The sequence below is a fragment of the Nanorana parkeri genome, unplaced genomic scaffold (assembly GCF_000935625.1).
Source record: "Nanorana parkeri isolate BGI_ZX_2015 unplaced genomic scaffold, ASM93562v1 scaffold120, whole genome shotgun sequence".
Taxonomy (NCBI): Eukaryota; Metazoa; Chordata; class Amphibia; order Anura; family Dicroglossidae; genus Nanorana; species Nanorana parkeri.
Window position 1 is genome coordinate 2,028,816 of NW_017306388.1, and position 60,800 is coordinate 2,089,615.

Sequence of the window (60,800 nt, forward strand, 5' to 3'; positions counted from 1 at the left end):
GATATCTATATATATATATATATCTATATATAAAGCATAACATGCACACGGGTGTCTGCCCATCACTTCCTAACCCTATTGTACTGAAATTGTATTGTAACTGTACTGTCTCCTCCATTTTTTAAAGCGCTGCACAAATTGTTGGCGCTATATAAATCCTGTATATTAATAAAAATAATAATCACTTCCAACAACTTCCTGGATTTCCAATGTGCTTTGCATCTCTTTCCCTGCTGCTTGATGGGATCCAATCTAGATGTCTCACAACTACATATCCCATCATGCATTGCTTCAAGCAAGCAATGATAATGTTACATTGTTCACGCATTGACTTATAGTACCGAAGGCAGGCTCTGTGAGAGTTATGACACAAGGAAGTGCATATTCACAGGACAGAGTGAAATTGTGTCAGTGCAATGAGGAAGTACATCCTATGGGAACCTTCAATAAGTTTGCAAACTACTGGATGGATATGGTTATTAGGAATAGGATAGAACTTATGGAAATCCAATATAGAAATAGATATTTTTAGTTTTTTACTATACAGTAAATACTTTTTAACTGCAAGAACTAATTCAGTCACTTTCATGGTTCCCATCACTTCCTGTCCTTTTGGCACCCCAGCATTCACCTCAAACTAGGTGTTTTCCAATGCTCACAGTTATATCCCGTTTAGTTTGCAGGTGGCATTTCCCCAGGCTTCTTTATAAGGTGCGGTTTTAAAAGTTGAAATTGTCTTACCTTAGTATAATTTGTGGTAGCAATAGATGGATCAGTTGAAGACAACGGCATGGATCTGACTATGGAAGGGAACAAATTCCTACTTGTAGAAAGAGTTTTGGAATTCACTGCCCCTGAAAACAGGAGAATTAAAAGGAATCATATTTTAGTTACGTCTTGTTCATAGATGACTGTTAAGGTGGCCATACACTGTACAACCATCGCAAGACCTTAATCTTGCGATGGTTCTAAAGTGATTAAAAAAACGTACAATCTGCCCATCTTGGACAGGCAGATCGCACTCTCGATCCTCGCAAGCCCGCCCCCCTGAGGGGCGGGCTTCCGATGACCGCAATGCTGAACGGGCAGTGTGCGCGTGTGCACACCGGCCCGCTCGGCATTTGTCTCCCGAGCACCGTTCTAACCAGCCGAAAATCGTACGATTCTCGGCTGGTTTTCTAACATGCTCCTTAGACAAAAGACGTGCGACCGTACAGTAGAAACGGTCGCACGTCTTCGTTCACACTGTTCGATTCTCGTACGAGAATCGAGCAGTGTATGGGCACCTTTATTCTGTAAGGCAATTATGACGTTTTATCATTCACAGGAGAACAAAGAGGAAGTCACCAGCATTCAGCACTTACAGGTATATGCAAAAGCGCTCTCGTATATTGGTAATGTGATAAACCAGTTTTACACCGCACCAGTCTTTGTGTAGTAAAATCAATGACTTTATAACTGTTCATTCCCCTGAAGGTATCTGGCATTTTTATGTGAGCAGGCAAATATTGTAACAACAAAAAGTACCCAAGGTGGTTAATGGTATTTAATGTTGTACTTTGATCATATTATTGGCTTGAGATATCAACGGTAAATAGTAATAAAAGCAACTACAAACATAGTAATAAAACTGGGAAGAAACAACTCAGACTTACTGGTTTTAAATGAAATTTGTAATGAGTTGACTGCGTTTTAAATACTCAGGTAGAGCTGGAACATAGGGTAAGTGGCAGAAGAGTGTGGTCCTTGGAATGGAGACAGGGCCGGCGCTTGTTCTGTGTAGGAGAGAAATTTAGGCCCCATTAACATGGGCTGCAGTTCCTACCACCCTCTGAAAAGCGATTCACGGTGGATAGCTTTTTTAAGATTGAAGCAGCGGTTGCCTGGCATTCAGGAGGTGCTATTGTCGCCTCCTGAATGCAGGGGATCTTTTTTAATCTTAATGGGGATTTTCTATTGCAATACCGTGCCACAACCGCGTACCCACACGTTGTGGTCCCATTCATTGCAATTGTCAGCACTGGCTGTCAAATGTGACATGCTGTAGCAAAGCACGTGGCTGCGGTAATATTTACAGCACTGTGGGGATGCAGTGCTACCATCGCAGCGGGTGGTAAAACCGCAGATCAGCCATGTGGTTTTACGGTCACCTTGTTCCCATGTGAACGAGGCATTCGTGTGTGTGGTGCCCCCTGATAGCGGAAAGTAAGGGAGCAGAGTGTGAAGTTAGGCCCTGTACATCACTTAGGCATCAGTTTTCAGGATTTTTTTTAAGGCGTTTTTTTAAACGTTTTTAAAACGTTTCTGATGGTTTTACATGCATCAACATGCATTTTTGTATACATTTTAATGTAATTTTCAGGCATGTTTACAAAGAGGAGGAGAGCTGCTGCTTTTGCAGACAACGGGCTAATAACACAAATGTTTTTATTCATTTTGCAATTAGTAGAAAAAAGTTAAAAAGTAGAAAACCGTTTGAAGAAATCCAGGCAAAACTTATTAACCGTCTTTGTCTAGGTGCTAAAAAAAAAGTTATACTCATCCAAACAGCTGAGCACACTCCCTGCTTCTCTGAAGCCTCTCCTACTACGCTGCACTGGAATGTTCCTAAGTGTCCTCACGTCCATACACTGTGTATAGAACATGATGAATTAGGGGACCTTAGCTGTAGGGGAGGGGGGGTGAGGTTGGAAGGAGCAGTCTAAGAACAAGCTGGCTCTACAGTTTGGGTGAGTATAATGTTCTTTTTATTTAGTACATAGACAAAACCGAGCAGCTAATCCAGGCAGTGCGGGGGTAGTAGTTTTGCACGGAGGAGTTGTTTAAAAAAATGTGTATCTATATATCTCCTATTCTTTACCCTATCAATAACCCCACCCAGTGAATAACTAAACAGCTGCAGTGTATATCAGTGCCCCAATGTTATTAACAAAACAATTAACACAACGCAGTGTTAATTATTGTTTTGTTATTTAAAAAGTCTGTGTCGTGTGTTTACAGGTGTTCCCATTGAAGTCAATGGGGCCTAAAATGTTTCCCTCTGTAGCCTTTGCTCTTCTGTAGTAAAAAGCCTGTTGTTCAGAGCTCAAGCTGAAATTTACACACATGAATACGTCATAGAAGTTAGGCTATGTGCTCAGGTTCAATCAGACAACGCTTCAAGGCAGGCAGCTTCTACTGTGCTGACTTCAGCTGATCCTTGGTGCTATGGGAATACTTGTAAATGTTTATTTGTTAAAAAAAGATAACAGAATCCTATAGGAAAATGTATGGGTGCCTGCAAAGCTAAATTAGGGCATAAATATACATTTTTTAAAATGTATATCTAAAGTCTTTTTTTTTGTAAAGCTGAACTCCGGACACAAAAACTGTAAGTGTAAATATATTTCTCAATAGCCATACAGGATATAAATCTACTTGCAACAATGCTTTTGCAAACCCAAATATTGTAAAAGTAGCAGTGTCACCACTGTGCTGCACAGAGAGTAGGTATGGGAGAGCCCCACAGGTTCCACCCTCTACAGGCTGCCTGCAGAAAACTAAAAAAGGGAGCCGATACAAGACCAGTTATCTTGCACAAGTAAATAGAGCAATGATGACTGGTCTCTATTACAGGAAGTTCCAGAATGCACATGCCTTTATGTATTTAGAGAGAAAATGACTGCTCCTGAGTTCAGCTTTAAGTTTTGTATAGAGTAGGTCAACTCTTTCAAGTTTTTCTTTTTGCTGTCCGAGTCCAATTGGAGAGTTTTTAATTCACTACCTGTCTCAGAGACATCAGGATGTGAGAAATATCTCTGTAAAGTAAAGGAAACCCTTTCTTAGAGACGTGTCACCCATACAAGTGCCCTCATTGAAAGATTTTCCCTCATTGTCACTCCTAGTGAAAGTGGTCACTAGAACAAATAGAGGGTGAATCTCCCCAGTGGAAACACACAATATAAAACCTGACAGACATTCTAACCATTCCACACTCTATCCAAATCAAAACCCAACAAAACAATTTGGGTTTCGATATATTTCAACTCAGACTTACCAAGTATAATAATTTAAGGACCACTATTTAGATTCTTAAGTGAGCGTTATGTGAAAATGTTTATGAATACACCTTTTCTTCATTTGCTAAGCTTTTCAATGCTAAGGGGTAGGGAATCTCCACCCAAAGGTGTACGGCTTGGAGTTGGCTATTAAAGTAAAAATGTTTTTAGACTATTTCAAATGCTGACTAAATCACTTACAACGTATGCTGCTCTTTGATGATTAAAAGTTTTAGCTTCCTGCAGAATCAGCTGGTTTCCTGAGCACTGGTCCTGATAACCTCTTTTAGGGTGACTCCTTTCCCTTGCAGGGTCCTATGGAGCCATCCCTGGGTGTACTAGTAAGCTGTGTGCGTCTCCACAAACACACAGCAAGGCAAGCCACTCTCATCCCCACTGGTCCCCTCTCTCTTCCTTCCTCCTCCTCCTCCTCTCCTTCCTTTTCCAAGCTAGAACATGAAGATCTGCTGGAGACTTTGCTGACCCTTTTGATCTTGTACTGGACAGAAAGGTCAGGGAAGCCGTACTGAGACAGTTGGGGCGGTTTACAAAAACGATGACAAGTGTTTGAGCAAAAATGTAATAAAATACTTTGCTGGGCAATGTATATTTGTTTGATCTGATACAGAAAGAATAAGAAGGAAAAAAACCCAAATACAACTCATAAAAATAATAAAGAATATAGAAGTGAAAGAGGATAAATAAAAAACAAATACTAAATTAATGAAGTGAGCAAAGACTGCTTCTTATGACCAAACAGAAACTCAACACTTACCTGTCAACCACAGACAGAACACGGATATCCACAGAGTGGTGGAAGAGCCCATCTTGTGTGATATCTTAGGTGGGATATCTGGAACGCTACAGGTTTTCAGAGGGTCAGCCCAGCTTGATCAGGAAGTAAAAAAAGGAAGCAACTCACCACAACAGAAAGTGGTTGCTCAGCTTGAACAAAAATAGATTTCGCAGTATACATCCAGCTTGAAGAGATGACTCTTAGACTAAGGATGGAGATCTGGTTCAGAAAAAAAAAAAAAAGAGAGAATTTCCACTTTTACAGCCAAATTGGGATAACACCTACTTTATATTTGTCCTATGTTCCCAATCACATAGCATATGTAATGTTAAGCAGGGGGCTCGGGAGTGGGAAACTACATTTGCAGGTCAAAGGGTTAAAGATCTCAGGGCTTGGGTGGTACATTGCATGCTATTGCACATTAGTTTGCGCCACACTCACGCTTGGTTTGTTACACATTGCCATCTTTTCTAAACAATAGAAGCTGCCTATGGTGTCTTATGTATAAACCATCTCCAATGAAAGATTTAAAAAGATATATATATATATATATATATACACACACACACACACAATAATATATATAAAAACGCCAATAGCGCCAGAGATGACCACTCCACTGAAGAGATATACATACAGAAGTTCTACAGGTCGCTGCCCCACATCAGTCAGGGAGACTGTGATACCTAATGAGAACACAAAAACAGGGGGCGCCTTCCCTAGTGTAGATGCATTTTTATTAGACAAATTGCAAAAGTAGAATAATAATCACAAAAGAGTAGATGACAATGAGACTTCAAAATCAAAAGGTGGATCCTCATTTTAGCAAAAAGCAAGACACAGCATTTGAGAGCTGCACAGATGGTGGTTCCTGTGCGACAGCACAGTATACCTAGGTTGATGCGTTTCCCGGGCCACGCCCCCTTCCTCAGAACCAGGACAAAGTGCTCTCTGCAACCAACGTACGTTTATATGGCAAATAAGATGGGAAATCTCCAGCAGCCCATCACAGCTGCAGTTTAAGGCTACAATCATTTGCTCCAGATATACCACAGCCAAGGAATAAACCGCAATAGTGACCAGATTCCTTCCGATAGCTTTTGACGAGTCAGTTTACTTCTACTTGTTGTTGATTCATTTAAATATCATGTAAGAGGTGTGCGCTGTATTAACAAAGCAGATAGATCTGTTTCTGCTCTATCTACGCCTCCTGCGCAGAGTGGAATAGAAACTTGCGCCGGTTCTGTGCCTAATTAACAAAAGGGTCACAGCAGTCTTCTATATTAAAAAACATGAGTTGATTACCTGATAACTCTGTTTCCAGGAATCTTCCAGGACAGCCATCGAGATATAGGCTCCGCCTACCTACACAAACCTTTTGTTAATTAAGTGCGGAACCCACACCAGCTTCTATTTCACTCCGCGTGTGGGATTGCCACCAGATTGGACCTGTCGTACAGGATGTGAACGTCAGAAAACTCACACGACTCCACACAGGCAGAACCTGCATATAGGTAGGAGAGGAGCTATAAAAAGTGTAGTGAAATAATAGCTGTTGTCCATAGCAACATACTCCCCAAAAAGATTATGAATCACTTTAGAGTTTAGAAATCCCTCCGAGTACAGCTTGCCTGCAGCCTACTTGGATATGGTCACTGCATTACTTGATGGGTCCCAAGCTCCTTAAAATGTACAGCATGGGACACAAAATCCTATGCAAGTTGAAGTAGAACAATTTAGCATACATAATAATAACCAACCTTATTACAGGATTATAAATACATAAAATATTACATTTTATTCAGGTTACTGTATTTACATTTTTACATTTCACTACTGTCATACAAATTGTATAAAATTGATTTGCTCTGAAGGGCATAAAATAGGTGGCACCCAATTAAAATACATCACAGAAAGCACTTGGCATCCTTGGACACATACAACAACCCTAGAACTACAGGGGTGACTTTAATATCTTGCTACCAAGAGATTTAACCACTTGCCAACAATTGTTAGCGATCAATTTTGCATTATCAAACAATGCTCCATTCACGTGCGTTTGATCGCTGCAAGATGCTACTGCAGAGTACTTGTGTAGCCTACTCCAGAAGAAGCAATTTCTTAGCGATAATTTGCTACACTTAGTGAGTGGGATGTTTCTAGCCTATTTAGGTGACTGCCGCAATGCAGTTATATCTTAAAAGATTAAAACCACTAGTGTAGTGCTAGGGTTAGAAAGACTCTACTGAATATACACTGTTTGCCGAATCTGATCTCCTCAGGCAGCCATGTCTGTGCAATTATAATCCTGTTTTCATCTATACAAACGCTAGAGGTATGTTACTGAAGATCACTCCATACTGATTTGTACTGGGTTTTTTTACTAGCTTGCAAGCAACGCCATAAATAGATTTAATTGGACAAAAGACTTTAGAGAAATAAATGGGCAGAAAAAAAAAACATGTATACATAAATATTACAATAGAATACACACACCCCTAAGAAATTGTATTAAGGTGATATTTATACATTCCCATATGTAGGTCTCATTGTTTTGGCAAATCATATAATGATACTGTATTACAGCATAACAGAACGTTCACTTGGTGATTTTAGATAGTGGAGCTAATAGATAGAGATTGTCTCTGCCTCATAGAGGGAGACTGTTTAATGGTTTACAGCCATCACTATATCTTGTACAGGACAGCCATGGGCTATGTGAAGTCTGCGGAATGAGTGTCAAAGCATGTGCTGTCATACCTCTGCAGTGTCTATGGCAGTGCCTCTCCCAACAACCTGACAAAGTCTGTGTTGCTTATTTCAGATCAGGGCTCAGGCCTCACACACCCCTGACCTCTCCTATGAAAGAAAATGCATTGGTCTGTTAGAAAGTAGGAATAGTAACTTTTTCCCATTGAGCCTTTTAATGACACCTAAAAGATTCCAAGTGTTTACATTTAAAACTTGCCCCGTATTAAAACTAATTAGCCTGGAAAAGCAAATGGTAAGAGCTGTTTAACAGTTCTGAGAGTCTCAGAATAGCCATTTAAAAGGACTGCATTTAGCATTTGTGTCTCCTAAGTCTCGGTGTGGTTTCAGTCATAGATAATCCAACAAGGCCAAACAATTGGTGACACTTCAGCTGAGGCAGGACTATAAATACCAGAACATCTCGTCAGCCGAGGCATCTCTGCTTGCCGTACATTTCCAACTGTTCTGCAGAAGGAAGCTGGTAGGCAATTTATATTTTGTAAATAGCCAGTTTATGTTTAGTAGAAAATCCGGGGTCTTTCATTTCCTACTGAGTGGCATTGTTTTCTTCACCCTTCAGATGGTTCACCAAACAAAAATTTAGTGATGGACGGGAGCTGGATGCAACGGCTTGACTCTTGCCAATCTTGACAGGCCGAGACGCAGTCCTTGGTTAGGTGACCGCACAGTTACCCCAGTCAGTGGGCTTCCTACACTTCCCGAAGAAGCTGAAGGAAAAGGGACAATATGTGAAAATTCTGACAGTGCACACAAAACTATGCAAACACAAAACACTAATAGTTTAGACTTTAGAGCAATTTAGAATTGAGTGACAGCCAAGTGCAATGTAAAAGGGCTTATAAATATAATGGATGATACTGATCTAGAGCTGCAACAACGATTCGATTTAGTCGATTAAAATGGACGATTGAAAACACTACCAACGTTTTCGATCGTCGATTATTCGGCTATTACCTTGCCTGTTCGCGGCTCCACACTCAAGCCCCGCAAGCAGCGCACGCCACCGAACGCGCACGCCGCCGCGGCCCAGCTCTCCTCCAATCCCGGCCTTCCTCACATCTAGCCGGGCCGATCACACGACGGGTGCCAGGGATGTGAGCGCGACGGGTGTCAGCCGGGGGACAATCGAACGTAATAATCGGCTAACTAATCGATTATGAAAATAATCGTTAGCTGCAGCCCTATACTGATCAAATACCCTCCAACAAAGTATATGCTAGGCTTCCTTATCCAACAGCAGGGAAATGGTTTAACTAGAGCACAGAGAGAGAAAAAAAAACAAAAAACACACACGCAGAAGGAATGCGTACCCATATAATGCAACTAATCACTTTAATAAATTAATTGCTGGGTAAAACCACTTACAAAAACCCTTGGATGTGAAGCCAACATGTAGCAGTTTTACATTAAAAGGGGTCATGTGTGTGGGGGCAGTGCTGGCAAATGAAGACCTGCCAAAAGGTCCTCCTTTCTACTAGGCCCCTCTATCATGGCTCCTTGCCTAACCATGTGTTAACACTGCTGGGGCCACCTACATATCAGCCTTACATCCAAGAATTTCTAAAAAGCAATTATTATTTTTATTAAAAGAATTTACTTAATGTAAAGATTAAGATACAATCACTGAACATAACATAAGCCGGTGACAGCACTAGAGCCTGTAGAAGACCTATACGAGTCTGTATATAGGATGCCAAAGACACAATTGTCTTTACCCATGCTAAAACTTTTGCTCTCTCATTGAAACATCTTACTCAAGCCTCTGTGACATTAACCTCTCCCTTAGTGCCCACTCATAGTTATGTGTTGCAGTAAAACATCTGTCACCACAATGCATGTTAACACGGCAGAGGTGCCATTCATTTTTATGGCACCTCAACACACCTTGCAAAAGCATCCCAATGCACGTGTGTCAGCACAAGGATGTGAACTTGTCCGAGTGTCATAGTAAGGTGCATTGAAATAAACAGTCCGGTATAGGGCTGCAACAACTAATCGACATAATCGATTATAATCGATTATTGAAAAAGTTGTCAACTATTTCAATAATCGATTAATCGGCTTCTGATCAGTTGGCCCTGTTCACGGCTCCACACACGCTGCGCGCCGCACCTCCTCCCCAACTCACGCTCACCGCTGCCAGACCCGCCCTCATCCACGTTCTACACGCCGCACCTCCTTCCCGCCTCACACTCCTCGATCGGCATAGGGACGCGGGGAGATGTAGTAAGGAGGAGCAGGTGTGGGGTGATGACAGCCGCCGATAGACAGGCCCAATCTCAGAAGCAAGTTGCTGGAAGACTGCTCAGGTAAGCCTGCACACTCCCACACATGGTGCTCTATAATGTATTGCTGGGATTTGTATTCCTCTATAGCTGATGGTACGTTGTGCTGTATATGTTCCATCAGCTATAGAGGAATACAAATCCCAGCAATACATTATACACTGTATGTATAATGTACTATTGCTGGGATTTGTTGTACTCCTTTATAGTTGGTGATATTCTGCACTGCGCTGTATAGAGGACTACAAATCCCAGTAATAATACATTATACAGTGGTGCACTGCCGAATACCACTGGCTATAGAGGACTACAAAACCTAGCAAACGTACATTATACAGCGCAATGCAGAATACCACCAGCTATAATGTACTATTGCTGGGATTTATTGTGCTCCTCTATAGCTGGTGATATTCTGCATTGCGCTGTACAATGTAGTATTGCTGGGTTTTGTAGTCCTCTATAGCCGGTGCCATTCTGCATTCATTGCTGTATAATTTTACACTTTCCATTTCACTATATTGCACACCACACTTTTTTCTTTTCTTTTTTACTTCCACCGCTCCAAGCTTACTCCTGTGATGGAGTGCAATCTCAATACAAACTAGTAGTCCATCACTGGAGCCATTTTTTAACATTTATTTTATTGTTTATCCGATTAACCGATTAATCGAACTTAATAATCGGCTAACTAATCGATTTTGAAAATAATCGTTAGCTGCAGCTCTAGTCCGGTACATTTCTTACTGCCTTGTGTCAGCCCATTCCAATTTATTGGGCTGATTAATGCAATGCGCCTTAATGCATAACTCAATGCATTAACATAAAGCACAATATGAATGGGCCCCAAGTCTAACATGTTCACAACAAGATGGGAAAACCTGACTGGCTACCTCTGGCTTCAATACTTCCCGAGTCATCTAGAAAAAACATGCACATAAAAAATTCAGAACTCCCGATACTTGTCCCAGGAAGTGGCAAGTATAATACCACAAGTAATACTATTGAAGCAAATGGATTAGCATGATAGTCAAGTAATTATTTTAAGGAGTCTCTTACTGTAATTAAAAGGGGCACAAAGAAAGAAAATCTCATTGCTTACCTGGAGGACTCCATGCCGGTCTTTTCATTCCTACAGAGTGGCTGCTGTGTCCAGTTGGTTTTGCGAGGGCTGGGGATGAGGATGATGTATGCTTGGCTGTCATTGGCTTTATTTTAATGGACACAGAAGCAGGAGATGGAATTGCTGCGTATAATGAGATTGAAAGTTTATTATTTTATGTACTACAACGTATGTAAAACAAACAAAAGCCTGTGTCGATGGGCTTTTGTTTGCATCAGAACGGTTTAATTCCCGAGAAGTCTATGGGAATGCAAAAGCTTCGTGGTGCAGCTTCGAAACAGTGAATGATCTCAGAAGCATCCAGTACTGATCCCAAAGGCAAATAGAGTGCACCTAAAGGCAAACTGCATTTGCCCATCGACACAGGCACTCATCGACACAGGCACTCATCGACACAGGCACTCATCGACACAGGCACTCATCGACACAGGCACTCATCGACACAGGCACTCATCGACATTTGCCCATCGACACACGCCCTCATCGACACACGCCCTCATCGACACACGCCCTCATCGACACACGCCCTCATCGACACACGCCCTCATCGACACACGCTATATAATGTTCCTAGCACAAGAATATCTTCACATATTCTAACATATACAGTACTAATGCTGTGAAAGAAGCCAACTGACCTTATAGCAAGTTTATGAACTGTAGGAAGACACTAAAATTCCAGAAAGAAATGCAAATATAGGGAGAACATACACCCTTCCTGTAGATATTTCTAGAATTCAAGTTTATTGGACTACAGATCACAACACAAATTCCCATAGGAGACATGCAGATGTGTGAGGCACCAGGCTGAGCATTGTATATTGATAAAATAAATCAGAGAAATTATCTATATACGGTTTTCTTACAGGCTGCCTTGGACAACGAGGCGTTTTCTTTCTTTGCATTCTTGGTTTTCGGACACTTGCTTTCTGTCGTCTTTTTAGATTTCTTAACTTCAAACTCCTCATCGCAACTAAAACTGCTGTCGTTCTCAGAGTCACCATCTGAAATATGGTAGCAGATAAGTTAAAGTGTATCTAAACCCAAAATAATGTATTGCAGCTTACCAGTCCCTAGATGTAATAGCTGCATTAGTTTCCTTTATTTTTTATCTGGGGATCCTGCCAGTAACACACTTCCTGTTCTAGGGTGACAACGCTCACCCAATGTACCTTATTTATACAGCAGCTTTGTGACCCTAGGACAGGATTACAGAACACCTACCCCTGTTCTCCATAACAGAGAAGTTTTCTGCAGTCCACAGTGATAACTGGGAATAATGTAGCCGATAAGAAGGCAGCACCACAAAGTACATGGGAAGTTATCAGCTCACAAGATTTATGGCAGCACCAAAGTTTTCTTTCTTCAACTTATCGAACAGATAACAAAACACTTCCAGTAGTTTTAACAGAGCAAAAGAGCATATAGCTGAAGTTTATTGTTACAGTTTACACACACACTTCAGCCACAATTTATCAAGTTTTAGAAAATGGGGGTAGCTTATCAAAACACACAAGGCTAAAGCTTTAAATACAGCCATGGTCTTTTGGCCCCTTACATTTTGTATCCATAACTGAAAACACATTATGTACTTCTCAATGTACATTAAGAATTGGAGTCATGTGATGTGACCTGTCTAAACACATCTGGAAAAGGTACTGTAAAATATACTAAAAGGCAAAAATTGCCTTGCTCCAGAGACAGGATTATTATATTTTATCCTCTGAAAGACTGAAATGACCACTCATTTGTGAAAATGTCATGTTTTGCGATGTAGATTCTCAGTGCACAGGGCACTACGAACATGCATGCCAATGTATCTATTCCTGGATTGCACTGAAATAGTGAAAAGCTGTTACATTGGCAGTGCAGTATTGTCAGATTACACAACAAATTCTCCAGTCACCACATACCAGTACAAAATGCAACACAGTCACATACTGTATATGCTACACAAAGGAGTGAGCTTTTGTATTCACATCAATATTTTGTGATGAAGGGCTCTGAGGCATATCACATAATCTGCTTACCTTTTCTCCGGGCCTTTGGGTTGCTTTTTCCTTTCTTCTCATTCTTGGCTTTTGGAACTTTGCTTGTTGCTGCTTTTTTGGATTTCTTCACTTCAAATTCTTCATCGTCACCACTGTAACTCTCATCGCTATCAGAGTCCCCATCTGAAATAAAGAGGTGACAGGTAAGCTTTACCAAGAGATAGCAATTTTATTCCACAGGAGTTAATATATATATATATATATATATTTATTATCAGTTGCCCTGCACATTATAAAATATGAAAAACAGCTCTCACTGTAATACTCACCCTATATCTTGCACTGTCCACCAAAGACTTACTGATGTGGAGCCTAGTGTTGCTCCTCTTGTGGGTAAAATGACGCCCAGTGTTATTCAACCCATTTTATGTAACCTCAAGGCGTCAAGGATACACCCCTTTGAGGCGCGTCACTAAGTTGCCCTGGACTCACAAGAAAATGCCACAGAGAACAGTGCAGACATCATTATGTAGTGCCATTATTTGCAGCATTTAAAAGATCCCCACCATTGAAGGAAAAAGGCCAAGTTGGGGGAAACTCCAAAAGAAGCTGCAATTGGGCTTTCATTTTTTTTGCCTGTATCCTCCTTTTAGCAACCTAGCTGTTATACTGATCTGCTGGCCTGTCCGCTTTCCAAGTCAGAACAAGCATTCTGAGCATTAGTTTTTGTCTTCCATTGCTGCATACTTTTTTCAGATTGGAGACTGACTGATGTTAGGTACCTGAAAGCAACACACACCAAACTCACTAAATGCTGTGTATTTCACATGTGAGTTTGTACATAATATTGTTTGTGTATGGCTGCACTGATATTTGGAAGCAATAAAGTAGACTTGTGACGTACAAACTGCAGTGTCTGGTTTAAATTCATCTGCATCATCTTCACTGCTGCTCTCATCTTTCAGGAGTTTTCTCTGCTCTGTAATAGCCTTAGATGCAGCTTGCCTGCGGCTCCTGCCATTAACTGGTTCTTCGTTGCTCTCTGTGATCTCATCAAGTCCTAGGGAATGCATTAGGAGGGAGAAAATTAATTATTTTAGGAATCACCATTAAACCGAAAATACCCTAGCCACTTCCATGTTTGTAAAACACCAACTTTTTACAATTTTTTGCAGTAGGGAAAGGTTTGAGGAATTCCGTTTCAGCCCCTTCCCCACAAACACAGCAGAAAGCAAGAGAAAATCTCTGCAAAGTGAGGAAAAATGCCATTGTCACCAGAATTGGTTTAGCCATTAACATTTTTTCCCTTCTCTTCTTTGAGAACTCAAAACTTTGTAATTTCCTATCACTTTCTGTACTGGAGACAATGGAGGAAAAAAATAAATCCAGACAGCAACAAAAAGATAGTCGCGTGCCACAACTATTTATTACAAAAATTTGTTTTTTTTAATTTTCCTTCCTTATTACTAAACCTACCCAAAGGAGTGAAATACATTCCCCCTGCTTGCAAATGGTACAGCAACACTTCCAGCCAAAGGAATGTCTTTCTTTGAATGCATATCAGATAGGGAAAGACTGCAGCAAGCAAAGTATGTCACTCTGAATCAAGGTTTCTACTTTTGTTTACAAGCTATGTGTAGAGAAAGAGGGACCTTATGTCTAAAAAAAGAGGGGGCTCGGAAGCATATGGTGCAATCCTTTGAATATAACTTTCCCTAAATGTAATTCTCACAGTGCATTATAATAGTTTTCCGCTTTTTAATATTATATATGTATTTGTCTATAAAAACATAACAAATATATTACCCAGAACATCGCTGTCTACGCTGCAGTTTGAGAAAGACACTTCTGGATCTTTGCTCTCCCCAGGAAAGAAGGCAGGAGACACTGCAAAAAAACACAAAAGACAAACAATGCAAGAAAAATGCAATCGCAAAACTAACTCATCTCTTTTAATACATCCATCTCACAGGCTATAACTGATATGTATTCAACTAGGCAGCTTTTCCTAAGCATGCCTGTCCAGGGGGAAAAAAAGAAAAAGAAATATACATAGAAAGCAGTATGTACCTGCACATACCTTCAGTCCTCTGAAGTGCACCAAGGGACCATGAATCCTACAGCATTCTAATTGTCTTGATCTCAAGACAAAAAATTGTGGGCACCCCTGAACTATACATTCTGCATCAGATCAAAGTGTGCTTAATGAGAATGGGAATCCATCAGTCCAAAAGTTGAAGCTGAACCGGAAAGGAGTCTAACATGATGCTACCAATTACACTAGCACATCCATTAAGGAATGTCTCAAAAAGAAACGGAGCCCTGATTTGATACCCAGTGAGATTTTGTAGGGGATTTTGAAACAAGCAGTTCATGCAAGGAACCCCACAAACATCTTGCAACTGAAGGAATTTTCCATGGAGAAGTGGTCAAAATTGAAGTCTATGTCAGAGACTGGGGGGCAGCGGTACAAAATGTCAGCAAGATGTAATTTTTGCTAAAGGAGGCGATACCAGCTTCTGATGCCAAGGGTGTACTTACTTTTTCCACAGTACACCATTATATGTATTAATATTTTTGATGAATAAGTGATTGAAAATGCAAGTATAAGTGATGTTCTTATGCAAGTACATCATCATATTATGTTCAAATTATGTTGGAAAATTCAACAATTTATATGGGGTGTACCTAATTTTTAACATGACATGAGTGCGTATATAATATATATTTTTACTTTTACTAACAAATAGCGATATTAGTTGGACTTCTGCTCTACATGTAACTACACTAACTAGATAATACATAAGGCCAGGTCTCGCAGATGACTGTTTATCCATAGGAAGCATACCAGATCTGGAAGTATTTTCATCATTTTCTATGATGACTGATGTTTCCTGCACAGACAAAGCCAAAGCGACTTCCAGATCTCTCTTGTAAATTTTTTCATCCAAAGGTAACCTGAAAAATAAAAGTTTAAGAAAAGCATTATTATTTGTAAATGCAACAATTAATAATGTAAAAATGTAACAACAGTTTTAAACTACTTGGGCTTCCTCCTCCAGAGGGCTTCTAAAATACTGTATTAGTCAAATTATAGAGAAACTTTCAATTCAATAGCTAGGTATGGTGGAACCACTGTCAAGGAGAGGCAAGGAGACTCCAAACTACATAAACCAAAAACAGAGGATGCACCCCTAGTGCATGACATTCAAAACATGGATGTAGTAAATGATCAAATATATGGTTGCACTCACAAACATTCCAAAAATGTGATGCTCATCATACAGAGTCAAATACCAATCTCCATGGTAAGTCATTACAACTAATCCTACAGTATCAATGATGCCTCTGTAAGCTGAAGAGTGGTGGGCAGGCTCTAAGTTTGCTTCCTGGTTGGGCTGTCATTAGGCAATGCGTTTCAGGTGGACTTCACTTTTTCAAGGCTTAAGAAAGGGTAGTTCACCCAAAACACAACATGCTTCTTACTTCTACACAAATGAATACAAACCCTGATGCTAAAGTACTACTAAGGTATAAATAATAGTTGAGCAATCATGTGAAAAGCTAATTCCTGTTTGCTTATTTTATCAGCACATGATTGGGTATTCAGAGTAATGACAGCTACAATTTGTTGAGAGAAGACACTCATCATCTGTAGTAACTGGACCTTACCATCAGAGGCACTTTGTAACACGGTTAGCATCACACCACTCTCAGTAAGAACAGATCTGGGGTGTCAGCCAGATAAAACATCTTTGGCTATGTCTATACATGCATATCCGAGCCACTATCCCTCTCAAAAAAAACAATGTAGTACATGGACAGCAGTGGTCTGTAGGCAAAAGATGGACAGTGTTGCTGTTCTTAACTTTATGCGTGTTAAAGTAAACAATTCAGCTTAGTTCAATACTTTGACCCAGCCTTCTAGGACTATTGGCATGGGTCAGAACTGCCAACAAAACTCCCCCTTTGCTATCTGTGTCAATGCAGCGTAAAGCATCAGATTAGAATGTCTGGAGGTGCCTGCAAGTACAACCTTACAAAAAGTACTTAAACAAATAGAGGGTATGTGTGTATGCGCAGTAGGTGCATAACAAAGGATTTTTTTTTCTTAAATAATCACAATAACGGCTACCTGGCTGCAAGGAGTACCTAAGCGCTATATATATATATAATTTGTATGTGACAATGACTCACCTTTTACCCTGTGAATTCTTTGGTGATGATGTCTCATCTATAGGTTTTTTTGTGGGTTTTTCTTTCTTTTCTTTTTTTGTCTCCACCCGAGATTTTTTACTTGAAGGCACGGAGGATGCAAAATCTTCATCTGTTTCAAGAAAAGCAAAACTGCATTTAGTGTTGGAATTAGTTTTTATTAGTTTTCCAACAGTTTTCAAACAGTCCAAAACAGTACTCAAACATTGTAATACATGACAACGTAAGGCATGGGGTCAAGAGTATAACATTGTTGGGTCAGCACTGGCAACCTAAGGCCAGTGTGCATATTGGCTTTTATCAGCTTACATATCCCAAAATGATAAGGCACAGACATGGTAAAACTGCATTTAAATATACACACATTCGTATCCACACTTAGTACATTCAGGCAGGATTTTTAGCAAAGGTCACCCTTCCTCCTCCCAGTCGCCCCCCCCTTCCCTAGATGTATACCTCAGAGCTTAAAGTGGATTTCAATTTTGGCAACTAAATTAGGATAACTTTCTTTACATTTGTTATTTGTTCCCATTGAATTACTTTTTTTAAAAACTGATGTTTGCCTATTTAAGAGATTATTCCTTCCCTCAGGGCTTGTTCACATTAATTACAGTGTGTTCCAGCATGATTAGCTGCTGGAACGCACTGTATCGCATACTAAACTCCCCCAAGCATTCTGGGGCAGGAGGGAACATGGCGGTGCATTCCAATCAATGGCCCCACAGCCACATGACCCCCTTGCCTGCACCAGAACGCTTGGCACAACAATGCCTGTGTTCTGATCCAGTGCAATCACAAAAAATAGTTCATGCAATATTAAAAGTAGATTAATTAAAGTTCTACTTTAAAGTAGAACTGGAGCCAAAACTTTTTTTTTTTTAGTTTTGGATTGAGTAAGGGAGGGTTTTTTGCCATATGTGTCCGATTGGGGAGATTTCCCTATACTTCACAAGAGGAAAGAGAGGTAAATCCCTGGTGCTCACCAGAATTATTGTCACCATTGGGAGATTTGCCATATGTTCCTGTTCAGTGTCCCCATTAGGGAGATTCACCCTCTCTATTTGTTTCGGTGACCGTTATCACTGAAAGAAAACCCAAAATTTGGGATTGTCTTTCACTTTCAGTGATAATTATCACCAGGACAATAGAGAGGGTAAGCCTACCTAAAGGGAACCCAGGCAGGGCACATAAAAACCTGAGAGGTGTTCTAATCCCCTTTAACTCTATCCAAAACAAAAATAAAGTTTTTGCTTCAGTTGCATTTCAAATAACTTGCCTCACCCCAGAGGGCAGCCCACCTGGTGAACTACTTACCTTCCTCCGAATTGCTGCAATCATCACTGTGCACGTCCACACATATAATCTTATGGGAAGTAGAGCTGCAGCTAACGATTATTTTCAAAATCGATTAGTTAGCCGATTATTAAGTTCGATTAATCGGTTAATCGGATAAACAATAAAATAAAGTTTAAAAAATGGCTCCAGTGATGGACTACTAGTTTGTATTGAGGTTGTAGTCCATCACAGGAGCAAGCTTGGAGCGGTGGAAGTAAAAAAGAAAAAAAAGATATAGTGTGGTGTGCAATATAAAGATTTGGGGTTTAGGTGAATAGTCTGGTGACAGGGTCTCTTTAAGCTTGTTTTTCCCCCAGTTATATCAGAGGAAAAGAAGGCAAAGAAATATCCAACTTACCATCATTTTCTAGATCTAAAAACTGGGAGTAATCAACCGATTTCTTATTCCTAAAAAAGATTTTTAAAAATAGCAATCTAGAGTTAGAGATATTCTAGATTTGATACGACAGAGCTAGTATGATATAATCTATATAAAATACATTTACACAACTACATTAAAGCTTAACTCCAGTCAAAACTTTTATTGTCCCGGAGTGGGGATGGGTCAGAACCCCTGTAAGGTTTCAAGTGCTGTCGATATCACCATGGATATTTCCCTGCTTTGCATCACACCTGTTGGCAGGTATGGTGGGGCTTGTTTAGTTGTAGCAGACATGCAGGGCTCGTAGTTACTCCTTCTTACCAGCTCCGATGCCCAGCACTCCAGTTTACCAGCTCCATTGTCCAGCCTGCCCCTTCAGCCTACCAGCTGCTTTGTCCAGCCTGCCCCTTCTGCCTACCAGCTCCGTTGTCCAGCTTGCTCCTTATGCCTACCAGCTCTGTTGTCCAGCCTGCCCCTTATGCCTACCAGCTCTGTTGTCCAGCCTGCACGCTCTGTTGCCCAGCCTACCGTCACCGTTGTCCAGCCTGCCCCTTATGCCTACCAGCTCTGTTGTCCAGCCTGCAAGCTCTGTTGCCCAGCCTACCGTCACCTTTGTCCAGCCTGCCCCTTATGCCTACCAGCTTTATTGTCTAGCTTGCTATTCCTGCCTGCTCCATTGTCCAAATTGCCCCTTCTGCCTACCAGATTCACGTCCATCCAATTCATGTTCCCTATCAGTTATATTTCTCCTCCCTGTCTAGCTCGCCTTCAAACCTCTTTTTGTGTTGCTCTTATTCAGATCAATACTCATACCATTTATGGGGACAGAGATATCATATTGGCTTCACTGCAGCAAGCAATTCTACAGGGTCAAAACACAGACACTACAAGAGATGCCACTACAAGAGATTGTACTTTCTACAATCTAGTCTCTTATTTTTCCCATCAGGCAGCACGTGATACACACTACTGTTTTTTTTTCTGATCACAGGATGTTCACCGAATTTTCCAGACTTGGGAACCAAGAACTACATACATGGAAAAGTTCACTAATTCCCAGCAATGCCTCTGGCCGGGCTGTACAGTTCACTGCCTAGGTGTATCCACACTCTAGTCTCAGTGAACCGAATCTCCCGGCCACATTTCCAGCTTTACTTCCCTACAGCCGATAAGACGTGATCGTCTTCTTACAGCAACAGCTCTATCCTCTCAGAACGTAATTTTTCCTAAATCAGCTTAGCACCCAGGACTGCCACCCTGCATCACCCACCTGACAGGCCTGTCCATAGTGTTAGGGTGCAGTAGCCCCCCTCCCCAGGCCAACTCCAGTCCGCCAAGTCAGATCAAAACACCCGCGCAATCCGCCATCCGCTGCACATTCACATCTGCACATTCGCATATCTCCCTCTTCATCATCACTGAAACGTCTCTCTGTCGTTTACTTAAAAAAAACTTGGAAAAATTACAAATGTATTATTTCTATAGGGAAGTGGAGTCCAAACTTTCTACTGTATATACTGACTTAGCCATAGATGGAGAGCGACGAATCTGCAAAGTTCGTTCGTCTAACGTCACGTGATACGGCAGTGCCCGTAGTGCTTGTCACGTGACGCACAGAACATGCGCTGAATGCTTTTTGTCATGTGATTGCCTTGCCTTGTTAATGAACAGCGGTCATGTGGACTGGGTGTCTCTATGGAAACCTATGTGTAATATCCCTCTGTGTGACAACAACACTCAGGGCTAGATTTACAGATTAACCTTCTGGCGCTCAGCTTGCAACTTTTTGCCATTACTGTGTGGCCCTTGAAGGCAGTTTCCTGTTTTGGTGCTTAAAGTGATATTAAACCTTCAGGTGTTTTTTTTAGTATTATTTCTATGAATTCCTTCTACTCTAGCTGTTTCCTAAATTGCTGTTCCCCCGCTCCCTGTGCAGGTGCCTCCATCAGCTAGCTGGCTGGCGAGGAGTCACCCGTACGTGCCCACAAGTAGCTGTGTGCGTTCAAGAACACACACAGAGAGCCACTTCTCTCCTCCCAACAGATTGATGGCACAAGGAGCCTATGACTCCTCTATCCTTAGTATCCTCCCATAACCAGGAAGTTCTGAGAATGGAGGATAGCTTCAGGGACCAGCGTTGGTGATGGCGGTGTTCAAAGGTAAGTGTGTGAAATGTATTCTTTGGACAGGCTTGGAGAAGATGAAGAACTCCAGGATTTATTAAAATTAACCCTTTCAGTAGTTCTACTCTCACACCGCAAGGGATTTAAGTGCTCATTATGGTCTAGGACCACAAATGTTGAAGATACACTCACCTGATCCTCGGTCCTGCAGTAGTGACCACTCACCTCTCTCCCTCTCTGCTCCAGTAGGAGCACTCCTTTTTTTTTTGCTTTTGCACAAAAATTTATTATCTTTGTATCACTATGAGCTTTTGTGCAATAGCTTTATTTTTGTCTATCGTATCCCAGCTTACTGGGTTTTGCACTAGACAAGTATGGTTGTACAGTTTATTTATCAATTTGTATATTCTACTTTTTGGTATTGTGGATGTGGACTTTCTACTGTTCTTGTAAAACAATAAAAAAATATTGAAATAGACACAAATGAGGCATTTGCATCCTTAACCCTTCCAATAACTACAGAAACGAGATAAAGTCTTTGGCAATAATGAGTCATATTTCATTCATAAAAATATTGGTCTTTATTTCACAGCACAGGCAAAATTCTAAATACCAATACATTCTGGGTCTTCTAAACAAAAAATGCATGTCTGCTATAGAACAGGAAGACACCAAATACAGCACTCAAACTAAACACTGAAGAAGAAAAAGTTCATGTAATAAATTAAAAAGAAAACAAAGGCACCCTTTTCACTTTGGTCATGATTAAACATGGTTACATATTATTATACATTGCCTTAAACAAAAAAAGACTAAAAAACCGGTACGGGTATTGTCACAGTCTGATAAGCCAGTGGTGGAACCTCCAGCCCTTTATGGTGTTTTCTGGGGTTATGATGAGAGTCCCAACTGAAGATCTCAGAAAATAACCCTCCCGAGTTCAAACAGGACCTATTAGAAATAAAAAAGAAAATTTAGACCGGACCGCAGAAATGAACTATGATGCTCAGGAAAAACAAGAATAGACAAATGATCAGTTTTGCCTGACCAATGAGCACCAATATATATATCAGAAACTGCCAACAAAGGATAATTCATAGATTCAAATAGTCTTTTCCATGTATCTGTATCCCATTAACATAACTAACAGTAACTCATGTCTTAGAGGTCAGGTAAGCTGTATTGCCAAAAGTATGTGCACACCCCTCACTGTTATTGATTTCACGTGTTTCCAGCGAAGGGTATTGTTAATGCTATAGCCAGAGCCGTAGCTAGCTCCTTTTGCGTCCAAGGCAAGAACATAAAGTTGTGCCCCCCAACAGACATTTGCGGTATGTGACATCATTCTCCCTGTCTCCAGCATGTGTGTGTGTGTTGTGCCCCCCAACAGACATTTGCGGTATGTGACATCATGCTCCCTGTCTCCAGCATGTGTGTGTGTGTACATGGTAGCTACAGCCCTGGCTATAGCATACAAAGACATTATAGACAATTGTATGCTTCCAACCTTGTAGCAATAGTTTGGGTTAGACCCTTTTCTATTCCAGCATGACTGTGTTCTAGTGCACAAAGCCAGATCCATAAAGACATGGTTTGGTGTGGAGGAACTTAAATGGCCTGCACAGACCCCCGACTTCAACCTTACTGAACACCTTTAGGATGATTTGGAATGCTGATTGTGAGCCAGGTCTTCTCATCCAACATCAATACCTGACCTCCCAATTGGTTTTTGGCTGGATGGGCACAAATTCCCACATACACACTCTGAATTCTCGCGAAAAGCTTTCTCAGAAGAGTTGGGGCTGTTAAAGCTGCAAAGGGAGGCCAGCTCCATATTAGTGTCCATGGTTTTAGAATGGGATGTCCAACAACCTGAAACAAGGGCATGGCTAATTGTCTAAAAACTTTGGCCATATACTGTAGCTTTCCAATGTGAAGTTGAAGATAGCTTTATCTCTGAAGTTTCTTTTGCTAGAGGTCCAAAAACGTTATGGAATTCATATCGTTTTTATGGAATCGATATGAAATCACTGCATGAAAGGACTACACAGGGAAACAATATGGTGAAGATATGAAATCACTGCATGAAAGGACTACACAGGGAAACAATATGGTGAAGATATGAAATCACTGCATGAAAGGACTACACAGGGAAACAATATGGTGAAGATATGAAATCACTGCATGAAAGGACTACACAGGGTAAACAAATACTTGTAGGTTTTTGTGGATGGTGATAAGCAAGATTTGCATTTTATTCACCTGGAAGTACTTTATTTATATGAAAGATCTTTCATAAGTTTGGGGATTTTGCTATATGGTTGGCATAAGTGGTACACAGCAGTGCCCAGCAGTGTGCAAGAATATACTCTCTCTAGTGTCAACATGCACTGGCAGTTATTGGAGTTTTACACAGGTTTAAGAAGGTGATTGGATGTGTAGACATAAGACAACCCCAGGCAGAGATGTTGGCCTACTGCTGTATATACAGAACTTGAATGCTGGGGCTGGCCTTTACTTTTGGTGCCTGGCAGGAAAAGCAAAAGCAAGTGTCTCCAGTCCACCAAGACAGAAGACACTTGGGAGATGATCCTGTACAACTCTATGACTGCTTACTGTGCAGTTGCAGCCAGCAGGGGAGGGAAATGCAGCTGGATGCTGTTATCAAAGCCACTGACCATAGCAGGCTGAAGTAAATATGCAGCCGGCATATAGGGGCTATATAATAACTGTGCTCAGGTGGGTGGTTTCATGCACAGGAGATAGGATGACCTTACAGCCTGGCACATCTGCTTTGACAGGGACAGAATACAACTAAATAATTAAGAAAAAGTAATCCCTGAGAGATAAGGTTGCACTTTTATAAATAAAAAGAGAGTGGAGATGCAGATCGTTGCAAATGGCCACTGGTGACTAGTTGTCTTCAAAATAACGATTATGGCTTTGCTCTTCACACCCAGTATTGCTAAAATATTCAAAGTTGTGAGATTCTGATTAAAAAAACACCTTTATTTTCTGATAAAAAAAATGCATAGCACGTCCTACATCTCGGGGTTCTGGAACGCACCTCAATTGTAATTAGTATGACAATCATCCATTCCAACCTCAGAGCATGCTTCTCATTCAGATGATTACGCATCAGATCAGTAAGTTCTGTACAGTGTTGAAGTTTTTCATTAATCACCTAAATAAATAAATACATTTATTTAAAATACTTTAATTAAACAACCTTCTGCTCAGCTCTGTTGTGCACCACCAAGGCTGCATCATCATATTTCTCCTCTTAGCAATCTTTAGTGATAGTTCACTGCTGACCTTCTAGAAATAATAGTAACTAGGGATGTCCCGATACCGATACTAGTATCGGTATCGGGGCCGATACAGGGCATTTTCAGGAGTACTTGTACTCCTGAAAATGCCCCGATACCGGCCCTTTCAATGCTTTTCAAATAGCTTCGGCCATTGACCCGCATAACCCCTCCCCTGGAATACCTCTCCACCAAATGCAGCCTCCCTCTCCGCTCTGACCTCTCCGGACGGAAGTGTGACAGCGTGGCGGGCGGTAAGTGTTCTGTGTGGACAGTCTCTTCTCCCTGCTGGTGCTGGCTGCAGAGCTCTGTGTCCCTTTCACAATTTCACGGGGGAGGAGAGGAGAGAAGCTGTAAATCTTGCCTACACACAGAATGGACCTTGCCTTCTTTCATAGAGAGGGAAAACTTCAGTGTATGTTGGTTAGGGCATTATTAAACACATAAGGAGCATGGACAGCTGACACTGAGATATATCACCAAAAGCAAACAGTTTCATCAAGTGGAAAAGGAATGGACACTTGTAACAATAGTCAGCCTGCTATTGGATATTTTAAATTGCAATAGCCAATAGCAGGCTGGCTATTGTACCCGCCCATTGCCTGCTGTCAATCAGCAGGCTGATTGACAGCAGGCAGTGGGCAGGTGCAATAGCCAGCCTGCTATTGCAATTTAAAATATCCAATAGCAGGCTGGCTATTGCTCCCAGCCACTGCCTGCTGTATTTACATTCAGTGAATCCAGTGAAGTGGAAAGGTGACACTAGAGGTCTAAAAGACCCCTAATGTCACCTTAAAGAGGACCTGTCACCTCCAATGCACGCAGCCCTGGTGAGAAATTGCCCTAAAATCATTAGTCTGTATTGTTTTAGAAAACATGTCACATGTCCCTTTAAGAAAAAGTATTGGTAATTGGTATCGGCAAGTACATGAGGGACAGTGCTTGTACTTGGTCTTGAAAAAGTGGTATCGGGATATCCTTACTAGTAACCCTTAGGTTAAGAGCAAAATGCATCCATAGCCTAAACCTTTGCCAGGATTTTATTGCTGTCTTGTGTTTCCACTCGGGAGATTCACCCTCTCAATCTGCCCAGCTGATCAGTGTCAGCAGAACACAAAATGATAGGAAATCCAGAATGTTACAGTTTTTACAGGGAGGGGAGGACAAAGCCCCCGGATGGGGACACCTGCCAAAGAAGGGATGTCCCCTTGTTTGTAGAGATTGGAATAGAAAGGAAATCTACCCAGTGGGACACACTCAAGGGTTTTATTTACTACTCTATCCAAAATCGTATAAACTGTATTGGCTATGAATAGAATTTAGGTGGTGTGATATGGTTAAGTGTTCATTTAGTTTAGTTAAGTTTTAGAACTTGAGTAAAGTGATGGTTAAGTGTGAGGTGTAGCCCAAGGATCAGGTTAAGGTTAGAAGTAGCACTGGTTTCTCAGCGCTGAAAACCAATGCACGAAAAGATCATCCACTGCTGTGAAAAATACATTTCAGAATTACAATGAAACTTCCGTCCTGAAGTTAGCACGCACATGTAAAAAAGGTCAGCTGAATTAGGTAAATTAGATCCATTCCCAATTTGGCTGCAAAAGTAGAAATACACTGTAAATTATATAAATAAAGCTATTGTAAGCACCCCCGGCAGTGTTGTATGGTTTGTTCCAAGCCCTGTAACTGTCTGTTTTTCTGAACAGCGTGGTGTGCATGTAAAGGTGGAGACAAATATAAAACCTCACCTTCACCCTGCGGTTTATGCTGAGAAACTGACATGTTTTATCATAGAGGTGTTCTAGGTTTTCTCTGTCCCAGTAAAAGTCCGGAGTGAGGAGAAGGTCCGAGCTTAGATTAATACGATGTCTAAAAGAAGACAATTCATTTTTAGAAATTATTATTTTTATATTTAAATCATTTGGCAGCTAAAACAATTGCTACATATGTGTTTGATCTCTGTATTTAGCTGTCTGATTGGAGACCTTTAATACTTCTATATCAAAAAAACACAATAATACCTATGACACGTGTCTAAGCCTGTAATATGTTTACCTTAGTGCAAATAACTCTCCAATTTTCTGCATGACATCACCATGAGACAGTTTGATTTTTTTTCTAGCTTTCAGCATCTGGAAAATAAAACCAGAAGGGTTTTAGTGTTAAGTAATTGTGCTATCATGATATGTAATGCACAGAACTGTTACACATCACCTTGAAATCTGTTTAAGCATATCATAGGTACCTATATAGCAGGGGTTGGCAAACTCTGGCCCTCCAGCTGTGGTGAAACTACAAATCCCATCCTGCATCTGCCTCTGGGATTCATTTCTGTGGCTGTCAGGGTCTTGCAAAGACTAATGGGGTTTGTAGTTGCACCGCAGCTGGAGGGCCGGAGTTTGCCTACCCCTGCTATATAGCATGTATATATTATATATCATACATACACATATTACACATTTCTTCTAAAAGTGATTCTATGACTTGCCTCTGGAATTGATTGGATAGACTCTACAAATGTGTCAAGGGTAGACTCCCACATGGCCAGCTTCACTGTAAAAAACATTGATGACTTTTAGTACTGAACAATATCCAGCTAGCTGTTTCCAGTGTACACAGATTTTTTTTTTTTCTTACAAATTTATTTTATTAAGGTTTTGGGTAAAACAACAAAACACAGCAGACATAGCATCTCGAAGGATATTCACTGTTACAAAGTCATCTAAGTCAGATCAACGCATGGTGATAGTGCTTACGACATATCAGGTACATTAGATGCTCACGAAAAAGGGATAAAACAACGGTACATATCACATAATGGGTTCAAAAAACAAAAAAAGACACAATATTAAGAAATTCCAGTGTACACAGATTTTAACGACACAGACACAAGCCGTTTACATAGTACATACTGGAAAAAATCCCAACACCGAATATGTATCTATATTTTAATATGGGGCCTAAAGTACATTTTACATTGCTGCCCTCTCCTCTGGGCTTAGTCCCCAGCAATCAAGTTCCCCAAACCTCTCTGGGGGCCCTCCACGTGGTATGTTTTTTCTTTTTTTGTGTTTTGGGGCATTTAATTAAATTTTTCACTAAATGTTGGGGTTTAATAAGGAGTTGCGCTAATATTGCGCAACATAAACATTTGCGACTACCACCATTTTATTCTATAGGGTCTTGGCTTTCAGAAAATATATCATGTTTGGGGGTTTTAAGTCATTTTCAGGCTTAAAATGTGGAATATGACATGGGTGCAAAAAATGAAAAAAAGAAGGACTCAGTCATGATGGGGTTACGAATGATCTCTGGCTATTGCTTTGGTTTTAATGTTTTCTGAGTCACTAAGTTATTCTGACAATTTTCTGACACTCATTTACATGCCTTTCAAACGTATTAAAGCAGAACTCTAGGCATACATTTTATTAACTCTTGTAGTGGGACTGCAAGGGTTAACTGCTCATTTTTGTCTAGGTAAAAAAAAAAAAGAAGAGTTATACTCACCTGATCCTCGGCGCCGACTCTTAGACTGTTCCTTTCCGCCTCGCTCTCCTTCCACTCCCGTAGTCTAAGGTCTGAATCATCATGTTCTATACGCAGTGTATAAGATGTGAGGACCCCGAGGGACATTCCATTGCTGCATTGTTTGTGCCCAGAGTTCTGCTTTTAAGCCAGACAACTAGAATTATGCCTTATGTCTCTCCTGACAAGTGTAATTTAACCCTTTTGCTGCCACTGATGAATGTTGTATGTCAGCAGCAGTGGACCCCTGTAAACAGACTCCCAGCGGCTATAGCATGTGTACAAAAAGAGGCAAAATAGGCTCTGGTCTTGAAAGGGTTAACTTTGAGAATGTGGCTTGATAGCCCGAAGCACCAAAAAGCAGTGGCCTTACAAACCCGGCCCACATCTTATTGTCACAAGACTCACCAGAGAGGCAAAGTGCATTAGAAAAGGCAAATTTCTCTAGAATGATCTCATCTTTTTCCAGCTGGGAATTCAACACAATTTCCCCTTTCACAAGCTTGGAGTGTCCCCTGCAGAAACACACAATGTATGGATTACTACTAAACATAGGGGAATAGAAAGCAATTCCAGGCAACAAGTCAAACCAATCTATAGTACAGTATAAACAGCCTGTTCTATCTAGTGAGTGTAGCAGCTGTAAGTTCACTAAATTTACCTAAAGCTGAACTCCAGCCAGATAAAGAAAACACCAATTCATGCAGGTATGTCTTAAAGAAAACATCTTTAACTGTATTTTTCAATGTAACTCACGTAAGTACCTGAATGTGAGTTGGTATCAGCCTCCCGCAATCACAGTACATTAGAGGTCAGAGAAAAAAAAGTCAGTCAGTTAGATATGCTGCAGTGCTTGTGTGCTGACAAGGGACATGCTGACAGGAGGATAGAGCAGGCAAACAGAGAGATGAGCTCATCAGTCGGCTGCTCCCCCATTCCTAGACCTAGTTTGTTTTAAAGTAGAACTTTACCCACTTTGACTAAAAATCACATCAGCATACAGCTCTGCATGTTGATATGAAATCATCTTACATTCATTAGCTAAACAAACATACTTTTATTGTACCTACAATTTCTCTTTTCCACTTCCTTGTCCACTTTGGCACAAATGATGTAATCGTGCCCAAGCATTGCATTCTGGGAAGATTACATCAGCAGAGCATTGCTTGGAAATCTCATCTGTAATCTAATGAGATTTCCCTGAGATGATGTGCATGGTCACATGTCCTTGTCACATGTGACAAGGACATGTGACCATGCACATCATCTAGGAAGTAAAAGGTTAGATGGATTCATCTGCTCTTAATAAAATGGCCAATGTGAGAAGAATGGGGAAGAAAAGAAAAATACGGTATGCAAAGAATACCAAGCCGGCAATTATCTAGAAGTATGTGTTTGTAGATTGCCATTACTACCCAGATAGCAAGGATAACTTGCCACAAACTTGTGGCAGGGTTAAACTGTAATTCTTGTTAACTTGCTGCACACATTCCTGGCAAGTTGTAGACTTGCAGAACACTTGCAGCACAAGTTCTAGTTGACACTTTTTGAGTTTGTAGCAAATTTGCTTGGCAACTCTACAGCAAGAGTCCTGCAGGTCTTAGCAAGAGCTCTGCAAGTGTACAGCACTTTTGCAAAGCGCGTTGGTCTGGAGACTTGCAATGCAGACTTGCTGTAACTGTGCAACAAAATTGTGAAGCTTGGCAAGTCTGCAATACTTTAGCAAGTCATTTTCAAACTTGCAGCTCAATTGCTTGCTATCTGGGTAAACATTTCTAACGGTGTCTTTGTTATTAATTTGAAGATATGGGTAAAGTTCCTCTTTAATGTATACACCAAGCCCAACTTTGGTAAGCACTACGAAACAAAGAAGACAGTTTAGGCAAGACTGTCAAAAATATCAATTTCAACCATTTATAAAAGAAGGCTCCTTAATGTGAAATTGCAGTAGCATTTCCGCTAGCAGATAGGAGTAATAAAAGTAAAACATACTCTCGGAAGCTGTAGTTTATCTCCTCATTTTCCCAGTGTACCAGGGCAACTTCATAAGGCTGAATTTCATGACGCTCCAGAATTTTCATAACGTCTTTCATCTTAATAAAACAATCACAATTATATGTTTTCCTCAGAAAAAAAGATCTCATTATCCACATTAGTTTTGTAATATCCTATTAATGTTATTGCAACAGCACTACTATTTGTAAACTAAGAAAGCTACAATACATAAAAGAGCTACCAGCAACATTTACATGTACACCGATCAGCCATAACATTATGACCACCTAAGTAGGTCCCTCTTTTGCCACCAAAACAGCCCTGACCCGTCGAGGTATGGACTCCACTAGACCTCCGAAGGTGTGCTGTGGTATCTGGCACCAAGCCATCAGTAGCAGATCCTTTAGGTCCTGTAAGTTGTGAGGTGGGGCCTCCATAGATTTTTTTCCAGCACATCCCACAGATGCTCGATTGGATTGAGATCTGGAGAATTTAAAGGCCAAGTCAACATTCCAAACTCGTTGTTCTGTTCTTCAAACAATTCTTGAAACATTTTTGCAGTGTGGCAGGGTGCATTATCCTGCTGAAGGAGACTACTGCTTTCAGGGAATACTGTTTCCTCAAGGGGTGTACTTGGTCAACAACGTTTAGGTCGGAGGTACGTGTCAAAGTAATATCCACATGAATGGCAGGACCCAAGGTTTCCCAGCAGAACAATGCCCAAAGCATTACACTGCCTCCGCCGGCTTTCCATAGTGTGTCATAATGTGTAATTGGTGTATGTATAAAGATACCCATGGCTGTACAGCTATAATAAAATGTATGGACTCACGTTTTTTTCGTCAACATTCCAGAAAACAACTGCTCCTTCCCTGCAACAAGCACAAATTTAAAGTATGAGAAATACCCTCAGCTATGATCTCCATATTCAGAGAATTGCGAGCGCGTTATTATTTCAGGCAGAGATAGCAATACCTCCTTGTACTTTGGCAACTGTCAGCACATGCCCAGGCCTCTGAAAACTGCATTGCTTACATTCAGTCTGTTTGCAGTCTACACTGTGCAATGTAGAAAGCAACAAGACTGGACTGGGGAGTTTGAAAAGGGGATCTGTTTTAAGTACCAGTTTAATTTAAAGTGTTCAAATCTGTAAATTATGATTTTTAGTACTGCGCTCCACTCATGTAATCTCTAAAGAAACAGTTCAGTAACTGTTGAAAGAAGCAGCCCCTGCATACAGTTAGCTAAATGACACCCCCATCTCAAGTTATTCTAGAAAGCCAATCTTGGAAAGCAGGATGCATATGATGGGGTCCCTGATGCCATCCCTGATGCCCTTCTTGTTTGCAGTCCTGCTGTGTACATATTTAAACAGTTCAAGTGAAAAAAATATTTCACCACTCTGATTCCCATTCAGAAAATTACCTCTATGGTTAAGCCTGTGTAGTGAAACATGTTAGAGGCCTGCGGCTCTATGGCGTGGCTCATCTGTGTTGCTGTAATGGTGCTCGTTGGCACCAATGCTTATGCTGTATTTTTTCTGCTGCTTATGGTGTGTAGATATGTTGCCCTCCACACTGCACGGTACAGACTGTAAAATGTTGTATTAAATATCTACCTGGATTTCAACATTAGGTGGGCATTATGGGAATTTTGGAACAGCACAAGAACAGATGTGTAGATGTGTACAGGAAAAACAAAATCACAAATGCAGCCTTGTGACAGGTTTAGTTTAATGAAGAAATTACCTGAAGAAATATATCACTCCGGAATCATGCTCTTTAGAAGTGTTTGTCACTCCCACCAGCAATACGTTGGATGCATCTTTAAAGGGTAAACAGGCAAACATTAATTAATGTATGTGAAAGGATGCATCTTGCAGGAAAACACAAAACTCTGAACATCACCTACGGTATGAACCTCAGAAATTCTACGTCATTAACTGCTTCTGTGTCCTACTATTCTACTACAAAAAGATGTATTGATTTAGCAGGCTCTTTGCTGTGTTTTTGGGTAGGACTGCATGGTCTCTGCTACATAACCTCTGGCTCGGAATACTATAGAACTAGACGACACACTGCCTCCAGTTTCCAAGGCTTAGATTAGGTTATATTAAGCCATTCCCTGAAAAAACTGCTCTCGTCTATAATAACACATTTAGCAGTCATACTGAAGAACAATACCCACTAACGACACTAGAACATACAGACATGGGTCTAGTATAAGTAATTATAATTAGATTATTCATTATAAATAAATAATTATAAGGATAGCACAATACCTCGAGGTAAGCTTGGCAGTTCAAAGTACCCATTTGATACGAGGTCATGGCACAGGGTACCCAAATGAAACTCATCCGCTGTGGCAAAGGCCACACACTGCATCACATCCTGCATAGAACGGAAAATTATAGAAACAAAAAAAGACTCATGCATCAATACTCAACACACTTTGCACAATTACCTCCAGAACCCCCCTAAAGCAGCTTTTGGTGTGTGCATTTTAGAATACATTGGCCCCTATCTACATTACACCCAAAAAATTAAATCCCAGCCATACTTGTAAAAGAAGACAGGACGTACTCACCATTTTGCTGCTCAAGCTACCAAACGTCTCTCCAGTCCTGAGAACTCTTTAGCTGAAATAAGCATTGAAACCCACACTTCTGGGGGTGCTGATCTCCGTGGTCCCCAACAACCATAACTGGTTTCTCCCCCTGGCCACTGCATTGCTACTGTGCCCTCTACTGGATAAAGGTCAGGGGATAAAAGCAACGGGAGCTGTGGCAGACCACAGAGATTGGCGCTATCAGAAGTGTCAGTTTCAGTGCAGACTTCAGCAGAAGATTTATCAGCATGTGAGTGGAGATCATTCACAGGAAAGACTAGTATGTCCTCTATTCCTTACAGGTATGACTGGACTAAATTCTCTTTTTTTTGTTTTGTACAGGGACAGGGTAGCTTTAAAGAGAAGCAGTTAAAATGTAGCATGTATTAATCTAATTCTCCACTTTTGGCGACTAGTGTTGCCTATTAATATTGATTATTTATTTGTATTCTCTCCCTGCCAAACCAGATGAAATCAGAATTTCAGGTATGTAAGGCCCCATAGAGGCAGTCCCATCTCCCTCTGGAGCTCAGTGATGACAGCAGACACTAAAAACTGTCATATAACAAACTTTCTGTATGGATTATATGAAAGAAAGCTAAAGCCTTTGCTAATCAACAGTTTAGCTCTCATCCAGCATCCTCGAGAGTGTGTCACTTTTTAGTCTCTGATCTCAGACAAGAACCAGGTCAACTTCCATGGAAGCTTTACAGCCGACAGCTTCTCAGCTGACATTGCTCTAACAGGGAGAGAATACAAGTGAATAACACTCATGTTAGCATACAAAATTGCTGAAAGCGTATCTAAACCCAAAAACAAAAATGTAATGCAGCTTACTTTAAATCCCTAGCTGTGGTTACTGCATTCCTTGCCTTTGTTAGGCTTTTTTTTCGTAATAAAACAATTCCTGTCCCTTCATGTCTATGTTTATTTCTCTCCCCTGTATCTATGTAGAGAGCAATGGTTGTCACACCTGCTGGACTAGCATTTTACACAAAAGATAAGGTCCTGTTTGCTTTCTCTGAAGCTCACGGGAAGCGACTAGGACACTACATATCTGACAAGATCAATGGGCATTTTCTGTACTTGCTGAAAATGTTCTTAGCTTGGAAAGTGAAAACGAATGCACCCACCGCATGTAAGGACTCATAAGCTGCACTATATTACATCTTTGTTCCTGGGTTTAGATATACGCTTTCACAGAGAGTGCGGTTTGACCAATGTGATGCCCAGAACATGCTTTATATTCAGATATCATTTACATGAAGGGCATTCTGCACGCTAAAGGGGACACGCAATGACGAGAGCGTTCTAACAAATATGCTTTACCTCAGTCTCCGACAGTAGTGGCAGGTTAGATCTGGATGGTTGTTTGGTCCTGGAAGATTTTAGAGGTCTCTTGGTGGAAGGAGATGGCTGCCCAACGGAAAATAATCTATTTAACGATAGTCCACTCACTGCTGCAAAATGTTTATGCCAGCTCTGAGATCCCAAGGCACAGTTCCATCTTAATTTAGAAATGTCTGTGACTCTGTTGCTGAAATGACTTACACTGATGGCAGAAGAAATCTTGGTCCTTTCACTGGAAGTAAGAAGTCTGTGTTTTAGGTCAAATGTATAGAACTGTTTATTTAGGCGACTTGTCCTGCATGCTTGGGTAAAAAGAAAGGAGGTCTTCTGCAGTAGTCCGCACATGATCTAGAGCTGAAAACAAAATGAAAATACAATGTCAAGGTTGTGATATAGCAGATTATGGTTATCAAAGGGGGCTTCTAATTTACTTATAGAATTACTTAAAAAGGAACTCTTTCAATGACATTAGAGATGAGCTTTGTTACTTTCAGAAAGTGGTCAGAAATGGTAGCCCAGTATTCTTCTTATGACAGTTCACTTTAAAGTGTCTGGACTTATGATCCACATTTTTATTGCACACTGACTCTCTGGCAAACAGATATGTATGAAACGTTGCACATAGCTAGTTTCCTGCTAATTTAGCAGCATCAGTGTCATGAGGCTTTGGGAATACTTAGAATGTCGGGTACCATATAATGCATGTGTCCTTTAAGGTGGATGTAAACCCTAACAATGAACTTCTATTATTTGCTCCCTTTTGGTAAGTTAAGTATACAATTGAAAGTATTTATTTATATTTTTTTGATAAGTGCAAACAAATTGACACCAATGATGGGACACTATTCCTCCCATTGACACTAATGATGGGGCACTATTCCTCCTACTGATGCCAACAAAGGGGCACTACTCCTCCCATTGACACCAAAGATGGGGAACTATTCCTCCCATTGACACCAACGATAGGGCACTATTCCTCCCATTTACACCAAGGATAGGGCACTATTCCTCCCATTGACACCTACGATAGGGCACTATTCCTCCCATTGATACCAAGGATAGGGCACTATTCCTCCCATTGACACCAATGATGGGGCACTATTCCTCCCATTGACACCAATGATGGGGCACCATTCCTCCCTTTGACACCAAAGATGTGGCACTATTCCTCCCATTGACACCAACGGTAGGGCACTATTCCTCCCTTTGACACCAACGATGTGGCACTGTTCCTGGCATTGACACCAACGATCTAGCACTGTTCCTGGCATTGACACCAACGATGAGGCGCTGTTCCTCCCACTGACACCAATGGAGCACTATTCCCCCCCAATTGACACCAATAAAGCACTATTCCTCCCATTGACTATTCCTTCCAATGATCGGCACTGTTCTCTCAACTGACACCACAGATGGGGCAATTGTTTACTCCCACTGCTCACCAAACTTGGGTCATTTTTTACTCCCACTAACCACCAAATCTGGGGCATTGTTATTCCCATTAATATCAGGGCATTTTCTACTCCCGTGGGCTACAGTATGCCTAACATAGGGTCTGAAGGACAGTAAACTTGTTTAAGGTATCCTGTCATACGAATGGGTTTCAATAGTTTAGCAAATGACAAATGGGCAGGGCTGACACCATTCAATCCACAAGAATTCTGTGTGTTGTCAGCCCAGAACAAGATGTGAGTGCATTGCTGGTAGAGCAACAGATATTTTTCTGTACTTGCAGGCTCTAGAAAGGTATAAACATTGGGAAAGGTGCATGTATTACAGAGATGTACTACATAAATATGTTTCTACACTTTAAAGACCCGCCCCTGTTGCTGAGCTATTAGATCCTCCATGTTTTTTGACACAAGGTTGTCACCAGCCCCTAGGATGAATTATTACAGTAACTAACTAGTCCAGCCCACTACCAGTATATGTCTGAGCTTCCATTAAATGACAGTCTATTGTTGGAATGCCTGTTATTTGACAATTGACCTTGCAGTGTTCTGTTAGAAAGCCCGTGCAGTTTCATAGTATAGATGACATTTACAGAATCTAAGCCTTATGACGATTGTCTGTGAATTAACCCCAGCACTGCACAGACTCGAACCTGCGACCTTCACACTGCACAGCCTTACCTGCGTGAGGGAAGCCCCGCCCAGTCTCTATCTCACACAGCCACGCCCCCGTCAAACTCTTCTCCAGCATAACGCAGGCGAGCCACGCCCACGAGAGAATCCAAGCTTCACTGTCATTCGCCCAACGCGTGCAGATAGACACCAAGGCTCCAATTTGTCGATTCGCAGTAGCAGATTCATTACCTCTCACCTCAAGTTGTGGAGTCGATGACAGAACTGGCAGTTACAATAAAAATTGGAATAAAACTGATACTAAATTTAGGTAATTGAGGGCTGTAGAAGACATATTTGTGAAAATGTGGGTTTTGGGGAGAAGCGAATGTGCGGATGAGCACTGTGAGATGGTGTCAGAGAAGCTTCTGCTGCTGTAAGTATTAAGTCTGCTGTTGAGCAAGTGGGAGAAGTCAGGTGTCAGCGTAAGATTGTGTGAGTGTTCTCTTTACTTCCTCCATGGCTGGGCTCTTCTCTTTTAGTAAAACTGTAAGGAAAGAAATATGGGGGCTCACCTTTTAGAAAATGCTCTCTCTCTGGCTGGTATGCTGACCTACCAGCATCAGTACTCTCTGAGTCACTGGGCCTGAACAATTTAGAAGTCCTTATCCGCATGCTTCTTCCAGGTCAGTAAATTGAAGCAAGAGGATCAGCATGACAGCCGGGGCAATGAGCCTTTTTATATGATTTGATAGGCAATGGCAGCCTCCATGTTTCGCCCACCATTGGTTTCTTTGCTCTTGCTTGTTTTTGGCTTGATCTGAGTGTTGTTATATGTGTTATTCCCTGCAATGCGAGAAATATATTGTTGTCATTGTGGACCTCCTGTATGAAAATACTTATTGACTGGCTGTCATGCTGATTTAACAGCTTCAATACACTCATTGACCTGGAACAAGCATGCATGTAAGTTCAGTCTGCATACATCTTCCAGGTCTGTGCTGCAGAAATATTAAACCCATTGGATCACAGTGCAGACCAGCTGGCTGCCAGCACTGTGGAAATCAATAATGCTAACCCAGATAGGGTGGCATCCATTCAGAAAAGGATGGAGGTTTACCTTTGTCCAAGCCTGCTCCACCGCCGTCCTCTGCCATGCTGCTGCAACTATGACTCCTGATGTGAAGGGGGAGTGAGGACTCTGATAATAAGGGGGGACGTGTGAAGGGGACTATGAAGAGAGAAGGGGGATTGCAATGTGAAGGGGTCTTCTAATGTGAGAGGGGGGAATCTGATGTGAAAAGTGTGTGCTCTGATGTGAAGGGGTCACTGTGCCTTTAAGGAGGTTGGGCTGCCTCCTGGCGAACCTGCATCCAATTTTATCTTTTGCTACATGTGCTCCAAGATGGAGACTCTCATAGGTTAGAGTTAGGACCGCACTAAACAGAGGGGCCTTGACGAGGCAGTGCGGCTTCCACGTATTCTGCAGAAGACTTGTATCTAGAACCTCTGTTTTTAACCTTAGCGGTTAGACGGGTTTTTTTTTATCCATACCTGACCTCTATCTTGGATATGTGCCACAAGATTTTGCCTTCTTTTAAAGGGTGCCATGATTGAAAAAAATTGAGAAAAGCTGGCATAGAGAACAGTAGTGATCAGGCAGGAAAATCCAACACAGGTGATGGATTCTTCACCAGGGGGGAATCTGCATAGTTCATGAAGTGTCCATGGGCATATGAACCCCGCATTCTGTAAATAAACAAGGGCCTTATTATGTTCATATTGTTTCTTGCAGATCCAGTTGATCAACACAATGGAGACTCCTTGTTCACTGTCTGCCAATTATGAAGGGTGAGTATTTAATTATCTGCATTGCATACATAGGGGCCTATGTATAAAGAGTTGTTTTCTCCCCAGCCGAACTGTCCCTGGCCCGCCCCTTTCATTCATTGGATTTCAGTTCTTTCAATCATGGAGGCTCATCATCACATGTGAACGTTACCCAGGACAGTCTTCTTGCAAATACAGTCTGCCTAAAGCTAGCCATACATCTATAGATTTTCTGCAGACTTTCTATGGTCAGATGAAAAAAGTGCAACAGATTCCTCCATCTATGCTAAACTGTGTGGATGGAGGAATCTCCCACTGGGCCAAGCTTCAGTATCTTGCTAGTCGGCCCCGCTGGCTCCCAAAACACCTGAACAATGCCTGCATCCAATCAGATTGTTCAGGTATTTTGACAGCCAGCGGGGCCAACCAGCAAGACACTGAAGCTTGGCCTAGCGGGTGATTCCACCATCCACACAGTTTAGCGTAGGTGGAGGAATCTGTTGCACTTTTTCCATCTGACCACAGATAATCTATAGGTGTATGGCCAGCTTTAGGCAGACTGTATTTGCAAGAAGACTGTGCTGGGTAACGTTCACATGTGATGATGAGCCTCCATGATTTAAAGAACTGATATCCAATGAATGAAAGGGTTTATTCAGCCTGCTGAAGCGCAGAGGCCCAGGAATTACATCACTGGGTCTAAAAGAAGATATGTAATGAAAATGGAAAGGTTTTATTTAAAAATTGAATTTGCATGTGGGTGGGGGGAGTGAAAACGTACATAAAAACTGTTCCACAGACTGGTAGCCTCCTTTTCATTTAATTTTGTCACAAATTTTGCTTGATAAATGTCCCCCAGTGTATGAAGAATGTTTTTGATCTAGTCAATCAAGTCTTCTGTTTGTTACTCTTTCTTACAGGTCATTCGCATATTTCACTGTTAAGGACAGATTGCCACAAATTCTAACAAAAGTGATTGACACCATACACCGGCATAAAAATAAATTCTTTGAAGAATATGGGCAGGTAGGTGATCGGTTTTAAACACTGATGTAAGTGGCATGTTCATGATGGCAACAAACCGTTATAATGTCACATGTCACAGAAATCTTTAATGTTGAAAGGCCAATTGAAGACTCACACCTTTTGTTTTTTTATAGTCTAATGCTATGGTTTCTAACTGTTATGTTAGTATGTTTTGCTTCGGAATATCCTAAAATAGGTTGTGTGGAAATAAATCAGTCAGATTTGAGTAAACCCCACTATATGTTATGTGTTCCCATCCACACAGCATACATACAAATAACTTTTAAAAATATATTTCTTATCTTTTAGATATTTCTCTGGTGAAGGCCTTTGCGCAGATTCCCAGCTACTCCACGCAGTAGAGGGACAGACCAAACTTCCTCTAATTAAAATACAATGGGGGGAAGTTATCAAAACAGGAGCAGACAGAATCTGGAGCAGTTGCCTATAGTAACCAATTGGCTCCTTCAGTTTGTTCAGTTAAACTTTTGAAAATGAAAAAGAGAAACTGATTGGTTGCTGTGGACAACTGCTCTGTATTGCGTCTGCTCCAGTTTTGATAAATTCCACACAATGAGTCTGTCTTTACCCTTTATTAGAACAGTGTTCAAATCTAGTTTACAATTGATAATGAAATCTGGCAGCACTGGCACCAATTTCTGAACTACAGAACACCTCCCCTTATGTTTATCTATGAAAAATAAGGGAGAGATTTTCTCTAGTTGAGGAGAGAACTGGGCAGGGCTGACAACACAGTTCTTTATCCAAGTTCAGCTGGGTAGCAGGTAGCATTGTCGGCTGTTTACAAGAAGTAAGGTGCACTTTTGGTAGGATCGGTAGATGTACTGCATTTGTTTTTGGTTTTCTTGCTGAGACGTATACTTGCAATTTGTTTTAGGAAGGAATCGAGGCAGAAAAGAAGGCAATATCTTTCTTCTCAAAACTGCGTAATGAGATGCAGACGGATAAGTCCATCCTTCCACTGACTGATAACAGGCCAGACACTGACATCTGGAATCAGTACCTGGACTACCAAAAGACGCTGCTTGGCAACGGTGAAGATCCGAGCTGGTTCCGATCCCCGTGGCTGTATGTGGAGTGTTATCTCTACCGCAGGATCCAGGAGGGGATTTTATTCAGGTGTGTAAATATTTCTACACACATCTCTGTCTATGCGTGTACATTGAGAGCAGAAAAGTAAGACCCATTCCAAGATATGTTTTTGGAAGAGAAAATCCTCGTTCAGATTAAATAATATTGGCTGTCATTCAACGTGGAAGAGGATGACAGCATTGGATTGAAAGTGAGTATTGTAGTAAAAGCTGTGTCAGCGGGTTTGGCACTTGTCAATGCCATCAGTTTAAAGTGTATCTTCACCCAAAACTAAAAATGTAATATTGCAGCTTGCAGATCCTTAAATGTTGTGGCTGAATAAAGTTTTTCATTTTTTAAGCACTTTTTCCTTTATTTTTCACCTGGTGATCCGGCCAGTAATTCTGTTATTTTTCAACTTCCTCTGACAGACCGAGTTGTCCAGCAAATGTGGCAGATGAAAGGTTGAGACAAACAGTTTAACACTGGCAGGGCTGCTTACAATCGGCAGTTTTTATTAATTGATGTAAAAACTTTATTATAATAAGAAACACATTTATTGTTATAACTGCTTAAAAAGTGTTAGGTGGAGTCCGGCTTTAAAATGTTAGTCACTTATGTAAAGTCCATCTAAATCTGCTAGTGCATTTAAAGGAGAACTATGGGGTCAGTGTTTTCCCCCATAGTTCTCCTTAGGGTAACGGGAGGACACAAACTAGCGTCCTCCCGTTACCCTAAGCTCAGTATACCGCGAGCTACAGCTCGCGGTATACTGAGACGCCGGAGCGGATCCCGACGTAGATGACGGGATTCGCACAGCTGCGTGAGTGACAGCTGGCTCTGCCTATCTAGAGGCAGAGCCAGCTGTACCCGCCCCCTCCCCCGTCCGTTCTGCCAGTCAGCGCTGGCGGAGCGGGGAGAGGGGAATCCAGCCCCTCCCCCTGTCACGGCAGAGAGCCGTGACAGGATCGAGAGGTGAGTGAACCTGGTATGTGTTCGTTCACCTCCCGATCTACTGAGCCAACTGTGACAGTCTCATTGTCACAGGTCGCTAGAACTATGACGTGAGTGGAAATCACTCATCTCATAGTTCTCCTTTAAGACAACCCTCTCCAAAGGTTGACCATGAAACTGAACCAAGAGTTGCTCCATTGCTCCTCCATAGAGTGGAGCCACCCCAAGACAGGAAGTGTGTTACTGGATGGAGCACCAAGTTAAAATAAAGGGGAAAAAAAGCCTAAATAAAAGAAAATGAATGCAGTCACCACACTTAAAGCGGGCATTTACCTTCTTTTGCCACAGATCACATCGTCCTGGAGCTCTATATGCTGATATGAAATCATCTTACATTCATAACTTAAACAAAGACTGTTTGATTTTACTTTCTGTTATTGTTTTCCCACTTCCTGGTTGGATGAGGCACTGGTAATGTAATGCTGGCCTCACAGATGCATCCTGGGAAGGACCAGTGCCTTCCTGGTAAATCTCGTATGTCATGAGATTTTGCAGTTTACACATCAGGCGGAAAGGCATTTTCCCCTCAGATGATGTGCACGTGTTCCAGGAGGCAGACCCACAGTACCAGGAAGTAAAGGAAGATGTATTAATCTGCCCTTAGTAAAAATGGCCACCGTGAGAAGAATGGGGAGGAAAAGAAAAATAAGATATGCAAAGAATACGAAGCCGGCAATTATCTATTAGCATCTGCTTGTAGGTTACCATTACTAAACATCTGTAAAGGTGCTTTGTTGTCATCTTTAGGATAAGGGTGAAGTTGCTCTTTAAGGACTAGTAAGCTGCAATATATTACATTTTTGTTTTTGAGTTTAGATACACTTTTAAGACGCTTCTGAGATCATTCAGAAGTCATTGACAGTAGCATGTGGCCTGCAGCTGACATCATTCTGATCTGCATTTCACCTGCTTCAAGCAGGTTTTGCACACCCACAGACGTGTGGGAATGCAAAACCTGTTTAATGAATTAGTCTTGTTTTCATAACCGAGCCACTTTATGGCCAAAGTATGTTAAGCAGTTGAGGGGAACTAGTGATATCATATTTTTGAAGGGCTAACAATGGTAAATCGTGTGTACTGCAGTGGACTTGTTGCCTGCTTCTAGAGCGGGGGTAGGCAACTTTGGCCCTCCAGCTGTGCTTTAACTATGAATCCCAACATGCCTCTGCCTGTGGGAGTCATGCCGGTAACTCAGTCTTGCAGTGCCTTATGGAACCTGTAGTTCCACAACAGCTGGAGCGCTGGAGTTGCCCACCCCTGTTCTAGAGCCTTGGTCTAAGGAAGTAAAGTCTCCTGTGTCCTGTCCTTTTTTTTGGTTACACAAAGCTTACAATTTGTGAAACAACATTTCTACTTTCACATAATTCATTAGAAGTTCCTACACCCTGTTCTTTATCTTTTGTTCAAACAGCCCCCCGATCTCCAAGTTTGATGCCTTCGGGGAAGCAAAGAATGAAAGCTTCTTTCAGTCCCAGCAAGCTATTATCGCCCTCTGCACTCATCTACAGGAGCTTAAAAAGACCATTGCCAGCCTGAGCAAAGAACAGCGCCAAGAGGAGTTCTATAAGCTGCTGCAGGTGGGTGATGCTGGGTCAGTAGTTTAAAGTGAACCAATCGTAAGATAAACTTGTCTATTTTTAACCTGTGTGACTTTCTCTTATATCTTACTATCTACAATCCAAATTGTGGAAAAGTAAGGAAGACAACTTCTGAACCCCAAAATGTAGTAGCGATCTGCATATGCACAGAGCTCCAGTTAAGTTACTATAAAGAGAGTTCAAATTACTCTTTAGTTCTGGATCACTTAGTCAAGCTGCGGTAACCGGATGGTTGAGTACCATTACCGTAATTTTAAGGGAGAGGCTGAATGGCACCTATAGAAGATACATGCAAGACTAAGATAGGACAGATATGTGGGGCATATAACTGAGATCCTGTGAATATGATTTAATTTAATATGTTCAAACAGAGGAATATTTAGAGCAAATCGACACTTTTCAAATCCCTCCCCCAAACCCCCCCACCCCCCTTGCTGCATGTATTTTTACAAAGTTTCCTGCATGCATACTTTTAAATCCACCTGTCTTCTCTCTCACATGATGTCACAGGTCCTCTTGTGTTCCCACATCAGCTTTGGGTGCTCCTGAATGCTGCAGAGAATGGCGCTTGTGTAATGATGCGTTCTTTTCTGCAGAATTCTCCATTTGAGTCCAGACCCAGGGACTGAGTCCATGACAGCCTGGACTCGCAGGACGTGGGTTAAATTACGGTTTCCATCATGCAACCCAAAAGAGTACCTTTATTTTTCGAACTTCTGGTCAATATTTTTTAAAAGTAAAATTGGAGTTCTGGTTTAAAATGTATTGTTGCTGAGTTTGTACAATGACTGTTTGTTTCATTACCAGGTCTCTTTATGGGGAAACAAGTGTGACCTTTCTATTTCGGGGGGTCAGGACAACTCTCAGAAATCCAGTCTTCTTGCTTCTCTGGACTCCCTCAAACCATTTATATTGGTGGATAATATGGAGTCCCTCTGGAACACCCTAGTGAAGAGCCAGGATGTCGGCTCAGAGAAAGCTTTGAAAACCAGAGTCGACATTGTTCTGGATAATGCCGGTTTCGAGCTGGTAACAGATTTCATATTAGCTGATGCCATCTTGTTTTTGAACTTGGCCACTGAAGTTCATTTTCACGGCAAGTGCTTTCCTTGGTTTGTTTCAGACACCACAAAGCACGACTTTGATTGGACAGTCCAACAGTTACTAGCGGCCAATCACAGGTGGATGTCAAAGTGTGGTCAGACGTGGAAGGAGAACCTGAAGAAAGGTTCCTGGGTTTATCATGAGAATCTCTTCTGGACTTTGCCGCACGAGTTTTGGAGCATGGAGGAAGTCGCTCCAGATCTGTACGCAGAGCTGAAAAAGTCAGATCTAGTGTTATTTAAAGGAGATCTGAACTACAGGAAACTCACTGGAGACCGGAAGTGGGACTTCACTGTTCCCTTTTCTGAAGTACTGAAAACCTTTCACCCTGCACCGCTGTGCAGTATCAGAACTCTAAAAGCCGATGTACAAGTTGGATTACAAGCTGGGGTCGGGGAACGGATCAGTGCATCAGAACCAGACTGGATGGTGTCTGGGAAATATGGAGTTATCCAATTTAGCTAAATGGTGCCATAGAGTAGCTACAACCTTGAAGTGACCAAGTGACTCTGTTCAAAAAAATTCAAATGGAGCAAATCTGTAAAAAACAAACCAGTTAAATTTCTGGCAGGTAGTGTGTTCATTCTTCTCTCCCTTGAAGAGCTGCTGATAATTCTGAGTGTGTCAGAGAGCGAGTCCTCCCGCTGTGCACTGTGGTTCTTCCCATTGGTCATTCTGCCAGTATGGCGTTCTGTAGTGACATAGGGAATGGCTGGAAGGAGCCACAGCACCCAGCGGGGGACACACTCTCTGACACACCCGGAAATGTTAAATAGCAGCTCCACCCACAGCTGTTTGAGAGCAAAGATTTAACACACTGCCCATTATAGAGGCAAGTATAGGCCTACTTTTACAGCATGGTTCACTTTTTGACTTTAGATTTTTTTTTTATATGGGTTGCTTTAATGGAATGTATTTTTTGCAGCTAGAAAAGAACTGCCAGTTTTGAAATCTTATTCATCAGTTTGTTTGGCTAAATTTGTGACATTCTCTAAAATCCTTTATTTGCCAAAATACATTTTTCAGAGCTACCCCTTTTATATGAAAACTGGTCATTCTTAACAGAGAATCCGTGACCATTGTAGCACAATGAGATTTCAGAAAGTCAAAAGTAACACAGGGCTAAGGAGGTCATCCCCCCCTTCTATAACGTTCAGCACTGGGACTGTGGATTTGGCCAGTCTTGCACCAAGCACTGCATTGTGGAAGGCAGAGAAGGCTGTAGCTGGGTGTCCGCCACTCAGAAGTACTGTCTTTTTGCTGGTGCTCTGGCAGCGGCTCCCAGGAGTGGGGAAATTAAGTAAAAGTTAGAGTTGGCATATTATGATGACTTCTGTGCTTCTCAGTATGAAGGAGCATGCAGCAGTGCTTGGGCCTAGTGGCCACTCACTAGGACTGAGAATAGAGTGCGGTGACTTCACTGCTCGCTCTGAGATCTGACTTCAGGTATTTTGGTTGCGGCTGCGATGGACAAGGAGAGGTGAGTATAAAGGGGGACATTTATCAAGCAAATTAGCAACACAATTAGACTCTTATTTAGGAAAGTCTATGCAACAAATTTTCTGTAATCCTGGGCAGTCATTTAAGTCAAATTTAGGGCCGGTGCACACCTAGGCGACACCTCACTGCATGATTCTGTGCAAATTGCCGTGCTGTTAGGAGTCGCCAAGGTGTGAACCGATCGCACTATGGGTGCCAATGGCACCCCAGTCGCGTCGGGCAGATCACACAGTTTCCCGCCGTGATTCCGCCCCTCCTGTATCGCAAAAAAAAAGGTATGTGTACCTTTTTTCTGCGATTGCTCCGCAGATGTCACCCCATTGAAATCAATGGGGCTGTGCGGCAATCGCTGCCTGCATTGTGCAGGACCGGGCCTCATATCTGTAGATGAGACAGATTTTCACTGTAAACAAATGCACAATGCATAACAAGTGGTCTGGAATAGGCTTCATTGTATCACAGTGCCACTTTAGAGTAGCTGAGAATTCAGGAATCAAGCTGGAACCTTATAATAAATCTGTCTTGTGTTTTAGCATTGCCTTACTTTAAAACCAAATTCATAAATGTCCCCCAAAGTGTTTGCGGGTGGGCTTTACACAAATGATGTCACTTAGTCCTGAGGTTATAGGGTCAGTTTCTTTTTTAATATATGTTGGCATATCAGGGACATTTAGCACATTTTTTTTTCTTTGCAGGTTTAGTGTATTAGAAATTTTGCAACAAACTGATAAATAAGTTGTTTCAAAAGTGACAGATTCCCTTGAATGTTATTGCTGCTTCCACCGCTTAGATGGTTATTGCATACAAGAAAAAAAAAAAAGAAAGACTTTTCTATCAGTTCTTGAACTATGGTCCCTGATGACTCTGCACTGGTTACCATGAATACCATAGTTTGTGTACATGGACTTTCTGCCCGAACGTAACCTTGGCTTGGAAAGCGTTTTCCATTCTCTCTTCCATGATGTGGAAATGTCCTCCTGCTGCAGTCCACTGCCAAGCATTGCGGGGTATTTGTCCTTGGACTTTTTTTTTTTTTTTCACCTCAGACTGATGCAGCTCCTGGCTTGTTGCATTCAAAATAACTCTAAGCTGCTTTCTGTACATCCACAATATAGATGATAACTGGAGGTTTGTAGGGGGAAGCCACCTCTGTTCAGCATCATCTCATAATCTATTTGCGGACATATTCACGCCAATATGTATAAAGAAGAACTCCAGGAAAAAGTGTTCTTAACCCTTGCAGTGGGGCTACCCCTGCACGGCAAGGGTAATCTGCTCATTTTCGCCTAGGGTAAAAAAAAAGTTATACTCACCTGATCCTCCGAGCTGGCTGCCTCTTTGACCAGTCCCTGGAGTCTCTCTCCCCCCTCCACTGCAGCGGATTAGGAATCTTCAAGTTATGTCAAATACACTGTGACATTAGTATGCCAAGGGACATACCATCGCTGCAGTGGAGGGGAAGAGAGTCTGGAGGCAGTGTTTTGTGGCCGCACAGGTTACGGTCAGTGGGCAAAAATGAGCAGTTAACCATTGCAGTGCGGGGATAACCCCACTGTAAGGCCTCATTTACACACCGTTATGTCGGGCCGTATATGTCCGTGCGGTGTGTGCACCCGTATCGGGCCGTTCCTGGGAGGGACAGGTGCTGCGTGTAGCAGCCTGTTCTTCTCTATGGGAGGACGAAGCCGTACGCACACTCTAACTGCACATCTGTGCGTGTCGGGGTGTTCGTTCTTGGACGTAGACAGGATCCATCCTGTCTGCGTCCGAGCACGGACGTGCAGTTCGGGTGTACGTATGACAGCATCTGGCCGCGTCCTTTCATAGGGAAGAACAGGCTGCTACACGCAGCACCTGTCCTTCCTGGGAACGGCCCGATATGGGCGCGCACGCCACACGGACGTGTACGGCCTGACTTAATGCTGTGTGAATGAGGCCTAAGGGCTAATAACATTTCTGTCCGGAGTTCTTCTTTAACTGAACCCTCAGTTTATATTCAGTATTTTTTTTCAGCCCAACTGAACCCTCCTAATTTATAACTGTAATGCACTTGGGATGTTTTACTTTTCTATTAGCTAAGTTCTGCAAGAAGGGTAAAAAAAACACCCTGTGCTGGCAGCATCTAAGAGAGTCGGCTCTCGCACACAAGCTCTCTTGCAGTCTGACAGACCCTAATGACCTCTGCTCCAATAAACATTTCTGGTTGATTAGAGCAGTGTTTAGTGGGGGGTGTCGGAGAGCTGGGCTGCTGCTTGTGTGTGCTAGTGACAGTCCGCCTCTCCTAGTGCTACCAGCACAACGTGTAACACGGCATTTAGCAAAAAAAAGTTAAAAAGAGAAATATACTTTACTGCAGTGCTATTGACAACAACTAGAGAAATCCTCAAACAAATTCCTGCTGGCTCCTGGATTGGACAGACGGGTTTCTGAATTCCATATTCATTTGTCCACCCCGGCTTTACTTTATATCTTGCATTACAGTAATACATAGAGAGGGTTCTGTTGGGTTTTAGGGCTGCCTATTCACTTTAAATGGGCCTCGGCTCACCACAATTTACAGATCAGCTGTGTAGTACTGTGCCGTACTGCGGGTGGGTTTGTTTTTATTGTACATGTGCATTTTGTGCTATTCAGGATAAATGGCAACACACATATACTGCATGTTAACAAGTGTTCAGGTAATGCACTGTGACTGTGGCCTCATAGCTGAAAGAAAGAAAAAAAGGACCCTTTCGGCCCAGATGAGCAGACGTTAAGTAGTCCTGTACTTCCAGAGTTCCTGAAATATTGCACGGTCATCCTGACCAAGTGCTTCCTGCAAAAAAGTCCTCCAGTGGCTTCCGTTTGCTCCCTGACTTCCATTCTCTCTGCTTTGAACATAGCTGTATACAATAATGCTTCCAGTGCAGGCTGCCCTTGTGGACAGCCATTGTTACTCTACTAATTGAGGGCAATCCGCAGCTCTCCAGTACCAGGATATCGTTCTAGACTGCAAAACGTTTTTAAGGGCAATTGCTAACTATAGTTCCTCAACAGCCGGATGGAGAGAACTTTCTTTTGGTTACTGCACTGAATTTAATTCGGAGATGATACAGGTGGAGCAAAATGGCCGTGTGCAGTTCTCTAATAGATATGTTTGTGTATTAAAATGGATTGGGTTACTGACTACTGAAACATTGCAGATTCTGTGCTGCTTGTAGTTCAGCTTTTAGCTATTTTATGTTGAAGCTGAACTGCAGCCTTCCCTTCAGTCTTATACAGTCATACCGGCTCCTCTCCTAGACTGAAATTGCTTACTCTGATTTCACTGAACACTATGAGCTTGTTACAATATGCATTAGAAGCTGCAGCAGGTCAGGCAGAGCCCACCTTATTTTTGGGCTGGAAGACATCCAGCATCATCTAGTGCTTTACTGTCCCTGGCCTGCCCCATTTATTTATTGGATTTCAGTTCTTTTAAGCGTGGAGGTTCAGTATCGCATGTTAGCGTTACCTAGGGTGGCCTGCATGCAAATGCCACTTGTCTAGGAACACCCATTCCTCCAGAATGACATCCACCCATCAAGGCATTTTGATACTTGCAAAGCTCCTCCCAAGATAGAGTACTGAGGCAGGAAGTTATGTTCATGTTTGTAATTTGCAGGGCACAATTATAGAGAAATGTTACTTGCCCCATCCTCAGAGCTAGCTTGCTCTTAGACCAGTCCCTGGAGGCTCAGTGTCTCATGTCCCTATACTGGGAGGGCTGTCTGCTCACCACTGGCATGTGGAGGAAAATGTTCTACCATAAAATGCATTTTAAGTAGAAATCTCATTGGTTGTCATGTGTCTGGTTCACCTCCTATGTGCATCAGTTTAGTGTGTTTTATAGGGGAACTATAAGGGCCCATTCACACATACATGTGTGCCATACCATGCACGCTACAACACTTAAACCCCATTCACACTGCGCGACATGGATATTGCACGATATTGGGTGACATTGCACATTTTATCGCACGTTTTTTGGGCGGGACTTCGTCGCTGCTACATTGGGTTGTAACCAATCAACAGCGATCTTGATGTGACATCATTCTTTCCTTCCATTTTGCAGTGCAAAAAGTGACCCTTCTGTAGCGCGACATCGCCGGTGATGCGCGATATTGCGCAACACTATAGAGTCTATTGGAGCCGAATCGCGTGCCATACGCTCAAAAAGCGTCATGCTACAGCGACGAGGTACAGGCGAAATTGAGCTGTGAGATGTGAACAGCTCCATTGACATGCATTGGACAAGCTACATAGAGCGATATCGTGCGGAAAAAATGCGCGATATTGCATGATAAACCGCTCAGTGTGAACGGGGCCTGACACATAGGTGTGAACGGGCCGTGATTGTTTATGATGAGGGGGTTGAGGATTTTTATGTTACATTAAGTATTGGGGTTACATATAGGATAGAGGTCAGGGACATTTAGGGCTCATTCACACCAGCCTTGGACGGCATTGACCAACACAGTCCCATTGCATAGACAGGGCAGTTGCCTTATGTTCTATTGCTGTGATAGTGTGTGCTAAAAGAAAGTAGGACATTGTGACGTGCTATAACACAACGCACCAAGTTGGAACGCAGTTAAATGAACTGTCAGTTAAATACAGCTAAAAAAAAAAGCAAGCATGGTGATGCATTACATTGAGCTTGCACAGTGCATAGCGGCGGTCTGCGCTATGTGTACCTAAATGCACGTCCGCTGGTGTGAATGGATCCTTAGGAGCAGCACTATGTTTCGTTTACTGTGCCAAAGATTACTGTGCCAAATGCTAACTTTCTACAGGGAGGATTCTTTAACTTTAACAGTAACGCTGGACATGGACATATATGTAGGTTAAGAAAATGAGAAAGTTACTTACAGTACATACATTAATAATACAACTCCAAACTAAGGCTTTGATTCGTTCAACTGCGATATGCAGGTTCCTGCCTGCGACCGATGTCTTCAAACTCTGCCGCCGCTGCAGATACCCAACCCTTCCGGTTGTGTTAAAGAGGAACTCCAAGAGAAAAAACAAATTATCCCTTGCAGTGGGGCTACCCCTGCAAAGAAGATATACTTACCTGATCCTCTATCCTGCTTGACTGGTCCCTGCAACCTCTTCTCTCCTGTGCCCCAGCGGCCTAAGGACCTATGGTGGCATTGCATCTAATGTTACAGGAATGTTTAAAAATAGTGCCAGGTCTTACTTTCGGGGAAACAAGGTAGTTCAATAAACGCAAGTGAGGTCAGTGAGGCGTGCTCTGTTTCCGAGAGAGAACTCTGCTACTTTAAAAATGGATGCCATGGTTACTTCTTATTATATTATCGCTTTTATTGATTGGGAATTGGTAATATATAGCTCTGTGGAAATCTGATCATTATCACTTTCCTAATGAGAGCTTCTTGATACTCAGATGTCCAGACCATGTGTAGCAGCATCAGTATGAGAAAGTTAATGTAGAACTAAAGCCAAAACATTTTTGTTTTAGTTTTGGATAGTGTAAAGGAGAGTTATAACCCCTGTCAGCTTTTGTTTGCCATTTGTGTCCCATTGGGGGAGATTTCTCTTCCTTTCCTCTCTGGTAGGCACAGCAGGAAGTGAGAGAGAAGTCATTTCCTGCTGGTCAGCAGGGTCACCAGAACTAGTCCCCCTATTGGAAGATTTCCCATCTATTCCTGTTCTGATGACAACCCAAAATGTGGGATTTTCCTTTACTTTCACTGATAACATTCACCAGGATACATAGAGGGTGAATCTCCCTAATGGGGACACAGACAGCAATAACAACCTGACGGGGTCTAACCCCTCTCCACTTTATCCAAAACGAAAACATTTTTTGGCTTCAGTTGCACTTTAACTTGACATTTGGGTTAAATAATAAAGTTGTATTGTGGTTACGAAGGGGATGATTTTGTTGTTGTTTACATGAAATAAGAGAAATGCACTTCACTGTATGAACGTATTCGCTTGACTATAACCGCCGATCCATTGCAGCAGTGACCAGCGCTGGGGATAACAGATCTCATGTCGGGGTTTCATAGCTTTAGCAGGATTGATTGGTATCAAAGACCTCATCTGACTTCTGCGTGTGTAATAATCTGACGTGTTATGTTTACAGGACTTCAGAAAAATAAAATCGTCATTTCTTTTCTTGTGTGTTTTGTTGCCTGCGTAATCATTTCAGTTGGTCTGTTGGGGTCACCATACATGTTACAATCTACCCATACTTCAGATTTACCAAAACGATGTGCTGTGAGGACCTACCTGAACTACCCAACTAATCAGTATCCTATCAGGTAGAGCTGAAGGACATTGTAAGGTGTGCAGGGAGTGTAAACCCCTTATTAGCACACAAACAAAAGCAGCCTGATGGAATGTATTCATTTTCACCACACACACCGTGCTTTTTGTGAATGGGCCCCTTACAGCTCAGTCCGTATAATCAAACTAGTCTTATGCGGTATGAGAAGAGGTGTGTGTTTTAAAAAAAAAAAATGTTTGGAGACTTGAATCATTATTTTATTATATCTTTCATGAATATGGACAGAATCTCCCTCCTGCTGCCTAATAAGCTCTGGGCAAGGATTTCCCCTCCTGCAGGGTGATGTAAACAAAGTGGCGCAGTGCAGTGACATCACTGACTGATGCAGGGGCCCCCAGGCAATACAAGATTATGGGGCCCCCTTGTGCTCCGCCCATATACAAGTAGACTGATGTGACCATATAAGGTAAAGGACAGCAACGCAAGCATCCCGCCCCTTTGTTTACATGCAGCTGCAGAGTGGGGAATGCCCGGCCCACAGCTGAATGGCAGGAAGTAACCATGGCAATTTGTTAATTGTAGGAGCTCAGGTTCTGTTCAAGTTTTCACACAGACTGAACTTCAAACATGTCTGTCTTTGTTCATCTTCATTACATAGCGAGTGGTAAGATTAGTAGTTTGCAAAAGAAAGATACATTTTTATGCAGCTCCCAGGAAGTGGCAAGGACACGGCAGTTCTGGCAAGACCAACAGCTATTTTCTGTACTTGCTGAAAATGTTCCTAGCCTGGAGAAAAGAAAATGCAGCCACCTCATCTAAAGTCTGGGAAGCTACAATATACAATAAACTCTTTGTTATCTGGTATTCAACTAACCAGAACTCTCATCTAACCAGAAAAAGAGAATCCCCTGTGTACACACTGTTTTGCTGATCTGCAATAACGAGTTTATGGTAAAGTGTTTAATGCTCGCTTTTCCTAAACCACCTCCGGGCCGGCCATAGTAAAAAAACGGCCGGCCCGGAGCTCTCTAGATCTGAGCGGGCGTCTTTAGACGGCCGCTCAGACACGCCCCCTCGCACGCGGGAAATGGCCGCAATTTAAAAATAGAGGAATAAGATGTAATACCTAATTCCTTGCTTCCTCTGTGCCTAGGCAAAAATGAGAATGTAACCCTTGCGGGGGTTGGTGGGTATGGGGTAGGGTACTGCAAGGGTATTTTTTTTAATTCCTGGAGTTAAGCTTTACAGTGCAACTGAAGCCAATTTTTTTTATTTTAGTTTTGGAGAGTGGAGAGGGATTAGATCACCTGTCAGGTTTTTATTGCTGTATGTGTCCCCATTGGGGAGAATCAGCCCCTCTATTTGTCCTGGTGACCGTTACCACAGAAAGTGAAAGAAAATCCCAAATTTTGAGTTGTCATCAGAACAGGAATAGGTGGGAAATTCTCCAATGGGGACACTAGTTTTGGTGACCCTGCTGACCACCAGGGATTTCCCTCTCACTTCCTGCCATGGCCGTTTAGACAAGAAGTGAAAGAAAATCTCCCCAATGGGATACAGATGATAATAATAAGATGACAGAGGTTATAACCCTCCCTTACTCTATCTAAAGCTAAAAGAAAAAAAGGTTTTGTCTTCAGCTCTTTTTTATATCCCCATTCACACTTTGGCGGTGCGTTAACATGTGCCATTGCATGCAAATACGTACAACATGCTTGTGGTGCCACTACTTAGTGATTAGATAGATAGATAGATAGATAGATAGATAGATAGATAGATAGATAGATAAATGATGCAGTATTACCAGCTATGACCGATAGATGAAGCCAGTGAGTCGCTGGTAATCCACCTGCAGTATTACCACTTGTGGGCGCTAGATGGAGCCTGGGACTCGCTGGTAATTCCTCCTGCAGAATTACCACCTATGACCGATAGATGGAGCCGGTGAGTCGCTGGTAATCCACCAGCAGTATTACCACTTATGGGCGCTAGATGGAGCCTGTGGGTCGTTGGTAATTCCAGCTGGTGTGAGCATTGCGGCTTCCGTAGCTCGCTCAGGACGGTAGGAGGCCGGACAAGATGGCGGTGATTATCCTCTGCAGGGCGGCTGGCGGCCGGGCAATGTCACGTAAGTCACCCGGAGCTGTCAGGCCGGTGGATTTTTACAATGGGGCTGCAGGTCCATTAGAGGAAATAAGGAATTATAATAAACAGCTGTGTATGAAGTGACATTCCCCTTCTACTGCAGAAAGTAAATGCCATCCGTGCCTTGTATAGCCAGTGTTGGGAGCTCCTTCCGCTGGAGTGTCTTTATCTCTACACACTGACCCTGACAGTGACCTTACTGAAATTGCTCCCATTATTATTGACATCTTGGGTAGAGGTGGCACTCCCGGTGCAATGAACCTGATTAGGGAAGTGGGGGATGCCATATTTCCTGCAGTAGGCAGGCTGTCATTTGGTTTCTAGGGCTCCTCTTGGCATTTGTGGATGTGTCCTGGCTTCCTCCCCCTGCAGGTTGTTTACATCTGTAGTTAAAGAGACCCTATCATTAGAACCAAGAAAGAAGGCCGAGATATAACCCTGCAAAAGAAGAGCATTAAAGATGATCTCCGGACACAAGCACTAAATATATTCCTCAATAGTTGGGATGTGTGTAACCTTAACGAGAACCGAGTTCACCCGAACCCACACAAAACTGTCAGTGATAGATCAGCTTCCTGACTCAGTCGTGGGCAAACTAACTTGAGAGCAGAGCTCTGGGAGGTACCCAGCAGTCTCCCTGCACAAGGTTTTGTGTGAACTTGGTTCTCACAAAGCCCACCCACATCCGTACTTAAATGCCATCACATGCCTCTGCAAAGCCAGTTATTAGCTTGTAAAAATGGCAGCGACACCATTAATGTACTTCACATAGTCTGTGCAGAGAGCAGAGCTGTGGGAGGGACCAACAGGCCCCACCCACTACAGGCAGGCTGCAGACTACAGGAGGGGGCGGAAACATGACCAGTTACCCTGCACAAGGAGAGAGAGCAGCAATGACTAGTCTTTATTACAGGAAGCTCCAAGTGTCACACTGGATTACTGCACATATCTGGAAAAAATACACAAAGCTCATTATTTATATTTATTTATTTTTACATATTTAGACAATATTTGTTTATCTCCGAGTTCAGTTATTTATAAAAAATAATATCCAATTATATTTTGTGTATTTAATAAACACATCTAGGCTTTGTAAACAGTCAGCTGAGCTGTCTTGGACAGGACCCTGAGGATGTCTGTTCCTGCGCTTACTATGAAGAAGTCTTTCAGTATTTGGAGGTTAACCCCTTCCAGACCGATGACGGGATTATACCATCACAATTGTTAAGTTCATTACCGACCGGTGATGGAATAATCCCGTCATACTGTACAATGAGCGCTGGTCCGTGAAGGGACCAGCGCTCATTGAGTTACTGCTGTTGCTGGGTCCCTCGGGGTCTTAGGCAGACCCTCAACATCAGATTAGGTGGTCACAGCACCATGATCACAGCTACAGCTGATCGCTGTGATCACAGAGCCGTGACAGCCACCGAGCCGCATTGCAGCTCACTGTGTTCTGTAGCTGCGAGTCAGCTCAGTGTGTTACAAACTGATACAAAGTATCTCTGAGGAGAATACTGTATTGATACTAAGTATCAAAGCCCCTATAAATAAAACAATAACTCCTTAGTCCCCCCTAGTTTGGAAAAATAAAAAAAATAATTTGTAAAAATGTTTGAAAAAGTCAATGTAAAAAATAAATACATTTAATAAAAGTATATAAGAAAATCTAGTGCCGAGAAGGCTGTTAAAGGAGAACTATGGGGTTAAGGCTTTTCCCCATAGTTCTCCTTAGGAGAGACAAACATACCACATTCTGAAATTGTTCCAAACTAAAATTGTATTTCACTCCTTGTATTTTGTGACCTGTAACTCCCAAAATAAACTGAAATCCCAGATATATAATATCATATAAATCAGGACAAATACAATATTTTAGTGGGAATTACTTTCTGTTAGCTACACTGATTATGTACACATTATTATTGCCAAAACTGTAGACATTTTTTTGTTGTATTTACTTATAATTTATAATTTCTATATGCAAATGTCATATCCAAATAAAGCCCATTTTTAAACATGGTATATAATATGTGCAATGACTCAATGAATGAGGAAGATGACAATTATGGTTAAGCAAACATAAATGTTCTGACACTGTGTCACTAAGGGATTAAACCTCTTTCCCTCTAGACCCCCCCCGGGTCATAGACGCATGTAGTATTGGCTCACATTTGTTTTTTTCTTTTAGGGCCCCAGATTTCATCCTTGGCAGCGTCCGTCCCGGTTATCCTGCAGCAGCGTAATGTCCATCATGCGGTCGTTCCACATGGTAAACCAGGGCGCTCTGCAGTTAGCGGTGTGGTGGCCACAGTCTTTGGAGCCACAGGGTTCCTGGGCCGATATGTTGTCAACAGGCTTGGTAAGTGCAGAGGAATCCAGTGTTAGTCTATGGAGGGTGGCTGAGGGGTTAGACTCTCGGATTGTATTCCCATGAAGGACATGATCTGCCTGGAGTCTGTATGTCGTTTCTGGGAGTTATATGTGTTTCCTCCGCCTGTCTTGGTTTTCTGGGGGAGAGGCAAGACCTGTAAGTGTAGTCTTGTTGCTCATTTTTTAATAACGGATCTCTATGGTCAAAAACTAAAAAAAAAGGTGTTTCTATGTTGAATTTCCATAAGTTCTGTCCCACTCCTAATAACCATATCCATCTAGAAGTTGTAAACGTACTTAATGAAGATGCCCATAGGATGGACTTCCTCAATGCCCTGATACAATTTCACTCAGCCCTGTGAATATGCACTTCCTTGTGTCGCCACCCTCACAACGCCTGGCATCTGAACAATGTAACATTATCATTGTTTGCTGGAAGCAATGCATGATGGGATATGTAATCTTGAGAAGTCGAGATTGCATCACATCAACTAGCAGGGAAAGAGATGCAAAACACACTGGGATTCCAGGAAGTTGAATGTGATGGGCAGACAGAAGGCAGCACTCACTACATAAAGGATTTTTCCAAGTAAGCTTTGATTGTATTATGAAGAACAACTCTAGTATGTATTCCTATTACAATGCTGATGTTATAACAGGATGGTATATGCTGGGACTTTACAACTCCTTTAAGACCTCAGACTGCCTTTCTGAGATATTTTTTTGGCCATTGTCATAAGGAGAGCTGTGAACTCCACAGATGTTTAATGAGCAGCTTCTCCAGTGTCCACCCATTACTGAAATATCAGTTTTAGGTGAGCCTCAACATGATTTCATCCAATCAATGCTTCCTTTAGGTATTTGCCAGAGGCACAGGTCATTCAATTATTTATTTTTTGAATTGCTGGTTTTATTTCTACATTTGTTTTGTTTTTTTATTCTAGGGCGCATCGGCTCCCAGGTTGTAATACCCTATCGCTGTGACGAGTATGATATGATGTATCTGCGGCCCATGGGGGATCTCGGACAACTACAATTTATGGTAAGGAGCTAACATTGCTTCTTGTATATATAGAATATTTGGTCTGTATGTTGTGTAAGACAAGTGAAGCAGTATACACTTAGATAATTTTCCATGAAGAATATAAATTCGGCCAGTCATTTGTTTACTGACTGTACACTTCAAGAGACTAGAAGTAAACTGTTAGTGTGAAGTTCCGCTATCGGAAGTATCAGAGCATTTGGACGAGTACGAGTATGAGTACTCGCCCAAATACTCGGTATCGGTGCAACCCTATTGTAACAATGTGAGTAATACGTGATTGAAATGTGGTGCATTCATCTAACCCAGGGCTCAAAATTTCCACTCGCCCCCTCGCAATTTGTAAGTGAAAATTGCGTGGGGGCGAGTGGAAATGAAGCAATTGAGTCAGGCACTCAACTCCTGGAGGGACTACTGGACCTCCTCGGGGCCGCTTCTCTCCTCCTCACCGACATGATGACAGTGCTCCCTCGTCCATCCCCCCCCCAGGGGGGTCGCAGGAGGGAGCACTGCCCGCTGTCAGGATGGCGGAGCGGTGAGGGGGAGAGAAGCCGTGCCCGCAGCTGTCAGGATGGCCGAGTAGGGAGGAGATTGGAGCCGCTGTCATCCTGTCAGTTTCAGGATGACAGCGGCTCTGTGCCTGGCAGAGCGGAGGATCGGTAAATATCATTGATACTTACCGGTCCTCCGTGTGAGAAGGACAAACACTGGAGCGATCGTCTGATCACTCCAGTGTTTGTAAATAACTGGGGACACAGTGCTATGTGTCCCCAGTTATGAATGAACAGGCTGGGATTTACATCGCATCCTATTACCTATTTTCTTTTTTTAGGAATGGAACTCGAGAGACAAAGAATCTACCAGACAAGCCCTCCAGCACTCCGATGTAGTCATTAATCTTGTGGGGAGAGAATGGGAGACCAGGTACACATGGTTAAGAGATTCAATTGGGGGTTTTGTGCTGCAACATGCATTGTCCGCATGTACTTTTGAGTGCAACTGCTGGGGTGTCTAAGAAATATTTGTATGTTGTCCTATATAGGACTGATACATTGGCTTTAGTGTGATATGTTTAGAATGTGTCTGTTTTCAAAAAGCTTTCTTGCTTTCAGCTGCTGGAAACTGCAATTCACAGTTGAAGAGATACTAGCCGTGTATTTCTTGATGTCACAGATGTCAGGTGACAGTGTCTCTGTAAAGGGCATCCTCAGACCCCCTTATACCCACTTTATCTGTGCTCTCTTGCAGCTTCTTGCTCCTCTGCAGCCAGTGAGATTACTTGGCACTTCCAGGTATGTGGGAGCTTGTGACCTGCTTCCCTGTGATGGTGCCTGAACAGTGTCACATGACTGGGGAACTGACATCCCTGCTCGCCTGGGTTACCGATGCAGCTGATTTTACTGCTGACTTCAAAGGTGCTGCAAGTGAGCACTATAATGTGGGTATAGCGCAGTGGTGGCGAACCTTGGCACTCCAGCTGTGCCAAAACTACATATCCCAACATGCATCTGCCTCTGGGAGTTATGTCTGCAGCTGTCAGAGCCTTGCAATGCCTTATGGGACTTGTAGGTCCAAAACAGCTGGAGTGCCAAGGTTCGACATCACTGGTATAGGGGGTCAGAAGATGCCTTTTTCAGAGACAGTCACCTCGCCCTGTGTGGTCTACTACACTGGGGATGTGCTATCCCGTATTTAAATTTTAGAAAAATAATTTCAACAAAAGCAGTCACTGTTTATGGGTCCCGTGCCTCTAACAGTCACACTCATGTGGATGAGATGGAGTCTATATCTCCTCCTTCAGCTTCAATTCACTTATGCTGCGTTCATTGATTAATAGCATTTCTATGGTAAGACCTTTAGTATCCTGGCGGCACTAAGAAAATTTAGCTTCAAATTGGAGTTTCTCAGGCAATGATCTTCAAAGGCTGGAGTCAGAGGAGACACCAGGGATCTAATATGGGCTTTTATATAGTATTAAAATAAAAAAAAGGGTTGTGTCTGGAAAATATCGGCATTTATTGCTTCCAGCTTCTCATGAAGGAGTGGTGCTGCCGCCCCTGTTTCTTCACCTTGTTGATTTGGCAGTGGCTGATCTACATCTTTGGCATCCGATTGATCACAAGCTTGTGATCATTGATCTGACCCCAAGCTTGTGATAATAGGGGATCTATATGACATTAGTTAATAGCATTGGCCTCCTGGGAGCAGTTAATGTTGTTGGTGAGGAATAGGTTAAAGCAAAGCTATCATAGGAGCATTATGGAGTCTGCCATTCGTGACTTTTCAGGAGGTTAGCAGTGACCACCACTGTACTTCTGTCATGACAGGTTCACCTAAAGAGATCATCCAATAGTCATATTTGCAGCCTTCCTAGCTTCAGAGACTGAGAAAAAGTGTTTTATAGATAAATAGCTCTGTCATTTAAATGTATTAAAAAGATTTTTACACTGTATTTCTTCTGCATACCAACTAAAATGTAGTTCGTGTTTTTTTAAATTATATTTTTAATCCCTTTGTGTTTTAGCAACTACAGTTTTGAAGATGTGTTTGTAAATATCCCTAAAAACATTGCTCAGTTAGCTAAGGAGGCCGGAGTGGAAAAGTTCATCCATGTGTCCCACTTGAATGCTGACATCAAGAGCCCCTCCAAATACCTGAGAAACAAGGTGAGTGAGGCAGGAACATTTACCACTGACAGAAAGACCTGGTCTAAAAGTGAACCTGTCAGTGTGCCCATATAGGGCAAAGGATGGGCCTTAATGGTAAGTGACAGGTTCTCTTTATGGGCCACCCTCCTTCCTGCCGATGCTTTACCCACGCTCCCCTATTTCCATGTCTACCTGTTGAAATTCTTAATTAAAAGCTCTGTGTAAGGTTTGTGCACTTTTGCTTCCTGTAAAGCCTTTCCAGATGCAGTCATGTGATTGTCGCAATTCTTTCACCTTACCATCAAGGGCTTCACTGAGGGCTGAGTTGAATGGTGCAGCTATCGTGTGTGGTGGCCACTATAGAATTCCCTGCACACAATGGGGGGAATTTATTAAAACTGGAGCAGACAAAATATGGAGCAATTGTGCACTGCAACCAATCAGCTTCTCTGTCTCATTTTCAAAGCCTAACTGAACCAACTAAAGAGAGAAGCTGATTGGTTGCTACGGGCAACTGCTCCAGATTCTTCTGCTCCAGTTTTGATAAATTCCCCCAGTCTGTTGTGATTGCCCCCTTTGTATGGAATAGGAATACTTAAGGTGTGGCCATGATTGCCTATGTATGGAGGAAGTGATTGCCTGATGCTTGAGCTCCCATTTCAAAATCCCTCTTATGCTGCTGTTGCAACACAGTCTTGCCAAGGTTGGGTTACATGCGCAAACACGCAGTGCTGTTTAGAGCAGCCTTTCTCGGCCAGGGTGTCTTTTGGCTTCCTGAGGGGTGTCTCAAAGTTTTCCCACAGCGGTCATGCCTTTCCATGGTTCAGGAAGGCTTCTTGTGTGAAGAGGCTGCTGATGTAAAGGAGGAGGATTCTGTTGTGAAAGGGGGGATTTTGACGTGAAGGGGCTCCTGATTTCAAAGAGGGGGATGCCTCATGTGAAACAGGGGGACTCTGATGTGAAGGTAGCTTCTGACATGAAGAGGGGCTCCTAGTGTGAGAGGGGGACTCCTGATGTAAAAGGGGGCATTCTGATGTGAAAGGGGGCACTTAATATGAAGGGTGACTTTGACGTCCCTGATGACCCTACTTTTTTAGTGTGTTTATTATAATGCGTGGGTCCTGTCCATGTTACTTAAAGTGACATTAAAGGCAAAAAATGTTTTCCCTCCCCCCCCCCATGTTAATGTCAGCACTTACCTTAAATTATGTCTCTTTTTCCGATCTTCTTCTTCTTTCCTGATGTTTTCA

At 42.2% G+C, this 60,800-nt stretch overlaps 4 protein-coding genes across 4 annotated transcripts in view; 2 read left to right on the plus strand and 2 right to left on the minus strand.

Annotated features, from left to right (window-relative positions):
• Positions 1–8,184: 8,184 nt before the first annotated feature.
• Positions 8,185–20,220, minus strand: RAD51AP1 (RAD51 associated protein 1). The gene is made up of 10 exons (XM_018553441.1): positions 20,204–20,220; positions 18,910–18,959; positions 17,199–17,328; positions 15,850–15,959; positions 14,808–14,888; positions 13,906–14,061; positions 13,041–13,184; positions 11,877–12,014; positions 10,990–11,133; positions 8,185–8,312 (listed from the first exon to the last, which is right to left on the minus strand). Exons 1-10 carry the CDS (start codon positions 20,218–20,220, stop codon positions 8,185–8,187), a joined length of 1,098 nt encoding a protein of 365 aa, XP_018408943.1.
• A 1,704-nt stretch (positions 20,221–21,924) lies between these two features.
• RMND1 (required for meiotic nuclear division 1 homolog) lies at positions 21,925–34,036 on the minus strand. The gene is made up of 11 exons (XM_018553454.1): positions 33,818–34,036; positions 32,163–32,271; positions 31,630–31,705; positions 30,714–30,753; positions 29,879–29,979; positions 28,295–28,401; positions 26,850–26,914; positions 26,417–26,493; positions 26,110–26,230; positions 24,124–24,240; positions 21,925–22,007 (listed from the first exon to the last, which is right to left on the minus strand). The coding sequence occupies exons 2-11, from the start codon at positions 32,263–32,265 to the stop codon at positions 21,975–21,977; spliced, it is 840 nt and encodes a 279-aa protein (XP_018408956.1). The 5' UTR covers positions 32,266–32,271; positions 33,818–34,036; the 3' UTR covers positions 21,925–21,974.
• A 2,295-nt stretch (positions 34,037–36,331) lies between these two features.
• Positions 36,332–44,057, plus strand: ARMT1 (acidic residue methyltransferase 1). Its single transcript, XM_018553458.1, has 6 exons — positions 36,332–36,386; positions 37,697–37,752; positions 38,652–38,757; positions 39,656–39,897; positions 42,275–42,440; positions 43,269–44,057. Exons 2-6 carry the CDS (start codon positions 37,715–37,717, stop codon positions 44,028–44,030), a joined length of 1,314 nt encoding a protein of 437 aa, XP_018408960.1. The 5' UTR covers positions 36,332–36,386; positions 37,697–37,714; the 3' UTR covers positions 44,031–44,057.
• A 9,309-nt stretch (positions 44,058–53,366) lies between these two features.
• The window catches only part of NDUFA9 (NADH:ubiquinone oxidoreductase subunit A9), an 18,504-nt gene continuing 11,070 nt past the window's right edge, over positions 53,367–60,800 (plus strand). The window contains exons 1-5 of the mRNA XM_018553449.1: positions 53,367–53,470; positions 55,679–55,849; positions 56,805–56,902; positions 57,735–57,826; positions 59,427–59,568. Of these exons, the coding sequence (XP_018408951.1) occupies positions 53,422–53,470; positions 55,679–55,849; positions 56,805–56,902; positions 57,735–57,826; positions 59,427–59,568 (552 nt within the window). The 5' untranslated portion in view covers positions 53,367–53,421. The remainder of the gene's footprint in view (positions 53,471–55,678; positions 55,850–56,804; positions 56,903–57,734; positions 57,827–59,426; positions 59,569–60,800) is intronic.

Excerpts from the sequence above, each read along its gene's own strand:
- ARMT1 (XM_018553458.1), top strand. The coding sequence starts at position 37,715 with ATGGAGACTCCTTGTTCACTGTCTGCCAATTATGAAGG. Across the intron at positions 39,898-42,274 it reads CAGGAGGGGATTTTATTCAG|CCCCCCGATCTCCAAGTTTG; the intron begins GTGTGTAAATAT and ends TTGTTCAAACAG. Across the intron at positions 42,441-43,268 it reads AGTTCTATAAGCTGCTGCAG|GTCTCTTTATGGGGAAACAA; the intron begins GTGGGTGATGCT and ends TTTCATTACCAG.
- RAD51AP1 (XM_018553441.1), bottom strand. Across the intron at positions 13,185-13,905 it reads TAAACCAGACACTGCAGTTT|ATGGGGACTCTGATAGCGAT; the intron begins GTACGTCACAAG and ends TCTTTATTTCAG. Across the intron at positions 12,015-13,040 it reads CCCAAAGGCCCGGAGAAAAG|ATGGTGACTCTGAGAACGAC; the intron begins GTAAGCAGATTA and ends ACCATATTTCAG.
- RMND1 (XM_018553454.1), bottom strand. The coding sequence starts at position 32,265 with ATGCAGTGTGTGGCCTTTGCCACAGCGGATGAGTTTCATTTGGGTACC. Across the intron at positions 26,915-28,294 it reads TAATGCACTTTGCCTCTCTG|TGAAGCTGGCCATGTGGGAG; the intron begins GTGAGTCTTGTG and ends TGTTTTTTACAG. Across the intron at positions 26,231-26,416 it reads GGAGAGTTATTTGCACTAAG|ACATCGTATTAATCTAAGCT; the intron begins GTAAACATATTA and ends GTCTTCTTTTAG.